At 37.4% G+C, this 72089-nt stretch overlaps 3 protein-coding genes across 12 annotated transcripts in view; 2 read left to right on the top strand and 1 right to left on the bottom strand.

Annotated features, from left to right (window-relative positions):
* Nucleotides 1-31083: 31083 nt before the first annotated feature.
* foxg1b (forkhead box G1b) lies at nt 31084-32902 on the bottom strand. Its single transcript, XM_065259350.2, has one exon. It carries the CDS (start codon nt 32799-32801, stop codon nt 31752-31754), a length of 1050 nt encoding a protein of 349 aa, XP_065115422.1. The 5' UTR covers nt 32802-32902; the 3' UTR covers nt 31084-31751.
* Nucleotides 32903-39729: 6827 nt separating this feature from the next.
* acyp2 (acylphosphatase 2, muscle type) lies at nt 39730-52058 on the top strand. 10 transcript variants are annotated; one of them, XM_073811794.1, is made up of 7 exons: nt 39730-39915; nt 40165-40181; nt 40478-40587; nt 46092-46255; nt 46626-46712; nt 49365-49587; nt 50876-52058. In XM_073811794.1, exons 1-4 carry the CDS (start codon nt 39783-39785, stop codon nt 46204-46206), a joined length of 375 nt encoding a protein of 124 aa, XP_073667895.1. In that variant the 5' UTR covers nt 39730-39782; the 3' UTR covers nt 46207-46255; nt 46626-46712; nt 49365-49587; nt 50876-52058. The 10 variants fall into 10 exon arrangements, with proteins under 10 accessions (XP_073667895.1, XP_073667897.1, XP_073667894.1 ...); XM_073811796.1 differs by having other exon boundaries at nt 46611-46712; XM_073811793.1 differs by having other exon boundaries at nt 46608-46712.
* A 1734-nt stretch (nt 52059-53792) lies between these two features.
* sptbn1 (spectrin, beta, non-erythrocytic 1) overlaps nt 53793-72089 on the top strand; it is a 58230-nt gene continuing 39933 nt past the window's right edge. Inside the window, exon 1 of the mRNA XM_065259291.1 lies at nt 53793-53936. The gene's annotated coding sequence lies outside the window, so the exon portion shown is untranslated. The remainder of the gene's footprint in view (nt 53937-72089) is intronic.

The raw sequence follows: 72089 nt of genomic DNA, 5'->3' as shown, positions 1-72089 counted from the left end.
AAAGTCTGTAGACTCGCTTCATTTCCTTGAATTAAAATCATTCCACTGTTGTACAGATTAATGGTTTGGTAATAGGATGAGTGATCAGCTGATTCATAAATGCAGATCTGACTGCCTTTACAGATCCCTTTCTTCTTAGTGTAAGGAAAATAATTATTAATGATGTTTTTCCATATTTGTGATCTGTTTGTGTATAGGATGAGATTGGTCTTTTTCTCTTGAGATGTCAGGTCTGCATAAAGACATTCTGGGTTATTTTGTAGCAGTGCGTGTTTAAACGCTTTTCTTTTGTCTGCTTTGATGTCGGCAGGATAAATGATCTCCATGGTAACCGCTGAATGCGTCCGTTATTGACCGTTATTCTTTATAATGTAAACAATAATAAATAATAAAAAATAAAATGTAAAACTAATTCTTGTTCAGGAAATGACTTATTAATGTATCTTATCTTGATTGATGAAATATTTCAGCGCTGTGATGTTTGATCAGTGAGTTGCGCTGTTTCCGTCTGTCCGTCTGTATCGACGAGCGCTGGCGCTCCGTAGCTGATCTCCGCCAAAGCGCTTAAATTATTAAAACGGCTAAAACTTATAAAGCCGTCTCTTTTTTCTTTCCGTTTTGCTTGTAGCAGATTTAAACACAGGTTTTCACAAGTTTTCAAAGCTTTACCTTGAATAACAGCAGTAATTTATATTAATTAATGGGAGCTCATATTCAGTGCGTCTGATCAGAACGTTCTCTCTCTCTCTCTCTCTCTCTCTCTCTCTCTCTCTCTCTCTCTCTCTCTCTCTCTCTCTCTGTATCTCTCTCTCTCTCTCTCTCTCTCTCTCTCTCTCTCTCTCTGTATCTCTCTCTCTCTCTCTCTCTCTCTCTCTCTCTCTCTCTCTCTCTCTCTCTCTCTCTCTCTCTCTCTGTATCTCTTCTCTTCTTCTCATGCTGTTTGTTTACTTAGGACCCTCTTGATAAACACGCTCTATTTAGAAACAAACACAGTCGCTGTTTCCGCTCCGTCCGTTCTGATATCTGCGGAAGAATAAAACATCCAAAATGTGTGCGTGTGTGTTGTGTATGTATGTATGTTTGTGTGTGTTGCATGCTCCTCAGTCTGCTGTTGTCTGTAGAGTTTGTACAGCTGTGTTCAGTCATGTGAAAGCAGGTCAAACGCCTGGACTACACACACACACACACGCGCACACGCACACACACACACTATCTCTCTCTCTCATGTGTGTGTGTGTTTATATGAGCTCACCCTGGTGAAATCTGTTGGTGCATTAGTGTGTAATTGCATTAGTTCATTAATAAAAGATGAACACACATTGCAGCAAACCTACTGTCAGTTTACATTTGTTAATGGTGTTTAACTCTTGTTTATGGTTGTGTAGGGTTAGTGATTGTAAAAAAGACTTATTAAACTTACAGAAGGTGCAGAACTTGACCCTTACTAGAAGCACCAACCACAGACACCTTACAATGCCCAGACGTCTCTCTATCTCTCTCTCTTTCTATCTCTCTTTTTCTCTTTCTGCTTGAATGGTCTTTTGAAACGTTGCCTTGTAATTGAATTTGACTGAGTGAATATGAAGCACAAACACAGCTTTAACTGATGGAGCAGGTGTGAGTTTAAAAATTCAGATTTGTGATGTGTATTTAATGCTGATCATCTCTGCCTTCTTTTGGGTTTAGTTGTTTTTCATGCCATCATTGTGAAAGTGATTGTACTGTATATCTCATGTGCTATAATTTTTTTATATTATTGATCTTTTAAATATCACACAAAAGTTTCACAAAGATCTTATATTTTAGTTTTTTAGAAAGCTAGTTATGTACTGGTGCTTAGGAACTAAGAGACACAGAAGAAAATATCAATATAAGTTTTTATATTTAGAGATTTTTCCACATTCTGTCCTTTTAAAGATATAATCTGTAATATTAATACAGTGTTCTCCTCAACATGGTGAAAGTGTTTTAATAAATGAATATTTGATGAAGTGAGTGATTCTGTGTGAACGCTGGATGAACTTTGGGTGAAGTCGGGGGTCTGTGGGTATGGAGGGGGGGCGGTGATGTTTAAGCTCTTAAAGACTTCAGTTAGTTTGGCATATTTAGGTAGCGGATGAAGAGGACTTTTAGAGTAAACACGCTGTAACCCGTTCACCTTTAGGTGTGAGAGATGTGTTGGGTTGGACAGACAGACGTTTCCAGAGTTTCCTGCTTTTACATCTCTGGGTTTTAAGCAGAGGCTCATGGGATTGAATGAGCAGAACGAACACTTTAAAGGGGGATTAAGAGCGCTACATTAGACAAAAGCCTATAAGAGCTGAACTTTCACCTTTTGTTTAATGTTTAGTTTATGATGTGCCCTGAATTAAGCCAAAGAAGAAAATGTCATTTACAAAAGAATAGAAATGATGTATTAAACCCTCAGTGATATTATCTGAATATACAGTAAGTGTGTCTGTGTTTGCATGCAGACAGATGAGCTTTGTGTCTCACTTTTGTCAGGATAAATATGGTAATACTGTAGTATATTTTAAATTAATTTGAAGTCAAAGTCACTATTAGAATATTGGTGAATGCTAAATAGTATTGAAGAAAAGTGCAACTTGCTAAATAATACTTTATGCATGTTTGTAAAATCAATTTCAATGATAAATATTTTATAACGCAAAAAGTTATACAAGCAACATACCGGTTTCACATTGTTTCTGAGAAAAGTAAGCAATGCTCTCTTTGTCTCGACAGTCTCTCTGACATCTGCATCACCCTAAAACTTTGACTGCATACATTTTGGAAATTCCAATCATTATAATGCGATTTGAACTTTAGCATTATTTTTTCAATCATTCTTCTATCTCTTGCTGCCTTATTGCTCATGTTAATAAGTCATGTTTGCATGTTTTTATGTAGTTGCTAGGTTGTTGTGGTGTTGCTTAAGCTATTTCTTCAGTTTTAAATCCGCTAGGAGGACATGATATATATATTCCATAGCTTAGAACGGTAACAGTACAGCTCTTCTTTGCTTTCATTACTAAACACCACTAACTAGAATAAAGTCAAACACCATTGGTAGCATGCACATGTTTGTTGCTTGTTTTTTTGGTTTATACGCTGCTTGTCTGTAGGCACACACACACCATTAGCACCCTACATGACCTGTCATCTATTATTTATATCCATCATGTTGTGACAAGATTCATTTGTGTGTTTTTGCCTCTCACTGTTTTTGTAAAAACATCCACAGGACAGAGCCTATGGGAAAACAAGGAGTTTGTAGTAAAATCAGGTTTATAAATAACACTATCACTGGCTGTGATTTAAACAAAGCTCCGACCCAAAATAAAACACCTTGCAGTAGTGTTGCAGTTTTTGAGACCGGTCTCGAGACCACTTTTAAAGATCTTGGTCTCGTCTTGGAATCGACCGCTTTTTTACTCGGTCTCATCTCGGTCTCAGACAAAGAGGACTCTGAATTTTATTTCAAGACCACAACTGATGGCACATCACAAATTAATTTTTTTATCATTAATTTTATGCAGTTTATTCAGGTTTGAAATATGATGTTGGCATTGTTAAAGCATTGTTTAAGTTTCTCCCAATGACAATTTTTTTCACACGCACACACATACACACACACACACACACACACACACACACACACACACACACACAGACAAGAAGTGCCTAATCATATGCATATTCCACATTTTATCATAAGTGTTTTAATGCAGTGACTTGCACTGGTTTTGGTCTTGACTTGGTCTCGACCCTTTAAAGTCTTGGTCTTGTCCCGGTCTCGGCCTGTCTTGGTCTTGGTCATGACTTGGTCTCAGTTTAGTTGGTCTTGACTACAACACTACCTTGCACTGTAACTTAGTTATGGACATGAATGAGACTACTTCTGCAAGTTAAGAAGAAGCTCCTGTAGCGTTAAGCAGCACAAAGGTCATGTGTTTGATCCCAGGGAACAAACTTACTGATACATCATTTATATACATCATAAGGAATGGCTTATTGTGTGTTTAGTGTCTGGTAATTGCACTTTTTTAAAGTGATGAGAATTATGACAATCCAGTGACACATCCTTACGGTCTTATAGTGAAGTTTTCTTGTAAACATATATAATTAAGCATATAACTCACATTTTTATATTTCTGTGCACTTTTATTAGCTTTGCTAGTTAATTAACATGCACCCCATTGCCAGCACCCATCATTGTAGTGTCACTGGTCACCACTAGAGGTCGCTAGAGCTGCTGTTTATGCTCCAGTAGAGATTACAGACAGGATATAATACATCAGGGCTGCACGATTATGACAAAAATCATTATTGTTTATTATTCATCTTTGTATTGAAATTGCAGTTTTACATTGAAGTTTGGAAATTTTGTATAACTTTCTGTGAAGCAGCTGCATGGTAAATGGTCTAAACATCCCAAACTAAATAATATTATGTAAATAACACATCATTATGGTTATGTTGTTAGTGAAAAATCCAAAAACGAATAAAGAAAGGACACATCAATGTTAAAATCTCTGAAATGAGCCCAAATGGACAGCATAAGTACACATAATGGATGAATCAGTGATGTGATGTGATGAGGATATTTTATTTAAATGACTTTAAATAAACATTTATTTAAATCTATTTACTCATGAATGAGGATGAGCTCATATAAACGCACACAGAAATATAGAGACACACAAGATGTGAGAATTTCATTGTTTTACATATTATTATAATCATAATTGATTTCTTTTATCTATAATACAATCACTTACATTCTTGCTGTCTCATTGTCAACCTCTCTGTCTGTCTCTCTGTCTAACCCTTTTGTCTGTTCATTTGTCTGTCTGTCTGTCTGTCTGTCTGTCTGTCTGTCTGTCTGTCTGTCTGTCTGTCTGTCTGTCTGTCTGTCTGTCTGTCTGTCTGTCTGTCTCTGTGTTTATGGCTGCAGGGTTAAAGCTGTTGTTTCCACACATGCCGTGTGTTTCTAATTCGATGTGTTATCTGCTGATCAGGTCAAGCGTGCAAACAGGCACTAATTCAGATTAACCTAAACACATTTATATGCCCACACACACACACACACACACACACACACACACACACACACACACACACACACACACACACACACACACACACACACATACACACACACACACACACACACACACACATACACACCAGTAGTGTTCCTAAAACGTGCGGTTAACATTCATGTTTTTAACAGAACATGTAAAACATGAATGTTTATTTTATTTCTGCATTAATGTTAAGTCTAACATCCATCATGAATCTGGTTTGGCATCATATTATTTGGCTTTTGATCTGATGAGAGTTGACAGCTCTGAGAATCAGGATTATAAGAGGACAATCACAGCAGTCAACTGAAAACAAACATTAGACTATCAGCATCTATAGACAATAAAGATAATAAATCAGTAGAGATGTGACCGAGTGGGAGTGGATTAAGCTTCTGTCTTTGGCTGTGAGGATGCTGGCACATCTGTGTGCAAACAAAGTTTACCATCAACTAAATGAGTTGTGACAGGACACTTAAAGCTTTGACCAACAGACAGAAGATTACCAGTCAGAATCCCAGATGGAGGAAACCGTTTGTTTGCAATACTTCACACAAAAACACAATAACTACACACACACACACACACACAACGAGCTGAGATGACCAGCAGATCTGAAGACCTTTCTAGGAAAGCTCAAGCCTGTGTTTGTTTGATATCAAGCGATATAAAGGTTAGGAGCTGTAATGCAGGGCTACAGCGCTATACACAGAGCTCATAATCCTCTGAGATCTGTCAGTACATACAAGCTGAGAGAGATCAAAACAAAACCCACGGCCAAATAACAGAGTCTCTCGCTCTGAGAAAGAGGTCACAGCTCAAATACAAACACAGATCGGTTTTGGCAGGGCTCCTGTGTGGTCTTAGTAAAGATTTTCATTCATTCGTACAGTATGTGTGCTTTATACTTACACACTGAAGCTAAGAGAAACTGATAATGAATGAGTTATTATTGATTTATTTATATCAACTGCAGGACATCTGGTGAAGATGAACACAACATTGAAAGGGATAATTCACCCTAAAATTAAAATTCTGTCATTTTTTTCTCATCCTCATGTTCTTCTAAACCTGTATGAATTTATTCTTTCTGATGATCCCAAAAGAAGATATTGTGATAAGTGGTGGTAGCTGATTGTAACCATTGACTTCCATAAATATTATGTAAGTATGTAGATAAATGATGAAGAAGGTATTTTGATAAATTCTGGTAAGCACTAAGCACACAGTTAACAGTACCCATTGAAATCCATTGTATTTGTTTTTCCTACTATGTGTGGCAGCCACTGAGGCAGAGAACAATATATATATAAATGAATATATATTGGTTAAATTTAGACTACGCCACCCCGGGAATCTCACCCAGAGAATATTATCCCCACTCAGGTTCCCTACTAATGACAGAAAAGCATGGAGACACAAGTATCTGTAGAAAATTACAAAAAAAGGGTTTTTATTATAATTAATGATAAAAACACACACAATAAAACAAGCAAGACTCAGTCAACTACGTTTACAATGTTCAAACAACAGGAAAAACTACAGCCCTACAAAGGATATGTCTGTTTACCCTCACTCTCACACACGCACTACACACTCACAGCACCAAGACCCCCAGTGAATGATCAAGCACAGCACACGTCGTGAATACCACCACCAAAGATAGGGGGAAACGACTTCCTAAGTACAGAAGGCCACAGCTCCTGAGAAACACACTCTCCACACCACACACACCCCACACAGAGAAGAAAAGGTTAATACAGGGTTATATAAGCTAGCAGGTGGATGGCAAAAACTCATCCACCTATAGGCCTTGATGTTCAACTTTAAGGCCCAATCCAACAACACAAAAAAACAAATATAAATTAACCAAAATCAATCAGACAAAATAAAATGTAAGTTTCTCACATAAATCCACACTTAAACTAATACAAACAGTATAGCCAAAAGAATAATCAATTTACAAACAATGGTTATCAAGAAAGCCAAAATCACAACATCAAAATTAAACAAAGAAAGAAAACTGAAAATTTAACTCATTCGGCAAAACAAAATATAAAGAAAACAAAAGAAGGTAATTTTAAAGTCTTATGATATGGACCTAATTTTCAATGAGGGATTACGTATACACAGATAATATGCAGGATGAGATGGAGCACAGCAGTGTCACAACATTGTGTCAGTAGTATCACACTGGCCTATAACAAAACAGCGATGACACTACACAAACTGTAGTTCTCCGTAACTGCGGGGCCAGGCACTCAAAAGGACACCCCCACTCAATAGTTTAATGCAGTCGTCATTCACGCACCAACAAATGAACTGAAGTCCACAGAAGCCCGCACAACAGCCATCCGAATAAGCCAAAACCACGTTGGTAGGAAACGCAAATAGAAAGTGGTCATCCGTTTAAACCGGTCACAGCCGCGTGCAGCAAACCATAAGGCAGGGGTTCGCAACAAACACGCCAATAGCGGTTACAGCAGCGTGCAGCATTAAGCAGACCGGCGAGAGTTCCCAAAAAAAGACGCGCTGGAAACGGTAACAACAGCGTGCAGCATAAAGCAAACAGACGAGCGTTCCCGAAGACGCACACGTTGAGCCTAAATGCAAGCGCAGGTGAATGACGTCACCTAACTTAGAATGTGGACCAATGAGCATTCAGGTCATTATGCTACAATCTACCCCACCTTTTTTGCAACGTCGTCCCGACGATGAACTTAACTCCAGGGTCTAAAAACCGAAACTGAACTAGAGCTGGCCGCTGAACGAATAGTAGACCCAAAACCTCCTAATGCCCTAGGAAGATGGTGAGGGTTAGAGTGTTGTCCTGCAGTCGTTCGTCTCGGCCTCGCCTGACCATGGTCTGACCCAGACAGGGATATGACCCCTGGTGAGATAGAGGCCAAACTGCCACCCCCTGCTTCCACCTGTACAGGGTCTGGCTCGCTTGGGTTCACTAACGACATTGCATCATTAGTGGATGACTCAACCAAAGCATGACCACCCCAGGCTGGCTCACCTGCCTCTTGATGTTCCCTCGGGACCACATGCCAGCAATCCACCTCATCTACTTCCTCATACACTGTCTCCAACAAAGTTGAAGGCACATCACTAGGACTCAACTCCAGGGTCACCACCTGACTTCGTCCCTTCAATAGGGAACGATGGACATGCTTAACCTGATCGGGTTCTTCCCGTGATGCAATGGAATACACAGCCCCGTTACCCTCTGGTGCTTTTACTACATAATAGACCACTGGACTCCACACATCTTGGATTTTGTGGCATCCTCGTCTACCACACTCCTTCAAATATACCAGCTGGCCAACATCCAATGGAACATCCCTAACCTGCTGGTCATGAGTCGCCTTTCGATAATCCGCTGCGAGCTTTAGCCGTGCACTGGCCCCCTCAAAAGCAGCCTGTAGCCTTGCTTGATGTTCTACAATCCACTCGTGCACGTCGCCAGGAACCACATCCTGGACCCCCCCAAGCAAGAAATCTACCGGGAGCCGTGGCTCCTGCCCAAACATAAGAAAGTGTGGGGACTCGCCGGTGGCCTGGTGGGGAGTGGTGTTATAATAATACACCACTTGCGGGAGACAAGACGCCCAATCCCGCTTTCTTGAGGGGGGAAGGGTACGCAGCAAATTATGCAATGTGCGATTAAATCGCTCGCATTGGCCGTTACCCGCAGGGTGGTACGGGGTTGTCCGGGACTTCTTGATGTTATACAATCTGCATAATTGCTGCACTAGAATGGACTCAAAGTTGCGCCCCTGGTCAGAATGGATTCGACCAGGGACCCCCAACTTATAAAACCATTCCCCCACTAACACCCTAGCAACTGTCTCAGCACGTTGATCTCGAGTTGGAACAGCCAATGTATATTTAGTGAACACGTCTGTCATTACCAAAACATTCTCTATCCCAGTCTGAGAGGCTTCCAAAACAGTAAAATCGATTGCTAGAACCTCATTAGGCCGAGATGCCAACAGATGGCCCATATGACTACGAGCAGCTGGCTGCGTATCTTTGGCAACCTGACACCGCTCACAATCTCGACACCACTGGGCCACTTCTGCTGCCATCCCCGGCCAATAGCAGCGCTGCCTCACCAGTTCAAGAGTACGCTCTATCCCTTGATGTCCGTGTTCCTGGTGCAACAGGGTCAATACTTCACTGCGCAAAGAGGAAGGGAGAAGGATTTGAAGAATCTCCTCTCCACCATCAGAACGAAAAACACGGCGGTACACTATACCTTCCCGATCTACCAACCTATTCCACTGGCGGAGTAAGACTCGTGCTGGGTTGGAGAGCCCTCTACGCTCCTCCCCATTGGGAAAGATTTTACCATCCCAAAACTGTAATACCTCACTAAGGACTCTATCAGTGCGCTGCTGGACTCTCATCTCTTCAGTAGAGTAACTAGGTAGAGCGGACACCGCTGCCTGAAGAACGTGGAGACCTGCTTCTTCCTGCCTCACAGAACACAGCAGCTCCTCTGGTAAACTAGTCCCAGCAAGCGCATGGTCTAACCCATAACAGCCAGATGGACCCTGTCTTGAAAGAGCGTCAGCATTACGATTACTTCGGCCAGACCTGTACTTTATCTCAAAGTCAAATGAGGCAAGCTGTGCGGCCCACCGCTGCTCCGTAGCACCAAGCTTTGCCGAATTCAGGTGACTGAGGGGGTTGTTGTCAGTATAAACAACACATTTCTGCCCCAACAAATATTCCCTGAATTTTTCTGTCATGGCCCACTTGAGCGCTACAAACTCTAATTTCATGGAACTATAATTTGACATGTTGCGCTCAGTGGGCCGTAAGCTACGACTCGCATAAGCGATGGGTCGCACCTTGCCTCCTTGCTCCTGAGAGAGCACCGCTCCCAGTCCTCTGTGACTGGCGTCTACTTCTAGAACAAAAGGTCGGGAGAAGTCAGCATAGGCCAGCACCGGAGATGACGTGAGCCTACTTCGCAAAGCATCAAAGCTCTGTTGGCACTCTTCAGACCATGCCATCCCAAAGTGCTCAACTCTATGCTTTCTAGATTTAGACCCTGCAAATTCTGCCACCAACCGATGTAGAGGGGCGGCCAATTGAGCAAAGCCCTCCACAAAGCGACGATAATAACTTGCAAAACCCAAGAACGAGCGCAAGTCCTTGACCGTCCCTGGGCGGCGCCACTGGGCCACTGCCTCAACTTTACTGGGGTCAGTGGACACTCCCTCAGCTGAAATAATATGTCCTAGATATTTCACCTCCTTCTGGAAAAAGAAACATTTCCCTAACCTAGCCTTTAACCCTTCACTCTCCAAACGATGCAAGACCACCTCTAGACGCATCAAGTGTTGTGCCACAGATGATGAAAACACTACAATGTCGTCAAGATATAATAATAATGACTGGCACTGCTGGTCTCCGAACAAGCGTTGCATTAGTCGCTGAAAGGTGCTGGGGGCATTGCAGAGACCAAATGGCATACGATTGTACTCAAACAGGCCAAATGGAGTGCAAAAAGCGGTCTTCGGCCGATCCCCCTCCGCTACCGGGACTTGGTTATATCCATTAGCCAAGTCCATGGTTGAGAACCAGCAGGCCCCTGACAAGGCATCTAGAGACTCCTCTATGCGAGGCAAGGGAAATGCATCTTTTCGGGTTTTGGCATTTAATTGACGGTAATCTACGCACATGCGTAGAGTACCGTCCTTTTTCTTCACCAGGACTATCGGTGAAGCATAGGGGCTACAGCTCTCTCTAATCACACGTGCCTCAAGCAATTGATTGATGTGTGCCTTAACCACCTCATACTCCGAGGGCGGGATCCGGCGATATCGCTGCCGAACTGGAACGTCATCCATGAGGGGAATATCATGAGCCAACAAATTAGTACACCCCAAATCCCCCTCATGGGTCGAAAATACGGACTGGTATCTCTGAAGCAACGCCTTCACTTGACTTACCTCCCTCACCGATAATCCTGGCAATTCTAAGGCATTAATCTGTTCCTCCATAGTGGGAACCACCTGGGGAACCTGAGTCTGGACAGTGGTGGCAACAGATCGAATCTCTGCCACATCAGGTGGTAAGCTGACAACAAGCACCTGATCCAAAGTTCCTAAGGGACTACGGGGATAAAGCATGACATCAGAAGTCCCGACGTTCACAATGGGCACATATGCAGTGCCCCGGGTGACCTGAATTAACGCAGGAGATGCCAATAACCCCGCAGGTAACCCTCGTTCAGTTGGCTCAAAAAGCACAGGAGAATCAGAATAGTGCTCAGAGCATGTGGCGGCGACAAATTTCACTGTGCCACCAGGTATACAACAAGCCCGGTGGCCACGAACACGGAGCTGACCCGCACGACCCTCTACAGGTTCAGTATCAACGTGACAGCAATACTGAAGTGCCTGAACCATAGCGCTCGGGACCTGAGTAACAAAAGGCATACTAAACATTTCAGGGCCAAGTTGACCAAAGAGCTCCTGGTAGCATCGGCGCAAAACATTCATCCCCAACACACCGGGAACCTTGTCACCCATGCCACCAGGAGGATCTCTGACCACAAGCACCCCACACTTAGGCACCAAAGTCCCACAAAGCTCAATGTCTAACTCTACATAACCAATATATGGGATCTCGAGCCCGTTTGCTGCACGCAGCTGCAACCAATGACACATTTTAAGCTCTTCTTGCTCTCCTGGTGCAATATCTCTACGGAAACAGCTCTCTGTAATGGTGGACACCATCGAACCAGTGTCCACCAAACAGGGAACTGAAACCCCACCAAAGAGAGCAACAAGATGTGGACAGGACGAAATTAGTAGAGGCATGTTTTCAACGTGATTAAAAACGGAGCCCATTGACACCCCAACCGGACTATGGCTCTGTAGCCCGGTGGGAACTAGTTTTCCGACTGTTGTGCTGGGCGGGACTGTCTTCCCCAAGATACGGGTACTACTGCGGAGGGAGGCCAAGGGCGAGGGGACACCCGGTCACCATCGCATTCTCTAGCGAAGTGACCAGCATGTTGACAACGTCTACATATTACAGGACCCCTGCGAGGAGAGGGCTTCTGCAAGGACGAACCCTGTAACTGGGCAAGCCCTTGAGTAAGCTGGCCCAACTGTTCCTGTTGAAGTTTTAACATTGCTTTTAACTCGTCAAACTCCGATCTGGCCACCAAGCCAGCACCCTCTAACCCAGGACGCCCTTGCATCCCATATTGGACGCCATACGCTAACGGAAGGGAATGGCTTCGAGCCCTTGCAGCGCCCAACATCCCCTCCCTTTCCCACCTTATTGCTTCACTACACACATGTAAAAAATTACAGGACGGCTCACGACGAACCAATTGTTTCAACTCACGGCGCAATGCTGGATCTAAAACGAATTCGACAAACTGGTCACGTAGCAAAACCCCTGCATTTGGCATTGCGGCTGGTGACTGTTGTTTTACCTTCTCCTGGAGGCCCATCAAGGCGAGGGAGAACTCCAACAAAGTCTCCCCCTCCTGTTGCCTACGGGAGAAGAACGCTTCTTGTAGTGCTACGTACGATAAAGAACAACCATATAGGTCGCGAAGTGCCGCAATAATTTTATCAGGGTCTGCCTTTTCTGCCTCAGGACGATGCCTGATTTCCTCTCGCGCTTCCCCCTCTAAATGATCAAAGAGAAAAAAAGCTTTATCGGCCTTGGACAGACAACGGACCCGCATACAGGCCTGTGCTTCCTCAACCCACTCATTAATATCTACTCCAGATTTACCACTAAACTTTGGGCATTTCCGGTCCCTGGGGACGAAAACAAACCTATCAACTGCTTCAGTGCCAGCACCGACCTCTAATGGCCTAGGTGTCGCTGCACTACTACCCTGCGCATCACTTATGGCACTTACTGAGGGTTGCTGTCCCTGTAGCCGCTCATTCTCCGTCCTCAATTGGGCAACCAGGTCCCGCAGTTCCTGCAACTCAACATCCATATTTAGCAACTTTTAAATTGAGAAAAATATGGATTAAATGCACTCAATTGGGAAAGAAAAATTACAAATTAAATGCACAAACCCACATAAAACGTAGGGGTGTTATGGAGAAACAGTTAATGACACCGCTGTTTTGTCAAAATGTATACACTCACACGAAAACACAACCAAAACAAATACCTATGTCTCCAAAACCCTGTCAAAATAATAAGCAGAACCCTGCCGACTATACGCCACGTGTGGCAGCCACTGAGGCAGAGAACAATATATATATAAATGAATATATATTGGTTAAATTTAGACTACGCCACCCCGGGAATCTCACCCAGAGAATATTATCCCCACTCAGGTTCCCTACTAATGACAGAAAAGCATGGAGACACAAGTATCTGTAGAAAATTACAAAAAAAGGGTTTTTTATTATAATTAATGATAAAAACACACACAATAAAACAAGCAAGACTCAGTCAACTACGTTTACAATGTTCAAACAACAGGAAAAACTACAGCCCTACAAAGGATATGTCTGTTTACCCTCACTCTCACACACGCACTACACACTCACAGCACCAAGACCCCCAGTGAATGATCAAGCACAGCACACGTCGTGAATACCACCACCAAAGATAGGGGGAAACGACTTCCTAAGTACAGAAGGCCACAGCTCCTGAGAAACACACTCTCCACACCACACACACCCCACACAGAGAAGAAAAGGTTAATACAGGGTTATATAAGCTAGCAGGTGGATGGCAAAAACTCATCCACCTATAGGCCTTGATGTTCAACTTTAAGGCCCAATCCAACAACACAAAAAAACAAATATAAATTAACCAAAATCAATCAGACAAAATAAAATGTAAGTTTCTCACATAAATCCACACTTAAACTAATACAAACAGTATAGCCAAAAGAATAATCAATTTACAAACAATGGTTATCAAGAAAGCCAAAATCACAACATCAAAATTAAACAAAGAAAGAAAACTGAAAATTTAACTCATTCGGCAAAACAAAATATAAAGAAAACAAAAGAAGGTAATTTTAAAGTCTTATGATATGGACCTAATTTTCAATGAGGGATTACGTATACACAGATAATATGCAGGATGAGATGGAGCACAGCAGTGTCACAACATTGTGTCAGTAGTATCACACTGGCCTATAACAAAACAGCGATGACACTACACAAACTGTAGTTCTCCGTAACTGCGGGGCCAGGCACTCAAAAGGACACCCCCACTCAATAGTTTAATGCAGTCGTCATTCACGCACCAACAAATGAACTGAAGTCCACAGAAGCCCGCACAACAGCCATCCGAATAAGCCAAAACCACGTTGGTAGGAAACGCAAATAGAAAGTGGTCATCCGTTTAAACCGGTCACAGCCGCGTGCAGCAAACCATAAGGCAGGGGTTCGCAACAAACACGCCAATAGCGGTTACAGCAGCGTGCAGCATTAAGCAGACCGGCGAGAGTTCCCAAAAAAAGACGCGCTGGAAACGGTAACAACAGCGTGCAGCATAAAGCAAACAGACGAGCGTTCCCGAAGACGCACACGTTGAGCCTAAATGCAAGCGCAGGTGAATGACGTCACCTAACTTAGAATGTGGACCAATGAGCATTCAGGTCATTATGCTACATATGGAAGTCAATGGTTACAATCAGATACCATCATTTATCAAGAAATCTTCTGCTGTGTTCATTAGAAAAAAGTATTTCATACTTACAACATCATGAGGATGAGAAAATGATGATAGAATTTTCAGTTTTGGGTGATCTATCACTTTAACATCTCTGTTTACAGGTACAACTTATTCTAATATTTCCATAAATCACTTTTTAGCTGGTGAAGTAAAAGAAATGTGTTAAAAACATTCAGATGTCAACTTAGGAAAGTAAATATGGGTTATGTAACTGGGTCTCTCTCTTTCTCTCTCTCTCTGTTAAGTGAAGTGTATGTAACCGCCTGTATATTTGATTTGTCATTCAAGCATCAAAGCACATTTAAAATTGTAGAAAACAAACAAGCGGCTGCTGCAGCTCTCAGTGGCCTCAGGTTTTTCTGCCTCCCTCTGTGTGTGTGTGTGTGCGTGTGTGTGTGTGTGTGCGTGTGTGCGTGTGTGCGCGTGTGCGTGTGTGCGCGTGTGCGTGTGTGCGCGTGTGCGCGTGTGCGCGTGCGCGTGCGTGTGCGCGCGCGCGTGTGTGTGTGTGTGTGTGTGTGTGTGTGCGCGCGCGTGTGTGTGTGTGTGTGTGTGTGTGTGTGCGCGTGTGTGTGTGCATGTGAGTCGTGGGGTCTGTCTGTATTTGTGAGTGTACTGAGGGGATAACACACTGTAAAAAAAATCCGTAGAAATTGCAGCTGGGTTGCCGGTAATTTACCGTAGATTTAAATTTATGTTATTTACTGGCAACATTTTGTTCAAAGTTAAAGGAACATTTAACATTTACAAGTCTTTGTCTTTACAGAGTAAAACTAAAAAAACAGCATCAAGCAAAACGTTCTGGGAAACAAAATTTGAAGCAAAAAACAGAATAAGGTTGATGATGATTTCTGGTTCCCAGAATGCTTTGCATGAGGCTGTTATTGTATAGTTTTATTCTGTAAAGATAAAGACTTGTTAATATTTAAAAATTATTTAACTTTGAATAAACTCTTGCCAGTAAATAACATAAATTTAAATCTACAGTAAATTACCGGCAACCCAGCTGCAATAACATTGTAATTTCTACGGAATTTTTTTACAGTGCACAAATGTTCCCGGTGCTCTTTCATAACTCGTGTCCAGTGTGAAGTGAGAGGTCAAACTGTCTCTGCTTGTTCCATTAACAGTGATCTCAAGTCATGAGTTTGACCCTGACAGTCAAAGCCTATGTTAGTTGAGCTCCACAATCTTCAAACAATCACACACCACATAGATTAGAGATTAATGCATGTATCTGGTGTCATACCAATACGTCTCTGTTTGAGAACAAAGAGCACACGTTCCCTTTCACCGGGCCTGTCTGGACAGACTGTCAGTACCACCATAACCCCAAAACCTTAACCTAAATCCTTTTATAAAAAATTTAAACAAATATATATATATATATTATGCAATGTAATGGACAGAAATGTGTGAAAAAGTTTAGTAAGAATAGTAACAATATAGCATTTAATACAAACCGTTTATTAAAATCATGTACTGTTAGAAATAAAAAGCATAACAGAGACCAACATTAATCAAAATAACTTATTGCAAAATTTCAACTACAGAACTAAAAGTAGTTAAAATGATGATGTGCTGCAGCCGCGGTCCTCTCTGGAGTTTATGAAGTACAGAGAAATATTAAAGTTATTAATCCAATTTGTTAATTCCAGCTAACCCAGATAAAGACATCTTTAGTGTTAACTCCTGCTTTGAACTCAAGCGGTCTCAGACAGGATTCAGGACAGCTTTAAAACCCAACAAACCCAGCAGGTTTACTCAAAAAGACAGCGCAGGGAATCAACCGAAACCAGACCCAGTCACCCCTGAAAAACACCGAACACAGGAGGGGAACGAGTCGTCACATGGACTCACACCATCTGCCTCACTGCCATTACCATCCAATGAGACAGCGGTGTTGTCTATGTCGTAACCCCGGAGCAAAGCACAGAGAGTTTACATAACAAATCCTCTTGTAAGCTGTGTTCATCTTTATTTTAACACAGAGACACAGTTAGTGCAGAATAATCTTCATATTTTCACTCTTTTCCAGAGTCACTGAAGGATATTTATTTTCTGGAACTTGAAAGCCTTTGATTCTCTTCAGACTTGTAATTGTTGCCAGAGATAACTCGAGACGAAAACGAGTGAGTGTTTGTCCTCCAGGTCACTGCCTTCATCGAGTCTTTATATAACACAGGCATCTAAAAATGACACTTCTAGCAAATTCATACACACAAACAAACATTGATGAAATGATAACATGTGACCAGGTCATGAATTATACAGCTGCAGGACCATTACTCTGTTCACAATATAAAACATTCATCCAAATGTCTCGACTCTGCTTATGTAACCGGCTTTTTCTATGACATTTGCACCTATAAATCTGCAGTAAACACAAAGAGTCAAAAGAATAAATCAATATAATAACTCAAATAATGATAAATACATCATACAGACTGTTCTGCATCAGAAACAAAATGGAAATAAGATCCTGATGAGAGTTTATTAGCTTTATGGTCAGATGAACAAAAACAGTCATGTCCAGTATTTACAGCCAATAATACATTTCTATAATCATAATTATAAAACAAAGATTTATTCTCAATTACAGTATGTAAAACCAGTTTTAATCTTTGACTTTAAAAAAAAAAGTATGCCATGCAAATAGATGCATTTATAGTCTTTCACATCACCTGTGTGCCGTCCACACACCACATTTAGGCATTTACCAGACGTTTTTATCTAAAGTGAGGAAAAACATCAAAGAAATGTCCAGTGGTATAAATACAGTGGATCCTCATGTGGTACCCTGTAACCTCATCATCATCTACATACAGCTGTGTGTGTTTGTGTGCCCTCATTTGACCAGCACGCGTGATGCCCTTCAGATAAGAGCAGAAGCAGACAGCGCTCGCTCCTCACGGCCGTCTGCCCTCCACAATGTTTGACAGCTCCGCTTCGGACTGAATCTCCCTGTGGCAAGAGGAAATCTTTAACAATTTATCATCCATGAGCTTTGTTGGCAATACAATGCCAAGATGAGAGAACCTGAGTACAGAGGAGGAATGATGAAGCTGATGGGTCTCAAAAACTACAGCCGAGTACTTTAATATTTACTTTCTATAAATAGCATCTGATCATTCACATGTTTGAAAACAAGTCAGGAATCATGTCTACTTAAAAAGTATTTATTAAACATTCAATGCATTTCATTTATTTTGATTTCCTCTACCCAAAAATGTCAGATGGTACAACCAATTATTATCTATTTGCCAGATAAATTTTAATGCGCTTCCTATATTGTGCTAATTGTTTGTTTATTTAAAAGTGTAAAACAAAAAAAAAAACATTTGATGATTATACATTTCTGAAAAACAATGCTGTAGTCAGTTATTCTTTTTGAGGTGCGCCTTTCATGTCTGAATGTCTGTTTTTGTTTCTGTCTGTGTGATTCTGCCCACTGCCAATTTATGCAGTACACTGTAAAAAGATTCCATGGAAATTACAGTATTACTGGCAGCTGGATGTCAGAAACTTACTGTAAATTTTAATTTATGTTATTTACTGACAACAGTTTGTTCAAAGTTAAATGAACCTTAAACATTAACAAGTCTTTGTCTTACAGAATAAAAATATAAAATAACAGCCTCATGCAAAGCATTCTGGGAACCAAAAATCCTCATCAACCTTTTTCTGGGTTTTTCCTTCATATTTTGTTTACCAGAATGCTTTGCTTGAGGCTGTTATTTTAGTTTTATTCTGTAAAGATACAGACTTGCTAATGTTTAATTTTCATTTAACTTTGAACAAACTGTTGCAGGTAATTAACATAAATTCAAATCTACAGTAAGTTACTGGCATCCAGCTTCCAGTAATACTGTAAATTCTACGGAATCTTTTTACAGTGTAGTGGGTAGTTATAAAAATCATGTTTTCTTATGATAAAAACAATCATTTTTTTTAAAGTCTTAACTATAAAGTCTTTCATAAAGTCTTAACTATCACAGAGCTATCTATTAACTTCTTAATCATTAGGCTATAAATGAGTTGATTATCAGGTAAAATATCATGCTACTAAGTCTCTAGATTCACCTTTAGTGTCAATTTTTTTTTTCAATTTTTTGTTAAAATCTAAAGAGAGCTTTAGTGATTTTTGTGGGTTTAAAAAAATCAATATCATGGTGCAATAACCTTCCAGAGATTTAAAAAGATTTTGAATATTCTTTGAGTAATCTCAATTTGAATAATTTATATAATCTCAAATGATGTTTTATATCTTTCATTTAAAATTTTTATTTTTATAAGTTTTTGTATGATGTTTGTAAGCTTAATTACTTAAACATAAAATGTATCCATACTTCATACTCTTTGTTAAATACCAACATGAAAAGATGTTATTTATGAGAGATTGGCACATGTGTTTTTAAATGTATTTGTCTATGCAGTTGTTTACACATCTTTTTGACACAGCAGCACATAAAGCAAAATTGTGAAATTAAATGCATTTACTAAACTCCTCCTTGTTTAATTTGATTTCCCGCTATACTTACAGTAAAAAGAAACTTTGCCAAGATAAATAAGAGCTTTTTGTTCCAGGTCTGTCATAGAAAAAAAGAAAGTGTGTCTGCCCCGGCTGGATTGACCTATCACACATTTACATTTGCATGACATCAGAGCGATAGCTCAGAAAAACTGATGCATTTTTAAAGTGTCATTATGAAAGCGTTCACATCTGGAGTCTCAGACTTCATGCAGTCGAGCGTGAAACTCATGGGAAGGGAGCGGTCCAGTAGTTTAAACTTGATATTCAATACTAATCCAGTGTTTAATGCCTCTCAGATACTGGCAGTTGTCATCGGGCCTTTATCATCTCTACAGTACCATGACATCTCTTTACATACACTCACTGTTTGTTATAAGCTTGAGTTACACGCTCTTTATGAAGTCTTCAACTGAACCTAAAAGCTTTTAGGGCACTAAAAGCCCTCAGGGTGTTAAAGGAAACCAAGCTCTTTAGCTTCTGTTTGAAGGAATAATTCAGCCCAAAATCAAACCGCTTTCATGATTCATTTACCCCCATGTCATTCCAAACCTGCATATGTTTTTTGTTGATCACCAAAGTAGGAATTTTTTTTATTAACCTTTACATTGCTGTTATCTCACAGTGACACCAACAGCTTCATAAAGACCATAAGATTTCCACTGATAATCTTCATCATTCATCACCTGCAGGACTTTACTCTTCATGTCCTCAATTTAAAGAGATTCACATTTGATCACTACAATCCCAAAAATCAATACCGTAAAACAAAGTAGGCTACAGGTAAACACAATATAAGGTTTTTTACAGCGATGCAATAGAAGAACTATTTTTCTCTTAGCTTTTTATAATCTGAAGAACCTTTTGTGAATCAGAAAGGATGTTTAAGGTTCTTTAGAGAACCATTTAGATACAAAACGATTCTGCATTGAAATCATGAAGCACATTTAGTGTACATCAAGAAACCACACAGTTAAACACAATACAATATTTATTGTGCTGGTGACACTGATGGAGTGACACAATTGCTTAAATGTGGATGTTAATGTGAACTGGAAGATTTTTAGTGAATCATTTTGGTCTGTAGTGTACGAGCGACTTGAACTACTTTTTAAATATTCTGTTTTGTTTTGTCATATTCATATATTGTTTATTCATATATTCATATTCAGTTTTAATTCTCATTTACTGTTGTGCTTGACAACAGCAAATAACAGCATAATTGTAAAATAGCATGGGTGGGTGAGTAAATAAAGTTAAGTGAACTATTTCTTTAAATCAAAACCCTGACAGAGACATCGTTTCTCCATTAGCGTTTATGTTCCTGATGAACTCTTTTGGGGTTTGCAGTTGTCGACATGTGACACACGTGCAGTGAGATGTATTTGGTCCATGGCTCCTGTCGTACACCGGTCAAACTGCCGTCGGTCTTTCTGCAGGGGAAACTTGAGAGTTTTTTGTGTTTGTGTTGACAGCTGAATAAAGTGTGTTTGTGTCTGAAGATCTCAGGAGAACCGGTGGATCAGCCGTTAACAGGAACACTTGACCTACATTAACACTGGGAGTTTGTAATGTCTGCTGTTTTGGGAAGATGGTGGAGTTTATACATGCAAGTTGTTGATTATTTATGTCTCTGTATTTCAGTTTATTATTGATGTTTGTTTCAGCCTCAGATGGGAGATTTACTGACTGATGTTGCACCCAGAAATGGCCAGTGGTGCTTTAAGTTGCCAACTTCAGACTTTGCTTTAAGCTATTTTTATATAGTGTCCACTTGAAAACAAAAGTCCTGTTTACAGAAATATTAAACTCTGGATTTGTTAGGTTAGTTTTTCAGTGTTTTTTAAAACAATATAAATATTTTAGTTCACTGTACATTCTCTAAAATGTTCTTAACAAACTAGAAAACATTTTTACTGTTTTGTACTGTAGTCAGACTGCATTATTAGTGTTGAAGAAAAGCGCATTTACATTGTCACAGCACAAAGCAGTGAACTGTGTTTTTAAGGGCATCTGACGGCCTGTGTTTTGGTACATGGGCGAGTGTTTGTGGATGTTTCTTGCTTGGCTGGAGCTCATGAGTAAAATTACCCGGCAGGCACCACCGAGAGCTTTGACATTCGGGGGGAGAGAGAGAGTTTGACTTTACTGTGGGTGGCTCTCTCGCTGTTGTAAATATTACATAAGCAAAATAAGTCTAGTAGGCAGGCAGGCTATAAAACAATTGTACACTGTGTACCGACATTGTCAAGCGACACAGCCTACGACAGCGGGGCGGATTAGTTAGGAGTCAATCGGTCCGAGGCAAAGGCAAAAAAGCGAAACACAGTCGTCTCCAAGGCAAATGTCTGTTTTCTTCTCTCTAGTTGAGCGTCTGACTCGGCCTATGAAAGGATGCGATGCACATTGATGCTGAGGAGGTTAGACGTGTTTATCCAGATAGAGCCGTGGGTCAGTCTGGCATGAGAAAGTCCAGTTATCCACACGGTGAAGAGATCTCTGTGTCTGTGAAATAGCTTGGATTTCTGCACCTGTCACTCTCTGCTTTACGTGAAAGCCAAGGGTTTGTAAACAAATGTCATCATAATTCTCAACTGAGCTGATGGGATTATTGTAAACTAATGACTCATGAATTGACATCAACATCAAAACTTACCTGTTTATTTTCTTATTATATATTCCTGGTCTTATTGTAAAGGATTTTATAGTAGTGAGTGTTTTAAAACAAACTTTTCACATCTACTGTTGGTCATTCAAACAGACTCACAACATTTGCTTAAAAGGGCAACTAGGGTGGCAAAATTTTGTGAATTTCATGTCAGAAAACTTTACATGGGAATTTTACTGAAATATATGGGAATTAATGGGAAGATATGGGAATAAACTGGGAATCTGAAAGAATTGCTGAATTGCCTTTAACGGGCAACTTATAAAAAAAACTTGCAGCATTAATATTTAAATGATTTCTGAAGGATATTTGACCAAATAAATCCACAGCTTGATGATATAAGTATCAGGATTCTTCAACATTCGTATTACCCTGCATGCATGTCTGCTTACGACCAAACAAAATCTTTATTTATGGTTGTATATAATAGAGTTTATATACATTTCCACAAATGTCCAAATATTCCCATAAATTCCTGTTAAGTTTCCGATTTGGAAAATTTCCAAAACTCCCCAGATTAAGTTCCCATGGAAAGTTTCTAGAAATTTACCGGAAACGTTCCGCCCCTTTGCAACCCTAACCCAACCCTAACCCTAACAGCATCAACATTTCTTTATTTATGAAGGAAAATAGCATATAAATGTCTTTCATATACTGGAGTTGTTTCTACAAATAAAGGTAGGATAGTAGAAAGTATTTTGGCCTAAAAACACATATTTCACATTTAAATCTGATTATATTGACAGTATATATGTAAACTTGTGGTCTTTTGATTTAGTTTTGATGTCCTAACAGAGAAAAATCTTCCAAATAATGGATCTTAAAAGTATAGATTTTCTAACATGTTAAACATGTATATTACTTCAAACATAAGTACGTCTACAATCATCATTGAGAATATTCATCTGTAAAATGAAAGCACACACCTGACATCACGTCACTCTCCTAAAATACAACATTAACACCCAACTCTATCAACAGCCAAATACAGTCGATTGTCGTTTCTCATGGAGTTAATACGGAGTTAGACATAATCTCCTTTTGTGTTGTGCACCCACGGCTGTTGTCCCAACATTACAACATAATCCATCAACTGCTGTTCCGGCTGGACTTTTCTTACATGTTAAAGTCGTATTCCCAAAATGACATCCCTATAGTTCAGATGAGTGTGCCTGAATTATTTCTAAATGGGTGCAATGGTAAATGGTTTGATAACTTCAGACTTCAGTCTCATGGTAAGATTAACACCAACAGAGGAGGTGAATGGATGTAGGTCAGGATGTTCTCAGCTCAATTTAACCCCTTCATTCCCGTTCAGCCCGGGGTCACTTCATGTCAAAGTTGAGCTTATTCACCAACATTTTGATCTGGAGTTTTAGTCTTTAATTTAATCTAGAATGTTTCTTTTGTTGATTAATAATAATATGAAGAGTAATTATAAAAAACTAGATTTATTTCACTCTTTATTCTAAAACCTTAATCTCCCTTTTGTGTTTATTCGATTGTCCTCACACTGCACAAACACATCAGCCTTTCTCCGATCCATCGATGTTTTCACTTTGGATATCAGGCTATGTTTACATTAATGCGTTTATCCTTTAAAACGCGTTACTTTTGCTACGTTTATGCCTTTCATCTACACTACATCACCGTTTTCGACCCTCATAAACGGATTCGTTCGCAAACGCTGAAGACCCCGTTTTAGTTTGAGAACTCAGACGTTGCTCTGAGTGTAAATGAACGTAGACGGAGTCTTATATAAACGAACAACTGATGTTAACGTGACAGCGCATCATTTTCAAAGTAAAAATTATTTTATTCATGTAAATGTTGGTTTGTTACGGAGGTTTTGCCAAAAATAGTAAACATCTACCAACCAGCTATTATAAACGCTATATCGGATAGTTTTAACATGTATCCTTATAGATAATGTCTGTTTTATATGAATGTTTGAGTATTGTTGGGTTTAATGTGTTTATGTTTTGTTTAAATGTAGTTAGCTTATGAAAGATAGACTGTAATTTTAAATGCCATATAGGCGTTGCAAAGGCCAATATGAAGGGAGAATTGTAATGGGTCAGACATTATTTTCCAGTTTAATGTAAGTTTTGTTTGCTACTTTAAAATGAATTTCGTTTCAGATAATTTGTCTCTTAATTTTAATCGATGTTTTGTTGATAAGTTTTGTGAATATAAATTAATAAAAACAATAAACTCAACGTCATTAATATAATGCTCGTTTAGGCGCTTGGCTTTTAGCTATTTGTGTGTTGCTAGCGGAGGACGTGCACGGACCTCGCACACTTTTAAAAATTAATTCAATAAGCATTTCTGGTAAAGGCTAAAGCAATACTTCACCTCTTATGTTTGATTGAAGTTTGAATTTGCTGATTTATTTTTGCTTCAAGTTCGCTACTGTTCAGTACTGTTCACTTGAATGCTTTCTTTTTAAATCATAAAGACCTTTCTGTTTAGTTAAAAATTAACCTATTAATCATATTAATATGTTGTAGGGGGGAGCTAGAACAGTATACGTGTTTATGTTTTGTTTAAATTTAGTTAGCTTACGAAAGATAGACTGTAATTTAAATGCCATATAGGCGTTGTAAAGGCTAATATGAAGGGAGAATTGTAATGGGTCAGAAATTATTTTCCAGTTTAATGTAAGTTTTGTTTGCTACTTTAAAATTAATTTCGTTTCATATAATTTGTCTCTTAATTTGAATCGATGTTTTGTTGATAAGTTTTGTGAATATAAATTAATAAAAACAATAAACTCATCGTCATTAATATATAATGCTCTTTTAGGCGTTGCGCTTTTAGCTATTTGTGTGTTGCTAGCGGAGGACGTGCACGGACCTCCGCACACTTTTAAAAATTAATGCAATAAGCATTTCTGGTAGGCTAAATTAATACTTCACCTCTTACTATGTTTGATTGAAGTTTGCATTTACTAAAATTTATTTTTTGCTTCAAGTTCGCTACTGTTTAGTACTGTTCACTTGAATGCTTTCTTTTTAAATCATAAAGACATTTCTGTTTAGTTATAAAATAAAAATTAACCTATTAATCATATTAATATGTTGTAGGGGGGGGATAGAACAGTATAAGACTTTCCCAAACACATTTTTATAGGTTAAAAAATAGTGTCTGTTGTAGTGGCCGGCAAAGGATCTAGCTATGAATTTTTGTCAATATCGCACACCCCTAAGGCTGCGTAAACGTGCAGGTAAGCTATTATTAGAGTAATAAGTTATTTTACACTTTTATGCGCATGCCCAGTTACATGATTGGTCATGTTTCATGCGTTTATGGTGGTGTATAGTGTGGATGAAGATTCTTTTTAAAATGCCAGTATAAACGAGGATCGTTTTCATTTTAAAATGCCGTTTTAAAACGCAAATGCTCTAATGTAAACATGGCCTCAGACTGATTACATCAGAGTTTATGCCACCTAATGGCACTCAATCTGGCTTTTGTGTAGCCACACGCATTTGAGCCCTTGAGCTGAACCCAAACACATACAGTACAAACAAACACAGGGCAACACGCCAAAAACAAGCAGGACTGTTTGGACAGCAGCTTTACTGAATGGAAACAAACAGCACATCAGACTGTGACCTAAAGCCTGTGCCGGAAGCCTGTGCAATGATTTAGTTTCCTGACATCCATCCACTGAACAACATCTTCTCAACATGGTGCAATATTTCTTGGGGGTTTAGCAAAAGGAGGGTGGGACGTTGACAGTGCTCCGGGTGCTGACTGAGTATTCCCTGACGTCACGTTTTTACGGAAGTCACAATGGTTTGTGAAAAATCACAGCTACTTTAAGCAGGCTGTGTGAATTTGACTTGATTTGAGTTAGGTGGTTGATAGGGTAGATTATTACTAAATAGTAGCTTATGACTAGTCCCCTTTTGACTCGACATGACTGGACAGTCAGTTGTGGAGTAGGTTGTAGTTCCATACACTGTCCTCTAGAAGGAGAATATCTGTCATCAATCACAGACTAATGTAAAGAAACTGAGAATGCTGTTAATGATTTGAACTGAGTACTTAGTTATTTTAGACTTATGTGATAATTTGTTGTTGTTAGATTTGTGTTTATGAGAAGTATTGACTTCAATGCAAAAGAAAAGCCACACATGGAGGTAAAACTCACTTGGTACATGCTCAGAGAAATATAACTATATTGTGACATAATGCTGTAAGAGCGCTGTGCACAAAGCATTTATTTACTTTCTGCTCATTCAAATCAAAAATCTGCTCATTTTCAATAATCTGACTTAATTCTGGAACGACCAATTTTCATGCTTCATTCAATTTCTGAAGGTTGAAATCCACACGACATGTCCTGATTCACATTACTGAAGTTAGATGTGTTGTGAATGCAGTTTTATTGTTCATTTAATGTTCAAAATAATGTACTTTTCATTCTATAATTCTGTAATTATATGTTTACCCCAAGATAAGAACATGATAAAACTGTGTTACTTAAATTAAATTTATATACAGTATACATTTGGGCTGCACATTAAGTCATATTAAATATTAATATGTAATATATAAAATTGCTCATGGCAATCTGACATTAATGTTTAAGACTTTAGTTATTGTGGGAAATTGGGGGCCAGGGGTTGCACTGACTGAACAAGATCAGCTCTGTTCAGACCACGGCTGTCAGATTAAATATATGTTAGCATGAATGACTGGAGGTGAAGGGGCAAATTCTGCTGAATAAGAGAGAGAAAACCCCCTTCACCCAAAACATGGAAACATTTCATTTAGAGGTCTTCTATAAATTATTATATATGCTTCTACAGGTTATGCTTTAATGTGCTTTAAGGGTTTAGCTGGTGGAAATATATTTACTGTGATCGTTGACTAATAAGAATACATGAAGTTTTGTTGATATGTGCTTGACTGTATTGATGTTAATGTAATGGCAGCAGGTTTTCATTATGAGGTCAGACTCTTGTGTTCACAGCGTGTAGTTTAGTATAAACTCTTATGTTTTTGATCACAGTGATGTGTCACACATTTACTCACTGTTAGCACTGCACAGATGTAAGACTCCAAAGAAATCTGCCAAGCTGACATAAACGTTCCTCGGGTATCTCCTGCGTCCTGCACTAACCTGCACCGTTTTTAGTGTTTGTTTAACCCATTCACCTCCATTACGAACACTGAAGCCCATCCACCCTCACAGTCAGATCTCTTTAAAGATCAGAGAGCCCTAATCATTACCCTGATTTATTCACAACTCATCAAACACGTCATGACCTCTAGAAACCATTACTGAACTTACAGTTATATAGTAGACATGTTTAACTATAAAGAAATATAAAGTCTTTCCTATTGATTTCTGTTTTTTGTAAAATGTCAGTAGGGTCCAGTTTTATTAGTTTTTTGGTTTAGTTGTTCAATTTCAAACCAACATGAAAGCATAGAAATATAATTGGTTGCAAATATAAGAAATTACTTGGGAAATTACTTATTGTATTGTATTATATAAATTTTTTATTTATGACTATAAACTGTAAAGTACCTAACTGAGCTCAAATTATTTTGCTTTTTATTTTTTACATTTTTATGTCTGAATTTTTTATTTTGTTTACATTATTTTGTTGTTTTACTTTTTTGTACTTATTGTAATTTTGTAATACTGATTTATTTTAATAAAAAAGTTTTCAAATGAACATTAACATGTAAATGATGCTCAACACTTACTTATTAAATTGGTGAGTTTAATTCGTTGATATTTCTGAAAGGCCATTGTTGGGCTAGAAATTCAAGTTTTAAATTAAATTAAAATTAAATTAATGTAAGACCATTCTTATGAAATTATAAATTTAGCAATAAATTAAAATTATGATTGACTGAAGTTGCTAAAAGCAAAACTGAAGAAAGATTAATTTGAAAAAAAAAAATCTTAGCTTTATCCAAGGTGCTTTTATGATGCAAAAATTAAAATGCACGAGAAACGATTAGATGGTGTAAAAATAAAGACATTTTATAACCACAGTGACTCTTACTTTCTTCTGGAGTTTGGTGGACAACAAAAATTTATTCTCAAGATCTTTTTATATGTTGTGTAGTGAACAAACAATCCCATCACACCTCGGCGTGTGACCCAGAAACACAGCATGAGTATCTGATATACATTGATGTTTTAATCTGTGTGATAGCCTGGAAAAAAATCCTAATAAAGAGAAATTAAGAAAAAGTGTGAAAAATGTGAGAAAGAAACTGATGGTGCTTTGAGGTAGTTCAGTAGATTAAAGGGTCATGAGGTTTGGTGAAGGAGGACCCTTGACTCTGGGCTATTTATACCTCATGGGTAACAGAGCATAAAATGCATTGAAGTTAAAACAACAGAGATCTATAGGAACTCCTGAAGCATCTTCACCAGAGGATCATTTCTTTCTGATGTCGTGTGTGTGAACGCCACACAAAATGGCGTCTGCAGTAACACCAGGCTTGTAGTAAAGGCTGTTCAGTATAAATTTAACAGTATAATTTGACCTAAACTTCCTTTTAATCAGGGTTATTTACTATACTGTAGAAAGCATTTATCCTGTTGTCTTGAATCATGTTGACAAATTGTTTATTCTGTGAGATTTCTGTTGATTGATTTTGAATGATTATCTCTCAGCTCATGAGAATTTTAAGGCTTGTTATTTTTAGTATGACAAGCAAGCCTTTACATAAACATGATATGCAATATTCATATTTTTGTCTTTCAATATATGATCTCTTACAGTAGCTATGCATTTTAGTTGAATTGTCTCAGATCATCTTTTTTACTTTTCGATATTTTTTTCTTTTCTATTTTTATGTCAGTAAAGAAACAGAAGATTTCTGATGAGTGTTGACTGATATTAATGTGATATGTTTAGACATTTCTTGTCTGTTTTCTGAATATCATCTGTGTTGATCTCTAGCCTTCAGGGCTGCTGGGAATTGTACAGATCTGACCTTGTAAGCACATTATTCACCTGTGTAGCTGTCATCAAACATCATTGCATTGTTTTTAGCCCTAAATGGACTCTATTAAGCTTTGCAATTTTTTCAGCAATGCGTTCATTTCCATGTAAGCTTTTCTGTTCTGTGTCTAATCGGTTTGGATTTTCTACTTATAATTTGTGTCATGACCTCAGGCTTGCCAGAAAGCAAGGTTTTATGAATACACTGATGTTTTAGTGTTAATTAAAATCCTCGTTGATGATCTTTAATCAGATCTCAGACAGTTAAAGTCTGAATTCACTCAGCAGGTGTATTTGTCCTCATGAAACTTCTCTGCTACTCAGAGGAACGGTCCTTGCAAATTAGGAGCTGTTTTGTTGTCAGTGACCTGAAAAGAATAAGCATTCAAGCCTTTCATTGTCTTACATTGACCTCTGTGGAGTGGAGATGAGTTTTCCTCTAAGAACATGTTAACAAAAGAGCAGATTATTCAATTTATTACTAACCACCTTACACTTTGTTAACAAATTGAGAGGATGTTGTTATAGACTACTCAAACAAAGACTTAAATAATTCTTCCAATTCATTTTAATCTTTTCAAAATAAAGCAAATGTTGTAGGAGTTACTACATTCCTACATTGTGCCAAATAACATCACAAACCTGTTCTGACGTGTTTCTGCAGATCTGAATTAACACAAATAACTCAGAACAAACCTCGGATTTTGACACAAATATTCAAAGCTTATTTATGAGATATCGAAAGAAAATGAAAAATAAAAAGACTAAAATACTCTAGCTTATAATATTACTAATTAATGTTATGTATTTATTATTGATTTCATTTTTTTTTTTTTAACAGTGACTATGTTATGTTAAAGGTTTAATTTTCATTAAAAAGTGGGTTAATGCAAAAATTATTTTAAAACATTATTTTAATTTATTTCCTGTAGCCTATGTTTAAAGGCAGAAGGCATGTTGCATTTAAGATTTAAACTCGTACATTTCGTTTAAATAATCTCATAATAAATTCACGGACGCAGCAACTTATTTATATAATATTAGCTATATAAAAAGTAAATTATTATAGTTTATTATTTGGAAACTTTTATGGAAAAATACTTAAAAATGCGAATTTGGTGCCAAAATAAGTTAAAATTAAGTTATTTAAATAGCCTAAATAATTTGATCGTGAAATATGTTTCTTCCACAGTAGACGACATAGTCCTCAATGTAATGTGTTGGAGTCTAAATATATAAAAAACAATGCTTGAATTTCTTCTTCAGTAAGTTTGGTCAGTAAGTCCCCTCCCTCAGATTGTCCCCCTGTCCTAGAGCTCATTAATATTTGGGTCCATGGTTCTTTGCAGGTGTCTTAAGTTCTCACGTCTGTTGGATTCTTGAGGTTTTATCAGCGGAACGTGCACGTGATGTTTCAGCTCTGTAAGTAGGCCTACATTATTATTTTTATAATTATATAAAAATCCTCATGACTCTGTGCATTGGTTTAATTGATTTAATCTCAATTATATTCAGACATTTAAATCTCTATGTTATTATTTTAGATTCATGTGTTGCTAAATGGATATAGCTGTGAAACAGGCCTACTTTCATTAATACAAAAAGTATAAAGTTATATAATGCTTAACATAGCTAATATATTATTATTATTATTATTATTATTATATGTGATATTTTTGCTTATAAGAGCATTACGTGTAGTTATGAAAATGATTTGTCATTTGTTGTCGATTAATCAAAGATTAAGCGGTCAGTTTGTCTTTGGGTTGTTGTCGGTTTGTGTATTATCATTCAGGGAAATTATTCGGGCATTGTCTTACACGACAGATCTCCATGAATATAGTTGTTGTCTTCTGTTAAATTCATTGTATTTGTAGCTACAAATCAAGTTTTTTGCTTTCATACAGAAATATTTCAATCCTTTATTTTTTCGTTCTGAACCAAGTTCAGGCAATTTATACAAGAAATAAACCAAACTAGTACAAATGACACACAATAAATGACTGTGACAAATAAAAATGTGAGGGGGGACCGTGTGGTATTTTATATATTAAAAAAACAATACCGAAAATACTGTAATCTGAGTAAATAAAAGTGTACACATCAGAAGTAGCCAAATCACACATTTGTAAATGACAGCACAGACCAACTCTAAATTAATTTAAAACAGTGCTTTTAATGAAAAAGCTTAGCTATAGTGGTTCATTACATGGCTCTGAAGGCAAGGTCCTCATTCACAGATATAGAAATATATAGAAACATTGCATATAGGATTATTTTTACAATTTTCCAGGATTCTATCATTTTTATTACGACTATAATATATTATCATTGTCATAATGCACACCTGAGTCAATCCAAACACTCTCCATGTCAAACCCTGATTTCATATGTTAAGGCGCATTCACAGTTTTGGAACAATATATCTTAAATAAATTTTGTTCTACTAAACGAATAATATGTGCCATCCATCTAATTACAACTGTATCCCACAGTACCAAGGGATTAAAAACATAATCGACATTTTTTAATAAATACAAAAACATCAATAACAAATAAATCGTCGAGCTATAAATAATACTTAAAAAAAGATAAACAAACACATACAGTTAATGCCTTTGGCATGACATCTTACTACCATTAAAAATCATTTGAGATCTTAAATAGACAAAGAAAAATACAGACAGACTAATAGTCCTCAGGAAAAGGAAAGCTTGCACGTTTCTTATCGAGGTTTTGAATGCTTATAATTTTGGGATATTTCCATTAGAGAGATCGCGTAACGCTCAGCTGAGGAAAGTATTGGGCGCAACCCGTTTATGTTGAGACAAAAGACCACCCGAAACAGATGATGTAAAGGACGGTAAACTAGTTCTTAGGGAATCGGACAGCAAAGAGGACGGAGAGCTGGAGATGCCGTAACCCGGTGCGCTCGGCAAAGTCTGCGGCTGCTGCGCTCCCGGTACAAAGTACCCATTGTGCCCTGATAATAATCCAGCAGCCGGTGACACACCGTATCCGTTTGGCAGGTTGATACTCCCGGTAGAGGCTCCCAGAATAGGGCGAGACATTTCCCCGTTACTAAGAGACTCAACGCCGGGGAGTAAAGATCCGTAAGCGTGTCCATGGTTTAGAAATCCGTGCGTGGATCCGTTATAGTGCGAATGATGCAATGGTAAGAACGGAGATAGCTGCCAGTATAACGGGTTACTCGGGCGTTCACCCAACCCGAGACCGAGGGGCGCAAAACGTAGTCCCCTTTTCATCACCAACTTGCCTCTGGATGTCGCCGAACGGCGCCGCAATTTGCCTGTCGTGCCACCGATGAAAACATCATCACTGGAGGGATCCAGCATCCAATAGTTTCCTTTCCCAGGGTCATCATAATGTCGTGGCACTTTGACGAAGCATTTATTGAGGCTCAGATTGTGCCGAATGGAGTTCTGCCAGCCCTGCTTGTGTTCTCGATAATACGGAAAATTTTTCATGATGAACTCGTAGATGCCGTTTAAAGTCAGTCGCTTTTCTGCACTCTGTCTAATGGCCATCATGATGAGCGCATTGTAGCTGAACGGCGGCTTGTCAAATTTCCCATTTTTCCCCTTTTTAGAGGGCTGCTCCGGGGTGTCTGCGTCTTTCTGGTCCTTTTCGAGAAGTGCAAGGTCCATTTGGGCTGGTTCTGGAGATTTGTCTAGATCCTGTACAGCAGACGGGCTGCAGCGACTCTCTGTGCCCTCATTCGCGTTCGGGCTGTCAAACTTGGATGGGAGCAGGAGACTTTTGATGCTAAACGATGTCGACTTCTGCACCATGGTCGGCTCACTGGGATCCCCCATGCCAGGCGAAAAACAAACAAAAAAGACCAGTTTCTTGCTTTAAAACAGCTTAGGTCAAACGCGCAACGATGGAGACATTGCGTGCATGACGCGCAGAGGTGGTCTTCAGAAATTAGTGATTAAGCACGACTCAGTCTTACTACCTCATTGTAGGAGGAGCTCTTGGTTTGCTGGAAACTGTACAGTCTCAGACGAGCCCGCTGTGTTGCTGTGATCAATCCCTCAAAGCGCCACTCGGTCCATAATAATGCGCGGACAGTGAGGAGTCGCTTACAGCAGTCCACTAATGCGTCTCTTGTGCGTCACAGATCGCGTAAACTGAATGGGAGGGACGAGTAATGTACACAGATGATCTGAGATACACTAAAATATACCAATCATTAATGATAAACTCCTTTTAGATAGAATTAAGATTCTGATTTGAGTTTAGATGAGCAATCATTAAACTTCTATAAGTTTCTGATAACATTTGCGATGTTTTGTGCAATAAGAAAATACGTAAATAAATAAAATGCTGAAATAGGCCTCTGGAGATGAATGAAGACCGCTTATAGTGTCCTCAGGGATCAACTGATCCCCGTTCAGAACTTCTGCTGTTTTTTATCTGTAATTTTTCATTTTAAATAAACCTGAGTTCCTAATTCTTTAAATTTTATAAATGACAGTCAAACATTAATGCGTTCAGTTTCTATATTTATATTGCTGACATTAAGTAAATGGACATTTACTACAGATATTTACAGAACTAAAGAGTTCTGCAGTTAACGTGTACATAGATGTATTTGCAGGAAATTGATTTGCGCAAAGGAAGAATGATTTGTTTATTATTGTAATGATAAACATTATAAAATTGTCAGATTGTAACATAAACACTTGTTGTTTGTATTGATCAGTTAAACTTATTCACATATGTGTCAGGAAAATTCTGCTGTAATCTCATTTTTATTTTCCAGTTTGTTCACTCATGCTGTGGCAGTCATGTTTGTTGATATTAAATATAAAGTTGGTTTGGGGCGCTTAGTTTTAATTTGTTTGTGGTTAATTGTTTTGTACGGAAGGTGTAGTCATGCGTTCTGTGCCAGCGAGTAATAAAACAGTGTAATACAATTAATAAACCAAATAAACTAAAAAAAAAAATAGTTTGATAACATTGATAAATAATATTTGTTATAAATAATAAAAAACAAAAGGCATATGTCTAGAGGATATTGAATGTGGTTAGTTTAGAGCAGGTAATATATAACCGTGAAACATTTTATACAATTAATCTATTATTATTATTATTTATTATAGTGGGTTATACATTATATGTGTCTGGTAAAATACTTATATCATTATTAAATAAAAATGATATACATTTGATACATATGTATTCATTTAGCAGAGGTTTTGATCCAAATACAATAATACAAATAAGACAGCATTAAACATTTTGTTATTTTGATTTTTGAATCACATTTAATCTATTACAATAATTAATGTTATTTTAAATGAAATACGTCTTGAGAAAGTCGATTTTACATTATAGCTGTCTCGGCCGTTTTAAACACGATTTAATGTTTCAAATCAAATAGGTAAACCTTTATTCTGTAAAAAAAAAAAATCCTTTTTATTGATGGTAAAGTAGGAGGAGTGCGTGATTACAGAGGCTGTCAGGCCACTAACTTAAACTTCAATATAACCGAGTTCTGTATACGGAGTGTTTTAACTTTCAAGTTTCAAACTTCTGTCAAATCTGAACGAATTTTTTCTTCTATAATTCAAACTTTATATCATAACTTGTATAGTTATAGTGTTTGTTTCTGTGGACTGGTTGAGTGATGTTTTATTGTTTAGATAAACTGATGAAGAAATAATTTGGATACTGATCTTAACAGTAACAGATAACCTTTTGATAGATCAGATTAATTATAAGAAAACATTTGTAACAGAAACATATTAGTGGCGTAATATAAACCACGCCCATTTCTTTATAATGATATCTTACAGTTTTTTTCGATTGCTAAACAACAGTGGGCACCACTGGAGCTACATGTGCAAAACTCTAACTACAGTCTGCAATACCAAAAGTCACCTGAGCTAAACTGTACATATCACCTGCAAAACTCACTTCAAGCAACACAACTCTAAACACATGACTCAAAACAGCTTAGTGCAGCCAAACACTAAACACAACCCTCACTGAGATAACACACACTGTCACTCACAACACACTGAGAGGAAAAACACTAACATCAAACACCAATACACAAAATACTAACTTTTTATCTTTACAGTTTCAACAATTTCAGTGACGTCATACAAAGTAATGTTTTCTTCAAAAAATTATTTATTTATTGATTGATTTATCACATGATTTATTGAAATTTTTAGAACAGAACAATTCTTTAAGGTAAATGAAAATTAGCAGTTTGCTTCAATAGTTTGTAGTAATTTATGGAATTACAGTAATGAGAAAAAAAGGTAGAAATTAAAAGTACATACTGTAATTCAAACAAATAAATGAGGGGCTAATCCTGCCTCTCTCTAGCATCAGGCCACTACCTGCCACCCTGCCCCCTCACTCGAACTGATTTTGCCAAGTGGTTGATGTCCTCAGGGCAACATTATGTTAACCCTGGAACAACATTTCAATCAACCAATCAGATTTCAGAAATAAGATTATAGTTTGTTTTACGTAAATTTAAGCTTACAACCAAGATTAGCTGTTTCTGGACCATTGTTTTTTACTTATCATGTCCCTCTGATTTTAGGGTTTGGTTATGGTTAGGGTTGGGGTTTGGGGTAGGTTGGGGTATGTTGCCCTGAGGACATCAACCACTTAGCAAAATCAGGAGAGCCCTTCTGCTTCCACAAACCCGTCATGTCCTAAATTTGTCTTTCTGAGCTATACCTATCATAATTTTTATATATATATATATATATATATATATATATATATATATATATATATATATATATATATATATATATATATATATATATATATATATATATATATATATATATATATGAAATTGGAATTTATATTTATATGAAATTGCAATCAGCAGTGTTTGAAAGGCACAAGGCTGAAATGAATTGTGTTTTGAATGTGTGGTTCACAGTTTTGACAGCAGTGTGTTAGCATTTGAACAAAGTGCTGTAAATCCACAGTGTTGTGCAGGTTGTGGTTAAAGTCATGGGATAAGTGTGTAGAGTTTTGAAAACTGTGTTCAAGCAATGAAAAATGAACTAGAGTTTGGTCCACATGAACTGCTGCTGTGCAGACTGTAGTTAGAGTTTTGCACATGTGACTCCAGTTGTGCCCACTGTCGTTTAGCAATCGAAAAAAACTGTAACTCAGTAAAGTAGTAAATGTAAACTCAGTAAAGTTTATAATGTTAAATTATATCTTTACTACTGCACATGGATAAAAAATATATTTGTTTTTGTTTTTTGGGGTCAAACACAGGATCAAGGTCAGCCATTGTAAAAATTGCAGTTTATAATGACCATGAACCCCCCCCCTCACACACACACACACACACACACACATATACATACAGGCCTTCATGTAGATGTTTATGTCCATGCAAGCACATCCTCAGGCTTTGTTTGAAATCATTTGCTAAATGATTTAATGCCAAATCAGACACTAACACACACATGCACATGAGAAGGACACACACAGGGTTCAGTGAAAGTTCACATTACAGTAAAGGTACCAGAAGATCTTCAGGCGATATAAACCCCCTCTGTGGACCTGTCCTGGATTTCAGATGCTCATTTGCTCTGATACCAACATTTCCCAGTAGGAGCTTCACATTAATGGTTCTTCAAAAATAAAATACTCACATGACTGCGTACAGTACAACCTGCTTTACTGCTAAAGTGTGTGTGTGTGTGTGTGTGTGTGTGTGTGTGTGTGTGTGTGTGTGTGTGTGTGTGTGTGCGTGCGTGCGTGCGTGCGTGCGTGCGTGCGTGCGTGCGTGCGTGCGTGCGTGCGTGCGTGTGGGTGGGCGTGCATGTGCGTGTGCAAAATACAGCCAATATAAGAAATAAACATGTGCAATTGTATGTGGATCTGTAAAAGATGTCAGAGTGGTGCTGAAATAATGATCACATATCCGGTATCAGTATTTCCCACTTATTAAGCGAAATGATCTCTGTTTAAGTTGTTCTCTCTCTTCTTCTCATTTGTTTTCATTTTAGTTTCAATCAGAGAACTGTTTAAAGATCAGTGTGAGTTTAGTTGTAAATGAGGATAAACAGATTAACTGTGTGTGTTTGCTGGTATTGTTGTCATTTACAACATTTACATATTTTCCTTCACATCTGTCTGTCTGTCTGTCTGTCTGTCTGTCTGGTCTGTGTTGCATTATAAATTAGGAACAAACAAGTCTTAAACAAGATACAGTAATAAACTTGACCTCTGTTTAATGTGTTTCACAACATGTTTGGACCCTGTTTCATAGTACTGCATATTTTATATGTTTGCTTTATGTGACAACACTAAAAGTTTGTTAAATAAACAGAAATGTGAACACTGTAAATTTCTATTTAAATTATCATTACTATTTTAGAGTAGATAATTATTATTGCATATCTTAAATAAAATTAACCTAAACATGTTCTTAAAAAATATTATTTTCTTTATTGTCCTTACTTAAAACGTTTTTCATTAAAGAAAGTTCCCAGCACAAATCATCTAAAATAGTTTGTTAACTGTTAATTTACAGGATTACTGTTTTACTGTTGTTGTCACTGTTGTAGTCCCTTAGGGTTCATTTTTAACTAAATGGTGTATATATTGTACTGCTAAAGTTGTTTATCTGCATTCAGTTCTTAATAAATTAGCAAACTAAAACATTTGGTCTTTCTGTCCACTAAATATTTTCAGTTGTCTGAGTTTATTTATCAGGCTCTTGAGGAACAGGCGTCTGATCTCTGGATTAGTTTAATGCTAACAGATTGCTTACGAATAAATAAAGATGTGTATACACTATAAAGGATAACAGGTTTAATGAATGATAAATAAAAATATGCTGCTATTTGGATTTTTGATATGCTGCAGCAAAGTATTATGAGGTCAATAAAATGATATTGTACAAGCATTATAGAAGATAGATTGATATAAGCACAAGTGTGATATCACTTTATACCATGGAGAAATCCAACAGCCCTAATGGAACGTCAGACTTAAAAAAAAACTAAAACTGGGGCATGTTTGCGGTGGATTTTACAAAGCCTTTAAATCACAGAGAGTTTCAACCAAAACAGTTTTAGAGAAACACAAACAGTAGCAGATGATTGAAGACCAGAATCAGTGAGATTAAATTTATTAACTGGTTAATCTGAAGTGATTATTAACAATAAGTGATTAACGCAACAACAGGCAGTTAGGCATGTAAATGTTTGTATGTGTGTGTCTGTATGTGTGTGTTTGTTTATATACTTGTACTGTTATCATTCTCATCTGTGGATTATGGGTCTGGTGGGCATTACTGCCTCAGAACAAATCAACAAAATTGTGTGTGTGTGTGTGTGTGTGTGTGTGTGTGTGTGTGTGTGTGTGTGTGTGTGTGTGTGTGTGTGTGTGTGTGTGTGTGTGTGTCGCTGCTTAATCACTGGCCTGTAAATCTGCACAGCTGTGATACTTGAAAATCCAAAGAGAAAGAGAGCGTGTTGTAAAGTCTTGAAACATTGCAGTTTGATATCTAAATCAGATATGGTGTGGAGAAATACTAAATGTATAGGAAATTTAATGATTCAGCTAAAAACCTTCACAAAGAAAGTTATTTTCAGATTTGAAAAGTTCTTGATATTTCATCGATTGTAACTAACTAAAGTATAACAGTCTGAGCTTTTCACAGATAAGAGTTTGTAGGAGAATTTTAGGCAAAATTTTCCTCTCATTTAATCAACAGCACTTTTCTCATTTTGTTTTGTTTTTAAATTAATTTGAGATTAAGTATAAGTCTAAATAATTCTCCTATTGACATTAACCTTGACCTTTGATTTGTGATTTTTAAAGCATGCAAAGAGTAATCCATTTTCCTCTTGTGAATATATGACATGTTAAAACCTGTTAAAAACACATAACCTGGCATGTGTTGGGTCTAAAATCTGTCAGATCCAAATGTCATTGGTTTACTGAAAGGATTAGTCTGTCAAAATATATTTAAACCCTTGTTGTATGCAAAGAAAAATACATCTTTAATAAAATGTGAATGTTTTTGTCTAATCTAATCTGTTATGTCCAATCATAAACATACTAGATTATAAGATAAAACTGTGGCTTGTAAGATAAAGATGTGAATAATATTTAAATCTCATCAGGATGTGAGAAGAGAGATTGCGTGTGTTGGCACATTTCAGAAGCTCATTAGTTTTGCTTATTTCTGTAATCTTGTTTGGTTTTTAATCATTCTGAAGGAAGATTCAATTGTTTGTTTTAAAGTATTTTGATGTCATTTTATTAAAATATCTTATATTGACAAATTATTTTTACGATTGTTGTTTAATCATAGCTTCGTAATTTGTACAATTCAAGGAGATTTCAACAAATCTATTACTGAAATCTGTTGAATAAATCTAAATGTATCATTATTACATGAAATTCTGCTGCTTCGCCTGCGCGTCATGCTTTATAAACTCTCGCGAGATTCAATCCACCACAAACGCGCTTCTCCTCTAGGCGGCGCACTGCAAATGTAAAAACGTGTTTTTGGTTTATTTAAAGCATTTAAACACTAAACGTGTTGTCGTGTGTATGTATTATTCATGAATGTTTGCGTTTGTCTTAATAACAGAAACCCAGCCATAGCAATAACATTGGATCAAACCATATTAAATCTTTTCGCTGTCATTGATTGGTCAACTTTAACGTGCGCTGAGAAAAGTATCAGATGTCACGTGACCAGAGTACGTCACTTTATGAACTGTTTTGATGAGTGGTGTTATTTTTCTCATCAGAGGCGACATTATTCGCGTTTATTTATGACTGTCGGTCAGTTAAACCTCTGCTGGATCTCTCTCGCGCTTCTCACTGTTGTCATAGTGTTTGTCATGTCTTCAAAGACCGGGGAAAAATACATTTCTGTAGATTTTGAGATATTCGGGAATGTTCAGGGTGGGTATGGACATGGTTTGCAAACGCTTTGCAGACCTTTATTCACTCCCCGCCTCTAAAAATAGCCGCGCACGATCCTAAAGTTTATTTTTAATCTTAAACTTCTTTGCACTTAGCAGTGTTGGCTTTTGATTGTTCTTAATGCCATGCATGATAAATGTGAATAACAATTAGAAATGTATTTTGTAGTTTTTCTAAACAAAGAAATAAAATGTACATTTGCGTTAAAATATCTTTCCTTTGTTTCAGGTGTTTGTTTCAGAATGGTAAGAAACATCTGGGTAAAGCACACCCAGAAAGTAGTTGAACTTGCCAGTTGGTTTTTTACCTGCCAAGATAATAAAACCACGATGGTACTCTTTATTTATGGTGCATAATCATCAATGACATTATCATCTGATCTCATCCCTGTACTGTGCTATCACCATTTGCATTTATTCATTTAACAGATGCTTTTACATGAAGCAACTTAAGTAATAGTGCATTTCATTTTGCCTTAGTAGGGAAAGAAATAGATAAAAAAATCTACCAGCTACTAAATGTTTCATGTGTTTGACTTCAGTATACAGAAGACGAGGGCAGGAAGTTAGGAGTGACCGGCTGGGTGAAGAACACGAGACAGGGAACTGTGATTGGACAGGTTCAGGGACCCCCTGAGAAAGTCAAAGAAATGTAAGTGTGCCTCCTTCTTTTCAATGTTTTATTTAGAAAGTTCATGCTTGTTATAACTAGGGTTATCAAAAGATTAAGATTAATCATGATTAATCGCATACAAAAATAAATGTTTGTGTTTGCATAATATATTTGTGTGTATATTGTGTTTAATTATTGTGTATATTCAAATACACACATACATGTATAAATGTAAGAATTTTTTTATTTATGTATATATTTTTATTTACATATAATATAAAATATAAATAAATACATATATACATATAAATGTTTCTTAAATACATACATGCAAGTGTTATTACACATATATTATGCAACCTTTTATTTTGTATGTGATTAATCACGATTAAGTTAAATTAACAGCTCTAAGTGGCGGTTTCCCAGACAGGGATTAGACTAGTCCTAGACTAAAATAAATGTAAGAGCTGTCCGAACTGAAAACAACTTAAATATCTTAAATACATCAGTGCTCTTTGTTTTGCCTCAAAAGTAATGTTTTAATGCATGTTTGTTCAAATTAGTTATATTTCCTAATTAAACTAAGGTCTAGTCCTGGCTAAGCTAATCACTGTACAGGAAACCACCCCATAGTGATTGATAGAGAGATTTGTATTCCCATAACTTTTGATATGAACAAGCTTCAATAACATTAACTTGTGCAGTGCTTCTTTTAACCAGCAGATGGCGCCCGAGCTTCAGTCTTTATTTCATGGAAGAGTCTAGAAAGATCTGATTGTCACAGTGTTCAAGAGCGTAAAAATGTAAACTCACATTTCTTTTCAAGAGCAAAGCCCACATTCACCTGCGCTGTGATAAATGTAGACAACAGAACAGATTGTGCACAAGCACTGCTGATTCAGCATTCAAAAGCTTTTGTGCGTTAAAAGCTTTTGTTGTGTTGCCTGTGAGTGAGCTGGAGTGCTTTTGTGTGCAGTAGTTTGAGAGAAAACGTGTGTGTGTGTGTGTGTGTGTGTGTGTGTGTGTGTGTGTGTGTGTGTGTACCTGGTAATTATCACGTTGTGGGGACCAATTGTCCCCACAAAGATAGGAATACCAGTGTTTTTGTGACCTTGTGGGGACATTTTGATGTCCCCATGAGGAAACAAGCTTATAAAACAAACAAGATGATGTTTATTGAAAATCTAAGGTACAAGAAAGGTTTCCTGTGATGGTTGGGGTTAGGGAATGTGGTAGGTAAGGGGAATAGAATATACAGTTTGTACAGAATAAAATGCATTACGTCTATGGAATGTCCCCACAAAACATGGAAACCAGAATGTGTGTGTGTGTGTGTGTGTGTGTGCGTGTGTGTGTGCATGTGTGTTTGTGTGTTAGTGTCTGTGGGCGTTCACAAGTCTTCAGTCCCTCAGGCTGGGTGGGTCCTGGATTGATGATGTCATGATGTCACTCAGGGTGGGATACAGCACAGGGGCGTTGGGTTTATGACATCACAGTCATATATATGAGGCACACCTTCACACAGACAATGAGAGCGTCCAGCCCGGCTGTCTGTCCTAATGTTAGTCTGCAGTATTTACAGTAGATGTGTAGAATGTATACTATTTAGAGTATGTATACAGTAGAGCACACCTCCCATTTCTAGCGTAATGAATAAACCAAAAAAATGATGTTACACATAAACTCTATTCTGAATCATTATTTGATCCTGTTTACAAGACGAGTTTAGCAATTTTAATGTAAACGCAAAATAACTAAATGTAGATGTTTCGTGTGTGCTAGTCCTTAAAATAAACAGCAATGTAGCAAAGTGCAGCTTGAAATGTTTTTGGTTGCATAAAGATCATGCATGATATTGTCAAATACTGAATACTGTAGACAGTAGATATATGAGTTACCCTCAGGGTCATTTCCTTAAACTCACAATACATCACAGCTTAAGTAAACACAGCAGGAATGTTTCACATGAAGTTATTTCTACTTTGTACAATTTATGGACTCACAGCTGTGTGTGTGCTTGTGTGTTTTAGAGAGAAGTAGTATTAGCTAAAAGACATTAGTTTAATTTCTTATTCATCCAGACAAAAACTGCTTTAAAATCACTTACCCTTACCCACTCAGATTGATTAAATACACTCTGAATGTATTTGTATAAAGCAAAGTTTCTCACATTGAATTTTCCCAGGTTTAATATGAAAGTCTAAACTTCTAAACATAAAATCTCTTTGTAGAAATTTTTTGTAAAGGAAAGAAAATACAGTTTATCAGTTAAGGGGGCAGGTTGTCACAGTGGGTAATTTGAGAAGACCTTTTTTAAATTGTTAATATACAAAACTATGAACCATCAACTCACAGAAATAATCCAGATTTAAGTGTGATGTGAATCAGGTGTTTAAAATCAGACTTTTCCATGTTTAAGTGCTATAATTGGGTCCCCAGTGCTTCTATCAACCTAGAAAATGAGATAAAGATCAGTAACTTAGTTTTGGTAAACCATTTTCTGCAAGCATGTGAAAAAATAGCTCATTGAAAATTGTCTCCCCTTGTGATGTCAGAAGGGGCTCTTATTATAATAATACTACCCCTTAATCTGCACTATCCAACCACAGCACTGACATTTAGTGCAGAGATCAGCTCATTTGCATTTTAAAGGACACAAAATGTCAGGGTCCTGCCTAGGAGTCTTGTGTTGTGTTTGTATTTAAGTCATGGTGGCAGGGTTCTGGCAGTCCCAGGCATGAGCCTCCGGTGTCTTGTCTTTTGTCCCCGCCCCCTCGTTCTCCTGCTTATTATTAATCATTGGTTTTCTCCCATCACCTGTTCCCGCTCGTTATGTTGTTTGGTGTTTTTCTATTTAATGTCATTGTGTCCTTAGTTCTGTGCAGGTTCATTGTGTTCTGTGCTCGTGTTTCGTGTACGTTTATAGTTTATCGTTATCAAGTCAAAGTTTTTGTGTTATTTGTCAGTTTCATGTTTCATGTTGTGTACCCCCCTGTGGGTTTTTGTTTTGTAAAATAAAGTATTTTCTGTTTTCCCCCCGACATCGTTTGCGTTTCGGTTCATCTGTTCCCCAAATCCTCACACAAAAACTGAACATTTTTATTATAGCACATTATAATAAATTAACTATATGTTTTTTGTTTTTTTGCCAAAACTTCACATATGTACTCTGGGGACACCAAAAATATATTTGACATTTTACAAAAGTCTTGAGAAATGTCCCTTTTTAAAGAAATTGTGCACTTGTGTAAATGAACCTAAACATTCACGTTACTGTTACTCTGTGACAACTAATCCCTTTCATTTGAAGTTGAATATCTGCACACTGCAGAGTCGGTGACAGATGCCCTTTAAGACATTTTTAGCTTTTTCTCTCCAGTGAGACCCATGTCCTATTTACTTTAGATACACAACCTAGAAACTCTCGCTGAGCTGCTGTGTGTGTGTGTGTGTGTGTGTGTGTGTGTGTGTGTGTGTGTGTGTGTGTGTGTGTGTGTGTTGTGTGTGTGTTTGTGTGTGTGTGTGTGTACAGATAAACTCCTCCCTCACATTCCAGCTGGTGAGCAGAAGATGAGAATGAACAGAAATGTGTTTGCTCATTAAATATTTAAACAGACGGATGGCAACCCTACAGGCTCCGCCCTCTTTGGTGTCTTTCCACATTCCTTGTTTTCCTCATTGTTATCTTCCTTTGTGTCGTACGTTTGTTTTAATAACAGTTTAATTCTGTCATTTTCATTGTATGCATGCACTTGTTGGTTTGTTTGTGTAGTTAAGATGTGTGTGTGTGTTTGTGTTTTGGGTTGGGCTGTGTTAGTGATGTTGCTGAGACTGTAGTTCCCAAAGGAGCGTCCCCAGACATCCTCTCGCCTCTCCTCACTGCTCCACCCATTCAACACAAGAGCATCAGAACCATAACAGCGCTCATTACAATAACACATGTTCTTTATGACTTTATACATGAGCTGCAAAGATGAAATAAAAACCTTGATCAATCACAGACAAAAATCCATTGTCATTTATCAATGTATAAACTACTGACCGTGGAGTTTTAGTCTAAATCTAACATGACGTTCTTGGTGTTAAACCGGATCAGGCGAGAGCGTCTAGTGGATTGTTATTCAGGTTTATTATGGAAATGACATTCCTTCCTATCACCGTGTGTGAATGTTATCTGACTTCCTCACCAGGGGTTAAAGAGAGAAACTCCTTTCCTTAATAATACAAACAATGAAAACTATAAAACCTGGAGTGTGTATGAGAAAAGCAGGACAGTATGATAGAGGATTTTGGGAATAACAGAAATACCTCTGTGTTTTAGGTGAAATGTTAGCTTGATGACTTTATATTTACAGATTTGTATTTGTTTGATTCTTTTTATTTTTACAGTTTAGCAGGGTTAACAGATTGAGCTTTACCAGACGCTGCCAACAAAACAATTTGTGTAAAATTATTTATTGGTCAAAGGGCCCAAATGGGTTAGGTTTTTATTTGAGGAAAAGTCTGCTGTAAAAGAATTGTAGGAGAAAGCAAAATGTAAGATAGAGAGAATTTTGGTCACTTTTGGTGAGAAGTTACCCAGTACAGTAGTGTAACATTTGTGTAATAAAAGTGGAATGTGTAGTTTATTGCATATAAACACTAATGCGATACAGTCTGTGCTCTTTATCCTGTTGCAGTGTTGGATTTCTGTGAACCGCACCCATTTAATGAGTGAAATAACTCCTCCAACACAGATCCAAAACAAACCACTTGATTTTCTGCAGTGATTTCTGGCTTTCGTTTCTGATAACCCCAGATAACCTAAACTCCTCTGTAAGCTGTCAGTCCAGCAGCTGCTTTATCATAGGGGCTGTTTATATTCTCTTGCTGAAGAGATTTTGACAAACTCCTCCTCTTCCTGGAAGCCCCATTACAGAGCTGAATATTGGTCAGTCATGCAGATGCTCTGACTCCACTCTCTTATCCAATATGAGATCAACGCGGCGCTCCATAGGGAAGAGTAATGCATTTAGAGCTCTCTCAGGAATATTACAGGAGAGATTTTGTCTGTCCGTGTTCACTCAGAGAGAGAGAGAGAAAGTGTGTGTGTATTTGTGTGCATTAGTGTGTGTGTGTGTGTGATTGTGTGTCTGTGTGTGTGCGTGCATGCATGCATGTGTGTGCGCGTGTGTCCATGTATGCCACACCCTTGTTTTTGAGAGAAGATGAAAATGGAGGAGTATTTATCCTCTTCTACTCATTTGGTCTGTTCCATTAGTTAACATTCGAGGATTTGTCGCACAAGCATGCAGTGTGTTTATGATATTTTACTGTGCTTTTTGCACCTTGCCACTCTCTGATTCAATGTATGTAAATTCTGCTCCACACTAGACAGAAAGTCATGGTTTAGACTGTGATAGATGATTTTTGGGTGTACTGTTTCTTAAATAATTTGACAAATGTCCTGTATGTGGACAGCGTTTAGAGTCAAACCATGACTTATTATCAAATGAACTTCTATTTATTTATTCTTTGGTCTGTTTTGTCTTTCTCATCTACAGGAAGTATTGGCTCAGTAAAGTGGGCAGTCCGAGTTCTCGAATCCACCGTGCTGAGTTCTCCAATGAGAGAGACATCTCCAAACTGGAGATTCATGGATTTGGCACTCGCTACTAAAACCCACCCAGTTTGTTCAGCAAAGTTTGAGTCCAGAGCAACAAACAAAGTCAGTGTTTCACAGACCACTTAAATTAAACCTGACCATAATTTATCCTGTATATTTATTAGTATATTTTTCTAAATATTAATGAATTATTTACTCCAAACAAAACACAAGTATGGAAGAGTTGCCAGTATTCTTTCATTTGAGTCATTTGTTCAAACTCATCCTGAAATATAATACATATAATAATGTAATAAACAAATATTGTGTATTATAAGTCCAATAAAGCTCATCAATGCACAAAAATATTCAACAGATTTTTATTCCAAATATCCATTTGAGTAATATAATTACGTTGGTCTCTCTGACTGTGATTTTTAGATATCATGTGATTTTGTAACATTATCCCTTTCAGAAGATGTTCATTTTACAGATAATCGACCAATCCCAGGCCTCCTCCACACTCATCATGGTTCTGTTTCCATGGCAAACCCATCCACCCTCACAGATGTCTCTTAAGGTGGCATCTGTACCAGGAATCAGTTTTATGCTGTCGAGTTTATTTCACTTTCTCTGGTCATAAAAACTGCATTTGCAATGATCCATTGAAAATAATCTAGTCAAAACTGCCCTTAAACTGTGTCTCCGACTGAATGTGTTCCCCCAGAGGCACAAATGCGTTCTCCTCCGGGTCCCTTTTATTCCCAGCATGCATCACTTCAGTAAATCTGCATGTGCTCTGGTTAGTGAGACAGGAATCCTCTTAGCTGACAGTTGTGAGATTAGATCAGAGGCTTAGTTTGGGGTTAGTGTGTCTGTGAATAGATGCCATGCTTTCAGACTGACCTTGGATCAGTGTGCTATACTCAAATCCCAGCCTTAAGCATTCTAAAAGAGTGGAAAAGTTGATCTAGAATCAGTATGAAATGACAATATCAGCACTGATAGACTGTGAAGAGTTAAGATCCGGTCCTCTGATGGGACTCTCTCTTTGTTTGAGATCTCTGTGTGTTTGTCCAGTGCATTGTGTCAAAACTGCAGCTCTCATTTACCCATGATGAATTTACAGAGACTGGAGTGAACCAAACCCCAAAATCTATTTAGACACTTGACTCACATTTAGAAATGTCATTGCATTTGACACATATCATGTCTTTCATTTTAAAGAAAAATAACACAAGAACAAAAATAAGAGTTCTGATAATGATACCATGAGCATCAAACACGATTGTTTCCTCCTTCTTATGTAAACCTCGTGCATGTAAAAGACCGCTGGAAAACAGACCAATCTCAACATAACACAAACTGTGACATTACAGTCCAGATGTACACCACAACATTAAATTAATTACAATGTTGTTACAATGCTAATAACAAAGTTGTGACTTTTAAGTTAGCGTTATATGCTAGTTAATGCTATATGCTAGTTAATGCTATATGCTAGCGTTTAGGCTGAAGTTCTACTATTGACGTTACAGTTACGTTTTGCAGGTCCATACTGAAAAAAAACACAAACTTACCACTCAGAAACGTCCATTAACAATCTCCAAACAATTGATTATTCCTCAAAATCTGATCCAGACTCAAACATAAGATCTGTTTACACACACACAGAGCGACTGAAAAAGAAACAGCCAATCAGAACAGAGCTCAACATTATTATTCATGACTCTTTTAAATAAGGTAATAACAGACCATTTCATTATAAAGACAAATCCTAGGGTTGTAAATGGACATGAAAAACTGACTCTGGATCATTTTTGCACTTAAAAAAGCCACAATGTAACAGATTATTACAATAACTTTTATGGCATCTTTAAGCAAAACACTTCACAATCATTATTTTGGGTGTTATCTGATGTTTATAGTCCATGTAAAGATCTATAGATAGGACATCTGTGTACAAACAAATACTTTGTGAGTTCAGTTTTTATCTCCCAGCCTGATTTGCTAAGTTCATGAATCTAAGAATCAGGTAAAACGCTTTTAAGTTTCCTAAAAGCTTAAATTTTTAGAGTATGGCTGAATTGATGATGCTATTGTGGTTAAAATGGGTTTTATTTTGAGTGTTTTTAGGTTCCTCTGTGACTTAATAGACTTAAGGGTTAAAATAATTGGATCAGGGTTCTTGTCTTTAAACATGTTTGTCAAGCTCTTTATTAGATTTAAAACTGACCTGCTTAACATTTAATCTTACCCCACCTTTAAAGGGGACATATTATGAAAATCTGACTTTTTCCATGTTTAACTGCTATAATTGTGTCCCTAGTGCTTCTATCAATCTAGAAAATGTGAAAAAGATCAACCCAGTAATTTAGTTTTGATAAACCATTCTTTCCAAGCATGTGAAAAAATAGGTCATTGTAATTTGGCTCCTATTGTGATGTCAGAATAGGATAATACCGCCCCCTTTATCTGCACTATCCAACCACAGCACTGCCATTTAGTTCAGAGAGAAGAGAGTGAAAAGAAGGACTTGACAGCACAATTGAGTTTCAATTATAACAAACCACCATCATTGTGATCAGTGTTTGCACTTCAGCCGCTCATTTGCATTTTAAATGACACACCCAAAACGGCACACTTTTGCTCGGACCTAGATTAAGACTTAGTTTACATCTTTAAAAAAATCTCATAATATGTCCCCTTTAAGCATTAGATAATTTATCTTGCAAACTATGTTGCTCGTAATTTTTCATTTATTTCATTTAATTTATTATTGAATTATTTTAACAAAATGTAATGACCAGTATACTTGTAATGTAAAACAAACTTGCAACTAAACAGATAATGACTTTTTGATGAATCCATTACACTAAAATTATTATCCGTTATTCATAAACATTCATATGGTAATTGTAAAAAGCAAACTTGTCATGTTGATATTTTTTATTATTTTTTATTTTGGAAAGTTGAAAGTGATGTCACATGACCTGTAGTGATGTCACATGACCTGTTGTCATGTTGCCAGGCAACCGTTAGAAACTACAGCTCACACTGAGTGTAGAGAAACTTTATTCTTCATTTAATGGAAAAGCAAATGTACCAGCGAGCAGAAATATGTTTTCCTCGAAAGAAGAAGGTTTGGGGATCCTCCCAGTGAGTAACGTCTATTACTGTTCTGTTCTGTTTCTTCTTCTAGAGATTCGCATTCTAATGTTCTCTTTTCCAGCTCCAACACCTTCAGAATATTTGATGAAACCTTGCCAGATCATCTGGATCCAGCTGATGTCTATCAGAACTACAAATATCCTACAAGAGATCCAGAAGAGTATGAGCTGTTAAAAAGCCACAACACCCCACATCCTCTGAACGCCAAATTCATCAGGACAAACGTCAGATTCCTTAATGAACCCATCGCTTACATGGAGACGAGTCACACTATGGAGGAACAGGTAGAAAATTGACTAATGGGGTATATAATGACTGAGAATGGAATACTGGGGCAAGTTATTATTGCCAAACCATATTTCAATAACTGTAGGGTTTGAAGTCAAACAGTGGTTTCATATTAAAATCATCTGTTTTAAATATATATCATATTTGCTCCTTTTATTATGTCATGTGTTTTATTATTATTATTTTGCCTTTGCAGCTCAAGCTTTAAGCTCCCTTGACCAACCAGACAATCTCCTTAATTCTGACGGATATTTGATCAGACCAACCACATGTTTCACTTTTTAAACCCTTTGTAAAATGATTGTGTAATATGTCTACATTCTTCTGATGTTTAGCTGGAAAGCTCCATGTGTTCATGTTGACACACCTTGTTTACTCTACAGGACCTCAGAGGAAACACTCAGTGTTATCTAGACATTCACACGCCACATCTTTTTCTGGCGGTGGTTTTCTTTCTATTGATGTTGTCATGTCAGTATGAGAGGCGTGTGCAATGTGTGCACAGAAATATTACGGAACGCTGTCCACCCATTTCTTCAAAATCTCTTTTTTCTAATAATTTTTAAAAACGATTCTTTAAGACATAACATAAATTAGCTTGGAAGTTAAGTGCAACAATACAAACTTTTATTGGACAAGAATACTGAACCTGGTTTTTAATAAGTTTATGCGGTGATAAAAGACTACTAGTACCTCACAGGTGGTTTAGCTTTGGCTATCATACTATAAAAAATGAATTGTTGTGAAATACAAACAGACGTCACATTTGAGCATCATTGGGATGTGAAATGACTTCATGCTGTAGTTTCTCATATGAATGAATGATTATAGTGAAGTGTTTGTCAGGACAGCACATCTGGTGTTTGTCATAACCTTCAGAGATTTCCGCCGTCCTGGCTGTGACTCTTAACTGACCGGCCTTCAACTGCAAGATGATCTTATACAGCTGCGTTCAAACTTCATCATCACTATAATGCTCAACTCTTTGTCTGACTTTGAATGATTTCTTTCATTATTTACAAAACTTTCTTTAAATCTGTGTGACTTTGAAAACACAAAAGAATGTTTACCAGGTCTTTCTCATACAAATACTTTGATAGTCTGATGCTTTGACAACATTTTTCTTTCTAAACTTCTGTTTTGTGCACCAAAACAATATAAAGATTCTCATTGTGTCCTCCACAGAAGATAAAAATGCACGTTTTGTGTTATCAACATGTTTAAGGGTGACTGTAAGAAAACTTTTAAGGTGTTATTTCTTTAAATCTTTGCTTTCTCTCTCAGTGTCACAGATTGTTGACGCGGGGAGTCGGCGGGGTCCGGCACATTCCAGAAAGCAGCGGGGCCGCTGTTCCCCTCGGCAGGGACAGAAAACCTACTGAACTGAGAGAGAACAGATGTGAGAGAGAAAGAGAGAAAGAAAGAGAGAGACTATCCGTCCAGTAAGACCCCAGAGATGAACGTTCCCACAGACTGAGCTGAGGGGAATCCCACTACAGAGAAACTCTCAGAGCTCCAAACATGAATTTATACAGAATTTACATCTCTGTTGTTACTTTGAATCAACAATCAAAACTTCTTCACCGGTTCAGAAGAACAAACTCTAAACTTTCACATCTGTTTTGACATCATATTTGAACACATGAACTACATTACACATTAATGAGGTTTTCTCTTGAGATTTCATGTGCAGAGAGGACATTTACATAAAAGTCTTAAAGACGAAAACAGCTTAAATTTAAAGGTCAAAGAAAGAGTGAACAATGGTCGTAAAACCCACTGAGATACAATATCAGGGCTGCAAAAGCTCGACTGGCTTTAAGGGGACATTTCACAAGAGTTTATTAAGATGTCAAATAAATATTTGTTTTCCCCAGAGTACATATGTGAAGTTTTAGCACAAAATACCCCACAGATCATTTATTATAACATGTTCAAATTGACACTTGGATAGTGCAGATTAAGGGCGGTATTACCATAATAAGGTCCCCTTCTGACATCACAAGGGGAGCCAAATTTCAATGAGCTATTTTTCACATGCTTGCAGAGAATGGTTTGTCAAAACTAAGTTACTGGGTTGATCTTTTTCTTATCAGATTTTCATGTCCCCTTTAAGAAGATATCTGAGGATAAATAATTGAAATATTAAAGTGAGATTATTTCTGTGGAGTGTCCAGAACCAACAGCACATGTTCATGTTATTAAACAAACAGAATCCATGTGGATGCACCTGTAGTCCTGAAACAATAACAGACCCGACCAACAGGAAATCCATTCCGGTTTTTCCTGAAAATCATTCTTTATGAATTATAAATGTGTGATGTCATGCGTATAATGCTGCTGTGTGCTCTTCAACTGATGGAGAAGAATATGCTGATGTCTAAAGTGCTCTGCTTGCTTTTATAATAATACTCTGTTTATTGTCTGTAACAGGATTGATTCATTAAGATTACAAACCTTCACATTACAGGGTTTTTGTCTTTGGTCAGGTATGATCATTTGCTAATGTATGTTTTTGTAAGTTGGTCAGCTTATCAAATTTGGCACATTTGTTTGTTCTAAATCTTTAACTTATTCACTTAATCAAATGGATTATAAATTATACTAGTACTGGTCAGTGATATGAGAGATTAATCCAACAATGTGAGTATCTTCTGGATTGGTAGATTATTGAGTAAGAAGCGATCATGTCTGGTCTGCTTTGTTTTAGTTTAGTATCTTCAGATGATCCAGTAAAAGATTTGCTTGAATAAAAATTGACTCCTTAATAAAAAATATTTTATTATAGTTAAAAATAAATAGTAAAAAATAAATAGTTTTAAATATATTTTTTTAAATAGTTTTTTCAGACTGGGTCCATTTTTTATAATTTAAGTTAGTATTAAAAACCAGCAGAAAGAAACCATAATTAATAATGGATTAAAAATACAGAAGTGAGCCTGTCTGTATTTTTTATGTAAGGGATAATCCACGGCTAGCCATGCATTAAAGGGTTTTAATGCACGACGTAGAGGCGAAGAACCACCCGACGCGTAGCGGAGGGTGGTTGTCTCTGCGAAGTGCATTAAAACCCTTTAATGCATGGCTAGCCGTGGATTATCCCGCTTATACCTTGGTTATTTGCCAAGTTAAAGCTGTAAATAATGTTTACAGTGTAATTTTTTAACAGACGGGTAAAAATGACGGTCATTTTCTTAAGTTAAGGCTCGCACTCCATCCGCTTTAAATAAAGTAGTGCTGAAATAAAACCTGTGCACTTTAAAGAGAGACGCACTTATGTCTCGCTCGCTCGCTCGCTCTCTCTGCAAGTGTAACTGTGTTACTATGGTTACCAATGTTTATAGTAGCAGAATAATTTCTAACTGTAATCAAACTGACTGGAACTACCTGTGCATTAAACGGTTTTAACGCACACCTTCCAGCCAATCAGAATCAAGTATTTAAACAGACCATGGTATAAATAAAAATAAATACATTTCTGCATGTTTTAGTGAAGTATATAAATAAATGTATTTATAATAGCCTACATAAGAGAGAAAGATTGATAAATAGTGCAGTACAATTGTACAAAAAAAATCCCAGAATATTCACACCAGGCTATATATCACAGATATCCTAAAATAAAACCTACTGCAGAAATGAAGCCTGTGCCCAGAAGAGATGAAGAGTTAAGCCGGATCTAGTGTTATTCAAATGAATCGTTGAGATTATTATTTTGATGGACTCTATCTAAATGATTCGATCAACGTTTGCAAAAATACTGAGATGGTGGCATGGCAAAAAACCCTAATTTTCTTAACTAGTGTAACTTATCAAAAACATATAGATAAACAGTACCTATCCAAAAAACAACAACGCAGTAGTTAATCCCTAGTGATTGCTGCTGTAGAAAACCTAGTTTCGAGTCGAATCACTGAAGTGAATCGTGATCAATAAACAAATAAACAAAACGACTCATTTTACTGAATCGAGCTTCTCCGAACAAAAATACGCAACCTGCATTCAAAAGCAGCGAATTATTTAACAAAATGTAGTACAAGCAGTATTTAAACAAAAGATTTAACAACAAATATACACAAAAAAAATGCTACGGCCAGAAACCGCAAGTGAGAATCGACTCAAATGAATCGTATCATTGCTGCTACTATGCCGAGGGCATCCATTTTCATCCCATAGTAGGTGTAGTAATCCCCGCCCCGCTTGTCGGTGCAGCAGTGACGGGGAGGGAGGCAGTGCGCATCGGTCACTCCCAGCGCAACGCGTCGCGTCGCGTCCAGCCTCTCTCTCGCTCATTGCGCGCTGCGGACTCCAGACGCGGTGAAGTTCAGCACGCATTCTTTAATCGGTAAGTGCACACAATCCCCATTTCTCGCCATCATTTGTTTTATTATCAGTAAACCGACTGAAATGAGCTTGTTTTAGTGAGATTTTCCCACGATGAGGTGATGTTTTTCCACTACATACGTGGGTGGTGATGGAGCCCACATGAGGAGTTTGCGTCAACGAAATAATTCACATCGCCAGATTCAGGTGTATTATGCGCCGGAGCAGATTTACAGGCCTGAATGTGATGAAAATGCTTCGTTATTTCAGATTGCTGGTGTTTGTGGGTGGGAGTCGCGGGTTTGTGCTGTGGAATAACGGTACAGTAGAATATGGATGCAAACAGGCGTGGTCGAATCTTCAGACTCGAGGAAAGCGCAAACAGGCTTTTGCACAACCACCGTAACATAAACTGGTTTGATTGAGGTCCAATGTGTGATGGATTTGTTGATCAGTTGGTTATAAACAGGTAAATGTTGTATGTTAACGTCAGTGACCTCAATGGATTTTGATTTGGTGCCCATTTCCACTGCAGCAGACGCAACACTTCAAAGTGAAATCACAGTTTTACGCGTTGCATTGTCGCAGCGGGATTCGACTGTTTTATCTGCGCTTTTACACTTCAGGCGTCGCGTCGTCCGGACGCTCATTGCGTTTGTTTATCAATGATAATATATGAGTTTCACAGGTTACTGATTACAGTCTGAACTTCAACGCAGCTGTTAATGAATCTGATTATTTAGTAGTTTGTTTTGTGGTCGTTTTGAAAATATGAAGACTATGAAATGTCATACTGCATCACGAATGCGGCCTTCATTTTGTTTAGTTTTTTTGGGTGTGGGGGGGGGGGGTTATGGTGTGATTGTGGAACTCGGTTTGGCTGGACTTTTGCAGTAACATACCAACCAGTGGTTAACTAAACAGTGATTAACTGGAACCATGAGATTTTGGTGCAGCAAAACATTCCCCATGATGTCATAATCCCTCGCACCGCCGGTCTGTATGATGTCATCATGACACGCACATCATACACCTGTAATGAGTACAAGCTTACTTGTTGCTAAATATCGTAAAGTATAGTTTCTTCTACCAATGGTTGGGGTGTATTCTGTACTATGTTGATTCATCACAACAGTTTAGTATTGGTCCGTATTTGATCCAATCAGAGTCTGCAGTTCTCCATGCATATGGACTAAAATACATCCATAATAGCTGCACGCTTTTAATGACACAGCCCTTTATGATGACATAATAACACAGATTCATGAGTTCCAAGGTCATGGGTTTGATTCTTATGGATAAAATGTCATTTCATTTGCTTTGGATGCTACATGGTGAAGGCAAATGTGATCATCTAGTGTTAAATGTCTTAAAGTTTAGTGTTGTGATTAGATGATGTGTTCAGAAAGAAATGTTACTGATTGTTGTGATATCATTTCTGGTCCATTCATCACCCTGAAAAATGAAGGTCAACTATTGCACTGGTATACTTTACACAGTATTGTATACTTGCTTTATATATTAGTATGGCAGTATGTAGTTTTGTACATTGCGCCATGCCCCGCTAGACTGTAGGCCCTGCCAAGCAACGCGCAATGCATTCATCAGTCCCCATAGTGATGCCGTCTCCCCCAACAACATGCATGCGGAGAGCATTGTGTATTCTGTCAGCAGGTTATTTCATTGCTTTAACGGTGGGCTGTGAAGGGATTTGGAGGTGCTAAAGAAGACCTACAACTTGTAAATCACCAGAATGTAAAGTAGCTCCAGATGGTTTAAAACTACAGTGTGGGTCTGGGCACCGCGGAGAGACTGTGTTTAGAAATTCTGTTTGTTTTTATTCCTGTGCCACACCTGCAAGATATATTTAAACCACTACAAGGTCCACATCCTAAATTATGGGTGACCGTTCACTCTGGGGTAGTTTTATTGTTTAAAACTAAATCTGCAAACTCAAGCTATTTTTATGTTTAGTGTTATGTATTTAGGCCTTTGATAATGTAAGATACGGCTTGTGTATCTTTATAAAGTTATCCAGTACAGTTTAAATCTAGATGTGTAATGTAGATGAGTTTTTAAATGATTTGAGATTGCCTCATGAAATATTCTCTACACTGATCTGAAACGGTTTCTCACTTGATTCATTTGTCAACAGCAGATGTTTCTTTTATGTTTGAAAAACAAAAGCCATTTTGGTTAGTGCTGTAATTAATAAATATTCGTTATCTTTTTGCATGGTCGTTATTTATTTTATCAGACAGGGTTATTAGTAAAAGCTTTGCTTGTGCTGGGGCTCTCAGAGGTCTTGGCAGGTTTTGTGAGTGTAGTGGCATTTAAGAGCTTGGCACAGAAAATGCTTTCTGCATTAGTTTATTTTCTTGATGCATCAGCTGTATGTACAGACCCATTTGCTCAACAGGAAGGGACTCTGTGTGTTTACATCACTCTATAGCATTGATCGCAGTATGGGCTAAAACATACTTTTGGAAAATACATTAACACAGACACTAACTGCACAAGCATAAATTGTTTAAAATACAAAGAATTTATTTGCACAAGATGTGATATAGCAGGTATTTGTGTAAACTGTTGATAAAGCAATCGTTTGAAAAGAATCTCCGTTGGAAAGTCAGCGTCTTTAAAGCTATCTATTAATCATATATTATTGATTCTCTTCTTTGTTTATGAGTTGTGTATTTCTCTGCTGTAGTCTAAATATTTTACAAGATGGCTAATTCGTAATAAAATGTATATGTTTTTGTTTGATCTTCTTTTTCCCCCTGTGTCAATGGATGGATTGGGGGGTGGAGTTTCATTATTGTTTTTATTTTAATATTCATGAGTTTTTGCATGATTCACTTTATGCAAATTCAAACGAATTAGCCAAAATACTCTGTAAAAAGTGAAAAGTTGGATCAACTTAAAAAAAATTAATTTAATTGGTAACATCTAAAAATGTTTCAAATTTCACTTTAGTTTCACTTAAGGACAAAAATTTAAATTGAATTAATTTAAACAACAGCAGAATTTCCCTCTCACACAGCCGAGCGTGACGTGTCACAATATCTCTGTCTTATAAACAGATACCTGTTGTAATTTCACAGCACAGACTGTCTTACAGTAGGACAGGTGCTGGGGGGGGGTGGTTGTGTTTATTATCATCTATGTGTTAAAGAGAGGAGGAGGAGGAGGGTTGAAGGTTGTAAGCAGCTGTCATGACGGTGGGCAACAGGTGAGAGACACATGGACACTATGGGGTGGCCCTTATGACTGTGTGTGTGTGATATGGAGATCTGCTTAGTTTTTTTGAATTGGTGTGTAGATTTCAATTAGGCCATTCAAAGGAACTGCTTTGCAAAAATAAATACAACTTCTGTAGATTGTAAATGTCTGACACTCGGGTGTATGGAGGTATATATGGTGACAGACAGAGCCGCATCTTTATTGTTTCTACAGCTGTTGGTTCTCAGGCTGTCTGGAATTTGTGCTTGTATTTTTGGGTCTGAGAGCGTCTAACCCAATGCAGACAGAGGAACTAAAAGCCATTTGTCTGGCCAATTGCTTTGATGGGACTGGTTTGAGTCCCTTTTTGTGACCTCAAAGTAAATTAAACCCATTACAATTTAAAGTTCTGAGCAGGTCTGATTGGATGAGAGCCATAAGGCCTCAGCAGATTAAACATCCAGTCATCCACACATTATTATTATTATTATTTTCATTTAGTTAGCAGACAGTGTAGTTCTGAACACAACTAGTGAAGACAAAGTTGTGTGGGTGAATATTCAGTGCTGGTTTAGATGACTAAACCGGTCATTTAATTTCTTTGTTATTCTGTGTCACTTCCCCTTATGATTTTGCTCAAAACAAATTTCTAGGTTTGTATCAACAACAGAAAAGCAGCTGGATTTGATAAGTGAAGCCTGAGGCGATGTTTCTTATGTAATTTGTTGGTGTGGTCTCGGGCGATGGCCGGTGTTCTCCGAGCAGCACAGATTGAATGAGAGGAAATGAGTTGAATCCTGAGGGAGTGGGTGAGGTCTGGACATCTCTCCTCTTTCTCTCTCTCCTCCTCCTCTCTGGTTGGTTATCTGATACCTTCACTCTCTGAAGTGCATTGCATGATGTGTTGCAGAATCATCAGATTATGAAAGCTATGGATCATCCCCATCTCAAAATTGGCTTTCAGAAATGTTAACATGCTTTTATACTACTTTATGTAATCAAACTGTATTTACTGTTTTATATTGCATGGAGGTTCTTTCATTTCCTAAAAAGTGGTTCGCCCAAAAATGAATTGTTATGTCCCTATGTGGATAGTGAAGTGCAGATTACTCTTGAGAAATGTTAGTGTTCATATTGAAAACTCCAACTTTTAATATCAATAATTTGAGCACAGTTTGAGACCCTTATTGCTTGCAAGCCACATCATTGTGAGTAAATCACAGTTTAGTTACACAACGCAGTTAAAGCAGCATACTAATGTAAAGTATTTGACTGGTTTGTCCCTGGCAGATTTTCAGCTACATGTGTAGTTTCAGGCTGGTATCCAATTATTGATGAGTCCTGTGTTTTTTCCATGATTCACTCTCCCTGTTGGCCTGACATCCGGCCCGGTGTAGCACAGCTGTGATGTGTTGTTGACCGTGACCTAGACCTGTACCTTATCCAAATACCAATTCTGATCCTGCAGCTTTTGAGGGATAAAGCTCAGATGAAGCTTCGAGGGTGTAAGCACAGGACGACGTGTTCTTAATTTAGAGCGAAGACATTAACTTATCCTCTGTTATAATCCATATATCATACAGCTGTCAGTTAGGCCTGTGAATAGGACTAGTCAACACTGTGCCAGAAACAAGTAGATGGGTAACTAAAGCTGGATTTACACTGCAAATCTTGATCCCCAATTCCGATTTGTTGCCTGTATCCGATTTTATTTTAGTGACCCGCTTACATAATCTTTTAAAAGCGACTCGGATATCTGCACTTACACTAAACACTTTGCAAAACAAAGTCGGTACAACAGTGTGTAAAAAAAAGAACAATTATACTTAAACATTAAATTTTTTATTAATACATTTCAACATTATAGAAAACTTTTAAGAGCTTCCGTTTAGGATGTCTGTGTTAATGTTTGTTGACTTTTCTCCTGACTCTCTTGGTGTACATCCTCCTCTGGCTGATACTGTCAAAAAGAGAGAGAATAAGAAAGATATTTTATTTATTAAACGATACTGTCTGACAATGACTAATAAATCAGCTAAGGCTACAGGTGCTAAGGTACTCTGAATGCAAGTATTAGTTTAATATCACTCACATTGTCGCAGGATGAAAATGGTTATTAAAAACCCTTAATATTTCAAAGATTATTTAATCCAGTGACATTACATTTTGCTGACAGGATGGCTAAATGGCGATGCATGGTCACCCATTTATAGATAGTTTATAATTTTGAAAATACAGCATCATTAACAAATAACTGACTTACACAAAACATTAACATCTAGCATAAAGTTAGCTGGTTACACCGCATTGCCAGCTGTCTCAAACAAACATAAAATAGGGTCTGGGTTTCAGTATAAAATTAAATTTTTACAGTTTGTATTTGATGTAAATATGAATTAAAACTTACCTTTAATTCTTTAAAGAGATCGGGGTGTCTGTCTTTCAAGAGCTTTGCCAAATTTTATGTTTGATAGCGACAAGAAGGGATTCCCGTGTGCTCGTCTGAGTCGTTCTTAAAAAAATGTTGGTATCGACTTTGTACCGAAGTATCGGTTCTCTTGACATCCCTAGTTTACTGTATATCCAATCTGTGGCACATAACTATCAAGTTGAATCAACGGCCTCAGTCAGACTGAGTTATCTTGAGTCACTCTCGGTGCAGTTTGCATGTTGTTACTAAGGTGTACTGGGTTGTTGCTAGGGTGTTTCTGCAGATGCTTGGGTGTAAAATAATGTGTCCGTGCAGTTGCTTTCTGGTCCAAGTCTTCATGGTCTCATGGGCACATGTGGGACAAAAATCCGGCGGTGCACGTACAGTGTGCATACTCTTCTGATGGTGAAATTTGCATCACATTCACTGTACACTGACCCTCACGTACACATAAAAAGTAAAATATGCTCATAAACCTCTTCTTCTTCTTCTTCTCCTCTTCTTCATCTCATTTTCTGAGCTTCCCCTCCTCAATTCATTCTCTCACTGTTGGCTCAATCCCAGCACACATTGCAGCTCCGCCCTTGAGCGGCTGATCTCTACTGGCTGACCGGACTGATGGTGATCTCATCCACAGGGTCCTGTGAGGATTCGTGTTTCCAGCACATGTGTGATAAAGCCGCTGTAAAGATGCACGGATACAGAAATACACTCTATACGGACATCATGTTGAAAGAAAAATTAAAAATGCATAGGACTCCAAAAATAATCTTCAGCAGTCATTCAGAGCATGAAAATAATGAAACCTTATTATTAGTATTTTTCTTTTTGATAAAGCACATCTCGTCTCTCAGCTACATCTGCGTAACAGTATTTTCACATATGGGAGGGTCAGCATACAGTGGGCGTGATGCAAATTACGCACACTGCTGGATTTTTGTAACCGCACATGCACATAAAAACTAACTATACTCCAGGCCTTACCCTTCAGAATGTGTAATGTGTCCTCTGCCATTTCACTTACAGACATCCTCAAATCATCCTGCTTCATTTCAACCTGGCAGACAAAACAACAAACAGACATAGGGCTGTGTCTCAATCAGCTTTTTGTTCAGTAGTCAGGTCACTGATCAGGGAGTCGGCCATTTTAAAGGCAGTCTCAATCGTAAACTCCATTCAGTGCACTGGAACATTCGGTCCCTAAAAATTCCCACAATGCAACACATAAACCAGTAAGCATCAAAGTTCCCTTAGTGGAAATAATGTGACCTTTTCTAAAGCTTGCCAGCCAAAAATCGTTCAAGATAACTCAATCAACTTCATGAAGTTTTATAAAGACAAACATTTGTTTTATGTTTAATATAAACACACAGATCGCTAGACAGGAAGGGACTACAATCTACTTCATATTTAAATGTAATATTACACTAAATTGGTGCATGGATATGTAACAAGTGTTTAAAAATGAAGTCAGAGAGATGTTGGATTTGCCAGTTGTTGATGAATAACAGCTGTGAATGATCACAACACGCTTAAGCAGCCACGTCACAAGAAAATAAGTGAACAGTGTCCCAATCTGAAGTGAGCTACTAGTGCCCGAACCTTCATACACCATATACTGATTCATGACCTCAGGAGCTAAGGAATATCATTGAGACCTGAGCCCGTATGCAAACCACTTAGCAATACATTGAGAAAGATGAGGTCATTTGAGAGGAACTCTTCATTTATCTCTTGCTTTTCTCATCGTCTTAATTCATCTCAGTGGTGCGTTGTCTCTCTTGAGCTTTGTGGATTTAAAAGGCTCTGAATGTTTGAGTGATCATTTTCTTGCTCTTTTTTTGTTAAAAACAACAGGATATCTCTTAAAGATCTCTTCAATAGCTCAGTTGGTTCTAGGGATGCACCGATACCACTTTTTTGGAATACGAGTACGAGTACGAGTACTTGCATTTCAGTACTTGCCGATACCGAGTACTTAATAAAAAACATGATTTAAATTTACAGGTAACAGCTTTAGTCATATAATTTAACAAAAAAACAAGGGACTAGTTTTCCAGTTTGTTGTAAACTCTGCCTCTTTGGACAACACAAGAGGCATTAACCCCTTACACGTCGCTCAAACATAGACATTTCTCAGACCGTGGTATCGATCCCTGGTATCGGGGGACTTTTAACGAGTACGAATACTTTAGAAAATGTGGTATCGAGCCCGATACCAGTATCGGTATCGGTGCATCCCTAGTTGTTTCTCTTAGACAGCAATGAGATTAAATGGAGATGAACTTAAATCAGTTGCTTCTCTGATTTTAGTAAAGAGCATCTCATCATCATGTTCCTCTCCACAGAAATCTGTGGTTCTCTGTAGGAAGTTTAAGCACTGGTTATTGTACATTGTTAATGTTTTTTGGACATTTCTGCAGACACAGCTGTGTGTTTTTATCATTGGTATTATTGATTATTACAGTCAGGTCAGATGGCCACATTGTTCCAGAACTGTGAGAAACAGACCACTGTTTCAAATCAATACAATTTGAATCTAATCTGACCGTCATTGCTGTTGTTTTTCATCTGATCATTCTTCATTGTTGTTCTTTATCTGTCTTCAAGCATTTGTAAAGGTTATTGGCTATTTACACAAGAGCTCAGCCCTTCGAAATGCCTCACCCTAACTTCCCGTTCCAACAGGAAACATGTCAACACCGGAAGATAAACTGTCCTTATCCAGCCATTCCTGGGTCATGATGGGATGGGAATTATGTTTTCCTTTTCTCAGGGTTAGAGAGAAGAGAACGAGTGTGAGATGTAGTACTGTAGTACACAGTTGAGAGATTCGTGTGTAGGAGTTTAATGACATCCAGATCTGCACATGAAGCTATGTGTGTTTTTAGCACGCAAACACACGCACACACACACACACACACAAACACACACACACAAACACACACACACACACACACACACATTGACCTCATCCAAACTGGATGTGTTGAATTACTGCTGTCTTATTGCCAGGGCCTATAGGGTGTGGTGAGACGGTTTAAATGTGAAGAAACACGATCAAGAACACGCTGACAAACATTAAAATGTAGCGTTAAATAAAGGATTTGGTAACAAATCCAATAGTCATGCGTATTTGTACGAAATTTGCACAAATATCTAAATGAAAGATGCTAAAAGTATATGTTTTTCTAGAAAAGCACCCACAGTACGGCTGAAATTACTCAACAGCACTTTAAGCCAACATTGTGCATTTAATGAGATAAGATAAAAAACACAAATTTTACATTTTATGTATTTATTTTGTATAACTTTTTTCTTTTAATTGTCTAAGCGGTAAACTTCCCATTACTTTTTCATTATTTTGTCTTGCATAAAAAATATTAAAATTGTGGTTTCTCCAAAATTCTAATTCATTTTATATCTGTATATTGGTATGCAATGACTCAAATATGAATATGCATGCATGCTACTGAATGTAGATGGAGGTGTCTGTGGAAGCAGTTAACTTTAAGTGTGAACATCTGACACTTTAGTGTCGTCCTCTTACTGTAAATGTTTAGTTGTTTGATATTAATCAGTTAAACCAGAGAAGATGTGAAACTGTGTTAATCTTGTGTTTTATTGAGGTTTTAATTCTGTTTTGTGTGTTTTATTGAGCAAAGCATGGTCCAGTTAGACTCTGAATCTTCATATCGCTGCACATTTGTGGTGCTTTTTAAAGCCTTCTTTATGAGATTTAGTTGCTTTGGCAGAGTTGAGCTTTTCAAGATGTGCTTGTGGAGGTCACAGATGTTTAAAACCCCAACAGGCTTTACACTGAAGACTGCAGAAAGTTTTTCATTTAACTACATGCAATGTGCAGTAATAAACTTACAAGAACTATAATATTTGACCCATGACGTCATTACATTGTGAACACTTCATGTTGACTCTGAAGCATGTCTGATAGACTTTATCATGGTAACAGCTGTGAGTCATGTCTATCAGCCCTTAACCGGGTTCAGAGAGCTTCCCATACTTCACACCAGCCAATAAGATTTAACATCACTGATACAGATGTAAGTGTCTGTCATCTTACTGCATTCCTGTGCCAAACACTAATGAATCACTCTCAAGATGATCAAATGAGTCAAGTGAATCATAGGAAGGTCAGATTTTACCTTCAAATCAAAAGGTAGAAATGATTAAAATGACACCTATTAGTTTTTTGTTGACATTATTTTTAATCTTTCATGTTTAGATTCTCCCTCAGATTCTTATTTTTGCAGAGCAGTGAACTGGTTTTATTTATTGTGATAACTCTTCATGTGTGGTTGTGCTTCTGATTATTATTTTTTTCTGTAGCACATTTCACAATATTCATGTTGCAAAGCAGCTTTATAAAACATTTTATCATAACAATACAATTGTGCTTAAATTCAAAATAATGCCATAGGCAGAGAACTAGTTAGTTGTCCTAAAATAATTTTATTTTACATTTAGGCATTTAGCAGACCCTAGTTTAGCAGAACTTTAAAAAAAAAACCTATTTATCTCTCTTTTTAAATGAAATCTTCCCTGGACATATTCTTGAAAGCTTTCACATAATTCACCCAGAAACTTATTTGGGTGTAGATGTTTAATTCATAGAGAGCTATTTTTAGTTTGATGGGAAATCTTGGACTCTTTAGATTGAAGACACAATGAAGTCTTATTCTAGTAAGACATTGTAAAAGTTCATCTGAGATGTGAGAGAACAGACTGGCAAACATTTTCCAGAGTCTCCAGACCACAGGAAGTGATGTCATAATAGATCTCTTTCACTAGCGAATGTGACATTCTGTTCTAATGACATCTCCAGAGATCAGACTCAACACATGAGTGATGAAATAGTTTGGGTTTCATTGATGTTGTCAGTGGCCAATAAAACAGACATTGTAGAAATCTAAAGGAGGTTTAACCCGGCTTGATCTCAACAGAATTTCTACATATTTTACAAGTTGGCTAATTCGTATGAATTCGTACAAAGATAATTGTGCAAAAATGTGTGATAATCATAAAAAACAAAAACAGAACAAAACCCCACCCTTAACCCCGCCCAGGAGAACAATCTGAGATGTTAAAGAGTTTGATTTGTCATTTGTATTCGTATGAAAATATTGCAGTCAGAAATGTTTTGTTATATCTGTATGTGTTTAAGAGTGGTGTTAAGGCTTCAGCTCTTATCTTACGGTCTGGATCATGTGTAGGGGATTTCTGCCTTTTTTCTGTATTGGATGTTCATTGGTTCACATCTGTTGGTCAAATATCAATCATGCTAGCCGTATGCCTTTCATTTCAAATGATTGTCATTCATTTTACAAAGAAACAAACAATATCATAGTAAGATCATGCAATTGTTTTGGATTTGTGCCTTTGTACACAAAGTTTTGGCAAAGCTGTAAGTGAGTCTGTCAATATGAAACACAAGCAGCTGTATTTGTCATGAGTGTTTGACTTGTGCTTGTGTTTGTTAAACTGGTTAATATATTATTATATTAAATTATGTGCGTGTGTAATCATAGAAGATGTGTTTGATGAATAAATCATAAAGGACATATGTTTATTCTATTAGTATTCATGTTATTTATTTATCACTATTAAACATACTGTCAAATGTTTAAAGCTCATATGCAAAAGCTGCTAAAAGCCACCTCTGTCCCGCAAACTTACTGACCCGACAGACGAAAGGCCCATCATCTCCTGATCTTCAGGGACTTGTCCTTATTTCTCTTAGTCCTCCAGCTGTTCTCCTCAGACAGTACTTTTATGAGCATTATCATTTCATTGTCTCTATAGGCCATTGCCAAGTTCACTCATTATCATTGAGTTTATCTTCATGCTGTTGGTACGTGGGAATTATTCTAGTTGTCAAACCGCTGGCGTAACTCGCCGCAAATGCCTCGGCCAGAACTTCATTGTCTTTTTTTGCATTTGGCAAAAACTTTCCACATATGTTTAACATCCCAGGCTTTGACGTCACACGTTTGGCTAATGGATTGTTATTTTGCAAATGCAAGATGTTTTTTTATCAAGGATCTGGTCTGACATCATGGGGTGTATAATAGTGTTGGGCGATATGCCCCATTTTGAGATCGTCCTATCGTCAGCCTGTGAGATCGGCGATACACGATAGTATCGGGGGGCGGGGCAGTAGTTTACTCATTTATTTATTTGTTCATTTATGACAAGACTTGATTGGTGGAAAAAAGAACAAGAGCAACACCGTCATGAATGCATCTTTCTTAAAACTAATGCCATTAATCTGAGTGCGTCATTAAAGCCCAGACGCTCTTTGCGTGCCAGAGAGGGAGAACAGGACACGCGCTGGTTTTAACCCTCTGCGCGCTAACAACCTCTCTAGTGCAAGGAAATGTCAGAGATAGGGCTGCTCAATTATGGGAAAAATCATAATCCTGATTTTTAACACGATTACTTAATGACTGTAAAAACATGCACCTGCGCAGACACACGCAGCGCACATAAAAATAATTAAATGCATTTGTTTAGTGCTGTTGCAGAAGGTTACACGTGTCAAGCAGTGGTGCTCTCAGAGGTGCCTTTTTAAACACACTGGTCCAGCGGAACACAATCATATTTTAAACACGAGGGATGTATTGCTAAAACTCCTTGAAAAGCATATCATAAACAGGATTACTATCTGACTTCAAGTTCAGACAGAGCGCAGCTCTGTGCAGCAGGTTATATTTTAAACAAAAAGAATAGTTTGCCTCAGCTCGCATGAAACGCATTAAACCGCACAAATACATAAGGATTACTACTTCAGTTTATGTTTAGACTTCGGACAGATGCGAGAGCGCGTGCATGTGAGACAGAGGGAAGCGTAGCTGCTCATCCACGCGCTGGATTTAGGTGCTAGAACGAGTCCGAGACGCGCGCATTAAGTGCATCTGCGTGCAAGAAGGAACTCTCTCTCTACAAGCTCTCCGCGTAAAGTGAAGCACAAACCCTCATGCGAGGAAAAGCATGCAAAACTATGATGATGATGATAATAACAACCATTCGCCAACTATCGTCATGACTATCGCCATGAAAGCCTGCCATTGGCGATATGTCGGACGATCGTCGATACACGATACTATCGTCTATCGGCACAACACTAGTGTATAATGGGTCTTATCACAAGCCTGTAATGGTTTTGATGGCTTGTGTTCTTCATAATGGAATCATAGAGGGTTTAGGTTTGGTTCAGCATCAGGTCCTGTGTAGATGTCCTCTCATGTTTCTCTGGTTGTTGTTGTTACTGATATATCAATACAAAGTTTATACTAAACAACATTCTTCTTCTGACATCCTTAATGTTGGCATGAATCAGCTTTATTTCCCTATTATGACTTATATACAAGTGAAACAGCTTCTGAAATGAGGAAGAAATCTGGCGAGACATGATGTCATCCATTAGGAATAAATGTGGGCGCTCTGAACTGCAGTAAGTACACAGATAAATCCTTAGAAAAACTTTAAAATATTCCATTAAATATATTTTCAGTTTCAAAGCGAGTTGAACTAAATGACTGTAGTAATAATAATCTAATAAATACTTTATATTCATGTCTTATTTTTTAACTGTTTATACTTTCTGTAATGTGTTTTGGTTTTATTTATGTTAAATATCTTTAGATACCAAACCACAGGCACTGTTTGCTTAACTTGTGTTTAAAACACAATCTAGCTAAAGTTTCATATCAAGGTATTTTCCCCTCTCCAGCTGCTATATCTGAATTGCAGTATTTAGCTATTTGAGAAAAAAACATTTCGAAATCACATTTTCTTCACTTCAGAAAAACGTGATTATGTGATCGCATGATTTAACGCATAATCTGCCAAATTAACGCAGATTGCAGATTTCCGTGCGCAAAATATATGCATGGGTTGCATGATTTCATAATCCCTGCATTTTTGTAGCAAAAATCCCATATATCTTAGCAGAAAGTTGAAAAATTACCTCATACAGGCGCAGCCATGTGCCCTGTTGCCATGGGAACGTTATGAAGTGATGTGATTATGTGACATGAACATCACTGAAAAGCTGCAAAAGCAGAAAACAGTTTTTGCAAGTTCCCGCAATTTCATCGCATAAAATTTTATAAATATCCTGCATATTCTAGCTCATTTTTTTAAGAAAACGTGCCGCAAGATCAAGGATTTTTTTTTTGAAAGGACTGTTCTAGAAAAAGTGAGGGATTGATCATAGACACAATTATTTTATTTTTTTCCTCACACTCATCTTGTTATAAATATCTGCATATTGTCACTGTCAGATTGAAACCCTGTGTCTTTAAAACTGCAACTTTTTCATGAAATGGGATAAAGACTGTATGTTGTAAATAATTGAACAGATAAACGCATATACAGAATATAAGTGATGCTTTTACAAAGATGCATAAGTAGAATTCATGAATATGTAAATGTATTGTAGAATCCATATCACGGATCAACACAATACTGCTAATCACATTCATACCGGTATATCGTCCACTCCTACTATAGAGACTGCATATTTTTTTCTTTATTTCATATAGAAAAGTCTCTATTACTTTCATGACTTTTTGCCAGGCCTGACAATCACTTATATTTGCATTTCTGTGTATGATTAAAACTCATGTCTAATATATAAACTCAATAACTTATATGAATATTTAATGTATATTACTATGAAAAATTAAACTCTTGGCATCATCAGAACCCTAATTTTGCTTCTAGTTGGTATCCAGACCCAGTTTCCCCACTTTTAAGATCTAGTCTCGAGTCTTTTGAGCACAGATGGTGTTTTATATTTGCTGTTGGCGCTTTCTGTTCAATATTCAGCATTCGGCACATTGTTACTAAGCAACACTTGAATCCAGAGAGGAAGAAAAAACACATTTTAGCTACAGTATAGTATGAGGGAATGTGTTACAATAGACATTAATGCATCCTTATGTCTCTTTTTGGAAAGGTCTTGACAGACCCGTTCTGGCCACTGTGCGATGTCTCTGCCGTTCAGGCAGAGGTATATTTTAAGTCTTCTTAGTGCCAAGCTACATGCCACACATAGCGATCATACTGTCGGTATGGGAATGTTTGAGCGGTGATATCTCCGTTTGGGTTTGTTGGAGAGCAGTTGGATCCTGGCGTGCTTTGCGGTAAGAGATGCTGTGTGGGTGTTCACAGACTGACTGATAGAGAAGTGTGTGAGTGATCCGCGTGGGCTGCGCTTCAGAAGAATAAAGGTTCGGCCCACTCCTCCGACAGCGGGCCAGAGTGTCACCGTCACCTAGGCAACCCATTGTGAACCAGTATGCCAATACTATCCCACGCACATGCATCAGAACTCTACAAATTGCGTCTATTATTCTGTCAAGCAGTTTCAGGCTTTCTAAAATGTGAGAGGCTCTTCTTTTAAATATCTACCATAGTAACAGTCGTTTCTGCCAGAATACCATAGTTACTGTGGTTGTTAATGGTGATTGGTCAAGCATGGATCATTGCTACTGTTGCACATGATGAATACAGTTTATCATTTGAACAGAGCTAAACATGATGTTACTATTCAATACATAATTTAGCACAGACATATAAATGAATAAAAATCATAGTCGTACACCTGACTCATGAAGACTGGAGATGGTAAAGCTGTGGTAAAATATAATGATAACACGGGACAGGTATTAGCTGTTATTATTAGCTGATGGCTGCTGTGGTAAATGTTTGAAAGTTCAGAAATGTTTTTTGCTTTGAAAGCTTTTTCTTTTCGTGTAGTAAATAATGCATATCTTAATAGCCATATACATCTGCTAGTGCTCTCTATACAGTATATGTGAGAGAGTAGATGTGTCTGATGTTTTATACAGAGACACATGAATAAAGTCCAGACAGTTTAATGTTACAATGAGTAAAACACACACAATGTTGGAGTTTGATGTGTTTCCACACAATAGAGCTCATTCATTTATTCGGTAATACTGAGGTTCCCAAGGACACCGGGAGTCATGGTGATGTCAAACGTGTGTGATAATGTGATAAATCTCACCATACAGAAATCTTACAGATAAATACTAAGTTAAGTGTTTTTCACAATTGTTGCAAATCAGCAATTCAAATATAATTTGCATGAAGACAAAAGTCCATCTGTTTTTAGAAACTTTAGGGTTTTTTGCATTGTGATAGTTCAACAACACCTTTTCATTACTGTAAAACAAAAACTAATTAATTAATTTTTATTCAAAGTTAAAAGTATGGGGAAAGAAAATTATTTTGCTGCATCCGAAATCGCCTTCTTCCATGCTATATACACACACACACACACACACATATATATATATATATATATATATATATATATATATATATATATATATATATATACATATATATATATATATACATATATATATATATATATACATATATATATATATATACATATATATATATACATATATACATATATATATATACATATATATATATATATATATACATATATATATATATATATACATATATATATATACATATATATATATATACATATATATATATACATATATATATATATACATTTATCTAACCTAAACTGGGGTAGAAATGTTCACATTAAAACTTTTTAAACTTCTAATACTGGGCTTAATTTTGTGCAAAAATTTTAAATAGTTAATTTTGGATGACATATGTCCCAAAGTTGACCTTGACCTTGTCAAATGCTGCATTATCCTGAATTTGAGTCTTTCTGACAGTACATACAGTACATTCTCGGCTGACCTATGTGTCCAAATGTCCAAAAGTCTTTACAGAAGTCCAAAAGATCTGGTTTGTCATGAGAATCATTATAAAGTAAAGTGTTTGTTGTGTTTGTTGCTGTTTTCATTCATGCACCACTGCCCCCTGCTGGAGCTCAGATGCTTTGGCATCATGTCAGATGAATCTATGGAAATGTTCTCAGCGTGTGAGATTTTCTTGGCTTTTCAAAATGTTTCAGCTGTGTCCTTCTGTGATGAGATAAGAATGTCTCTTGCACAAACTTTTGTCATTCCCTCATGATTTCTGGCTGGAGTCAGGACAGTAAAACACAAAGCTGTCACAACACGTCCAACTTCAGATCCGTCACGGCTGGGTATATCTGTTGTATACACTGGAGGCGTATGGATTTGGATCGGGTCTTTCGGTTCACTGAGCAGGGGTCGTTCGACCCTATTGCCCTGAGAACAGTTTACATAAAATAATTTGGCAGCGGTTGAGGTTTCCGGGTTGATACTCATTCATAATGGCCACTTTACTGTGTTCTGTTCTCCAAAGAGTTTTGACTGTTTCCACCTCATGGGGAGAGAGAGGGGGGCACAAAATAAATGAAAGTACAACAAAGGGCATTTGTGTGAGCTGCAAATCTCAGCGTTTATTTCCTGGAGCAGATAGGGTGGGCAGAGAGAGAGAGAGAGAGAGAGAGAGAGAGAGAGAGAGAGAGAGAGAGAGAGAGAGAGAGAGATGCTTGTGACCTTCATCATTGAGTCTTCTCTTTTAAGAGATGATGGGCTGTAAGTAATGAGTCTAATGCTGATCATCACAACATCTACTGTACTCATGGCATCCATTTTAGTTTTAGTTATGAATCGATCAGTGATGTGAATGCCAGTCATCTCTTTTAAAAGCTTTTATAAATATACAGAAAAACAAATCAATCAATCAATAACCATCTTCATATCCTTAAAGGAAACATAAAGTGTATGAAACAATGTTCATGGTTGTTTTTTGATCATGAAGTGACCTTGTAGATGAGACGGCCAATAGAATTATCAAGGATATTTTTAGTAAGAGCCATCATTGATTCAATTTCACATTTATCACGATCAATAAGCTGTTATGGAATCAACTTTACCCATTACATCAGTTTCACATCGGCTGTTTTTTTTAGGGGAACTGGTTTGGGGTATTGGGTAAGTTTATAAGGGTGGCCATGCCTTGAACATGTGACGTGTGTTTATCAGGCCAGATCATTTTATTAAACACTATCAACTTTTAAGCAGAGCCATCAATCCATTAGAAAGCAAATGATTGATATATATAAACGTCTGTGTTTGATCTCACTGGTTTGGTAGTTTTGTGATGAATATTTAGCAGTGTAATGTCTGAACAATTGAATTAAAGATGCTCATGCTGTTGTTTAGCAGCAAATTAAATCTGTGGAGAGAAATGGAAGATGAAATTGACTGTAATGCTCTTTTAGAGAGAGAGAGAGAGAGAGATGCTCATGATGGTCTTTTGATACAGGATGGTGTTTTAGTGCAGATTATCTTCGGGCTCAAAACACCGCTGCTGATCTGACCGCTTGTATGTTAATGTTTAACCTCAGCAGAACGTCAGGAATGGGCAAGCGAGATGTGTGTTAGTATTATATCACGCTTAAATCCTCATCTGCAATCACATTAAATACACAACTTTACTGAAACTTTCTGTATCCAGATGATTATGGTGGTTGAATATATACTATGGATTTGTTTATTA

The sequence above is a fragment of the Paramisgurnus dabryanus genome, chromosome 14 (assembly GCF_030506205.2).
Source record: "Paramisgurnus dabryanus chromosome 14, PD_genome_1.1, whole genome shotgun sequence".
Lineage (NCBI taxonomy): Eukaryota > Metazoa > Chordata > Actinopteri > Cypriniformes > Cobitidae > Paramisgurnus > Paramisgurnus dabryanus.
The sequence above is the reverse complement of the archived record's forward strand: the minus strand, read 5'-3'. Positions and strand labels throughout refer to the sequence as shown.

Coding starts and splice junctions, on each gene's coding strand:
- acyp2 (XM_073811789.1), top strand. CDS start 49,221: ATGGAAAAGCAAATGTACCAGCGAGCAGAAATATGTTTTCCTCGAAAG. Junction 49,292..49,364: donor AAGGTTTGGGGATCCTCCCA/GTGAGTAACGTC, acceptor TCTCTTTTCCAG/CTCCAACACCTTCAGAATAT. Junction 49,588..50,875: donor GTCACACTATGGAGGAACAG/GTAGAAAATTGA, acceptor TTTCTCTCTCAG/TGTCACAGATTGTTGACGCG.
- foxg1b (XM_065259350.2), bottom strand. CDS start 32,801: ATGGGGGATCCCAGTGAGCCGACCATGGTGCAGAAGTCGACATCGTTT.